Below are 66,729 nucleotides of genomic sequence, written 5' to 3'. Positions count from 1 at the left end.
AGGGCCGCGTCTCTGGACACAGCTCCCACGCCCGAAGAGCCAGGAGGGAAAGCCGTGCCTCGTTGGAAAGCTCTTTGGCAGCCGCTCGCGTGGCCCCACAGCCCGTGGGGCTGCGGGCTTTGCGGCGGCCGTCAGCCTCGGCGACACCGGCACCCACCTGGCGCCGCCGCGCCAGCCCCCGAAGCATTTTCCGGTAGGGCCGCGTCTCTGGCCACAGCTCCCACGCCCGAAGAGCCAGGAGGGAAAGCCGTGCCTCGTTGGAAAGCTCTTTGGCAGCCGCTCGCGTGGCCCCACAGCCCGTGGGGCTGTGGGCTTTCCGGCGGCCGTCAGCCTCGGCGCCACCAGCGCCCACCTGGTGCCGCCGCGTCAGCCTGCGAAGCATTTTCCAGTAGGGCCGCGGCTCTGGCCACAGCTCCCACGCCCGAAGAGCCAGGAGGGAAAGCCGTGCCTCGTTGGAAAGCTCTTTGGCAGCCGCTCGCGTGGCCCCACAGCCCGTGGGGCTGCGGGCTTTGCGGCGGCCGTCAGCCTCGGCGCCACCGGCGCCCACCTGGCGCCGCCACGCCAGCCCCCGAAGCATTTTCCGGTAGGGCCGCGTCTCTGGCCACAGCTCCCACGCCCGAAGAGCCAGGAGGGAAAGCCGTGCCTCGTTGGAAAGCTCTTTGGCAGCCGCTCGCGTGGCCCCACAGCCCGTGGGGCTGCGGGCTTTGCGGCGGCCGTCAGCCTCGGCGCCACCGGCGCCCACCTGGCGCCGCCGCGCCAGCCCCCGAAGCATTTTCCGGTAGGGCCGCGTCTCTGGCCACAGCTCCCACGCCCGAAGAGCCAGGAGGGAAAGCCGTGCCTCGTTGGAAAGCTCTTTGGCAGCCGCTCGCGTGGCCCCACAGCCCGTGGGGCTGCGGGCTTTGCGGCGGCCGTCAGCCTCGGCGCCACCGGCGCCCACCTGGCGCCGCTGCGCCAACCCCCGAAGCATTTTCCGGTAGGGCCACGTCTCTGGCCACAGCTCCCACGCCCGAAGAGCCAGGAGGGAAAGCCGTGCCTCGTTGCAAAGCTCTTTGGCAGCCGCTCGCGTGGCCCCACAGCCCGTGGGGCTGCGGGCTTTGCGGCGGCCGTCAGCCTCGGCGCCACCGGCGCCCACCTGGCGCCGCCGCGCCAGCCCCCGAAGCATTTTCCGGTAGGGCCGTGTCTCTGGCCACAGCTCCCACGCCCGAAGAGCCAGGAGGGAAAGCCGTGCCTCGTTGGAAAGCTCTTTGGCAGCCGCTCGCGTGGCCCCACACCCCGTGGGGCTGCGGGCTTTGCGGCGGCCGTCAGCCTCGGCGCCACCGGCGCCCACGTGGCGCCGCCGCGCCAGCCCCCGAAGCATTTTCTGGTAGGGCCGCGGCTCTGGCCACAGCTCCCACGCCCGAAGAGCCAGGAGGGAAAGCCGTGCCTCATTGGAAAGCTCTTTGGCAGCCGCTCGCGTGGCCCCACAGCCCGTGGGGCTGCGGGCTTTGCGGCGGCCGTCAGCCTCGGCGCCACCGGCGCCCACCTGGCGCCGCCACGCCAGCCCCCGAAGCATTTTCCGGTAGGGCCTCGTCTCTGGCCACGGCTCCCACGCCCGAAGAGCCAGGAGGGAAAGCCGTGCCTCGTTGGAAAGCTCTTTGGCAGCCGCTCGCGTGGCCCCACAGCCCGTGGGGCTGCGGGCTTTGCGGCGGCCGTCAGCCTCGGCGCCACCGGCACCTACGTAGCACTGCCGCGCCAGCCTGTGAAGCATTTTCCGGTAGGGCCGCGGCTCTGGAAACAGCTCCCACGCCCGAAGAGCCAGGAGGGAAAGCCGTGCCTCGTTGGAAAGCTCTTTGGCAGCCGCTCGCGTGGCCCCACAGCCCGTGGGGCTGCGGGCTTTCCGGCGGCCGTCAGCCTCGGCACCACCGGCGCCCACGTCAGGCCGCCGCGCCAGCCTGCGAAGCATGTTCCGGTAGGGCCGCGTCTCTGGCCACAGCTCCCACGCCCGAAGAGCCAGGAGGGAAAGCCGTGCCTCGTTGGAAAGCTCTTTGGCAGCCGCTCGCGTGGCCCCACACACCGTGGGGCTGCGGGCTTTGCGGCGGCCTTCAGCCTCGGCGACACCGGCACCCACCTGGCGCCGCCGCGCCAGCCCCCGAAGCATTTTCCGGTAGGGCCGCGTCTCTGGCCACAGCTCCCACGCCCGAAGAGCCAGGAGGGAAAGCCGTGCCTCGTTGGAAAGCTCTTTGGCAGCCGCTCGCGTGGCCCCACAACCCGTGGGGCTGCGGGCTTTGCGGCGGCCGTCAGCCTCGGCGCCACCGGCGCCCACTTGGCGCCGCTGCGCAAGCCCCGGAAGCATTTTCCGGAAGGGCCGCGTCTCTGGCCACAGCTCCCACGCCCGAAGAGCCAGGAGGGAAAGCCGTGCCTCGTTGGAAAGCTCTTTGGCAGCCGCTCGCGTGGCCCCACAACCCGTGGGGCTGCGGGCTTTGCGGCGGCCGTCAGCCTTGGCGCCACCGGCGCCCACTTGGCGCCGCTGCGCAAGCCCCGGAAGCATTTTCCGGAAGGGCCGCGTCTCTGGCCACAGCTCCCACGCCCGAAGAGCCAGGAGGGAAAGCCGTGCCTCGTTGGAAAGCTCTTTGGCAGCCGCTCGCGTGGCCCCACAGCCCGTGGGGCTGCGGGCTTTGCGGCGGCCGTCAGCCTCGGTGCCACCGGCGCCCACGTGGCGCCGCTGCGCCAGCCTGCGAAGCATTTTCCGGTAGGGGCGCGGCTCTGGCCACAGCTCCCACGCCCGAAGAGCCAGGAGGAAAAGCCGTGCCTCGTTGGAAAGCTCTTTGGCAGCCGCTCGCGTGGCCCCACAGCCCGTGGGGCTGCGGGCTTTGCGGCGGCCGTCAGCCTTGGCGCCACCGGTGCCTACGTAGCACTGCCGCGCCAGCCTGTGAAGCATTTTCCGGTAGGGCCGCGGCTCTGGAAACAGCTCCCACGCCCGAAGAGCCAGTAGGGAAAGCCGTGCCTCGTTGGAAAGCTCTTTGGCAGCCGCTCGCGTGGCCCCACAGCCCGTGGGGCTGCGGGCTTTCCGGCGGCCGTCAGCCTCGGCGCCACCGGCGCCCACCTGGTGCCGCCGCGTCAGCCTGTGAAGCATTTTCCAGTAGGTCCGCGGCTCTGGCCACAGCTCCCATGCCCGAAGAGCCAGGAGGGAAAGCCGTGCCTCGTTGGAAAGCTCTTTGGCAGCCGCTCACGTGGCCCCACAGCCCGTGGGGCTGCGGGCTTTGCGGCGGCCGTCAGCCTCGGCGCCACCGGCGCCCACCTGGCGCCGCCGCGCCAGCCTCTGAATCATTTTCCGGTAGGGCCGCGGCTCTGGCCACAGCTCCCACGCCCGAAGAGCCAGGAGGGAAAGCCGTGCCTCGTTGGAAAGCTCTTTGGCAGCCGCTCGCGTGACCCCACAGCCCGTGGGGCTGCGGGCCTTGCGGCGGCCGTCAGCCTTGGCGCCACCGGCGCCTACGTAGCACTGCTGCGCCAGCCTGTGAAGCATTTTCCGGTAGGGCCGCGGCTCTGGAAACAGCTCCCACGCCCGAAGAGCCAGGAGGGAAAGCCGTGCCTCGTTGGAAAGCTCTTTGGCAGCCGCTCGTGTGGCCCCACAGCCCGTGGGGCTGTGGGCTTTGCGGCGGCCGTCAGCCTCGGCGCCACCAGCGCCCACCTGGTGCCGCCGCGTCAGCCTGCGAAGCATTTTCCAGTAGGGCCGTGTCTCTGGCCACAGCTCCCACGCCCGAAGAGCCAGGAGGGAAAGCCGTGCCTCGTTGGAAAGCTCTTTGGCAGCCGCTCGCGTGGCCCCACAGCCCGTGGGGCTGCGGGCTTTGCGGCGGCCGTCAGCCTCGGCGCCACCGGCGCCCACCTGGCGCCGCCGCGCCAGCCCCCGAAGCATTTTCCGGTAGGGCCGCGTCTCTGGCCACAGCTCCCACGCCCGAAGAGCCAGGAGGGAAAGCCGTGCCTCGTTGGAAAGCTCTTTGGCAGCCGCTCGCGTGGCCCCACAGCCCGTGGGGCTGCGGGCTTTGCGGCGGCCGTCAGCCTCGGCGCCACCGGCGCCCACCTGGCGCCGCCGCGCCAGCCCCCGAAGCATTTTCCGGTAGGGCCGCGTCTCTGGCCACAGCTCCCACGCCCGAAGAGCCAGGAGGGAAAGCCGTGCCTCGTTGGAAAGCTCTTTGGCAGCCGCTCGCGTGGCCCCACAGCCCGTGGGGCTGCGGGCTTTGCGGCGGCCGTCAGCCTCGGCGCCACCGGCGCCCACCTGGCGCCGCTGCGCCAACCCCCGAAGCATTTTCCGGTAGGGCCACGTCTCTGGCCACAGCTCCCACGCCCGAAGAGCCAGGAGGGAAAGCCGTGCCTCGTTGGAAAGCTCTTTGGCAGCCGCTCGCGTGGCCCCACAGCCCGTGGGGCTGCGGGCTTTGCGGCGGCCGTCAGCCTCGGCGCCACCGGCGCCCACGTGGCGCCGCCGCGCCAGCCCCCGAAGCATTTTCCGGTAGGGCCGCGGCTCTGGCCACAGCTCCCACGCCCGAAGAGCCAGGAGGGAAAGCCGTGCCTCATTGGAAAGCTCTTTGGCAGCCGCTCGCGTGGCCCCACAGCCCGTGGGGCTGCGGGCTTTGCGGCGGCCGTCAGCCTCGGCGCCACCGGCGCCCACCTGGCGCCGCCACGCCAGCCCCCGAAGCATTTTCCGGTAGGGCCTCGTCTCTGGCCACGGCTCCCACGCCCGAAGAGCCAGGAGGGAAAGCCGTGCCTCGTTGGAAAGCTCTTTGGCAGCCGCTCGCGTGGCCCCACAGCCCGTGGGGCTGCGGGCTTTGCGGCGGCCGTCAGCCTCGGCGCCACCGGCGCCCACGTGGCGCCGCCGCGTCAGCCCCCGAAGCATTTTCCGGTAGGGCCGCGTCTCTGGCCACAGCTGCCACGCCAGAAGAGCCAGGAGGGAAAGCCGTGCCTCGTTGGAAAGCTCTTTGGCAGCCGCTCGCGTGGCCCCACAGCCCGTGGGGCTGCGGGCTTTACGGCGGCCGTCAGCCTCGGCGCCACCGGCGCCCACCTGGTGCCGCCGCGCCAGCCTGCGAAGCATTTTCCGGTAGGGCCGTGTCTCTGGCCACAGCTCCCACGCCCGAAGAGCCAGGAGGGAAAGCCGTGCCTCGTTGGAAAGCTCTTTGGCAGCCGCTCGCGTGGCCCCACAGCCCGTGGGGCTGCGGGCTTTCCGGCGGCCATCAGCCTCGGTGCCACCGACGCCCATGTGGCGCCGCCGCGCCAGCCTGCGAAGTATTTTCCGGTAGGGCCGTGGCTCTGGAAACAGCTCCCACGCCCGAAGAGCCAGGAGGGAAAGCCGTGCCTCGTTGGAAAGCTCTTTGGCAGCCGCTCGCGTGGCCCCACAGCCCGTGGGGCTGCGGGCTTTGCGGCGGCCGTCAGCCTCGGCGCCACCGGCGCTTACGTAGCACAGCCGCGCCAGCCTGTGAAGCATTTTCCGGTAGGGCCGCGGCTCTGGAAACAGCTCCCACGCCCGAAGAGCCAGTAGGGAAAGCCGTGCCTCGTTGGAAAGCTCTTTGGCAGACGCTCGCGTGGCCCCACAGCCCGTGGGGCTGCGGGCTTTGCGGCGGCCGTCAGCCTCGGCGACACCGGCGCCCACCTGGCGCCGCCGCGCCAGCCCCCGAAGCATTTTCCGGTAGGGCCGCGGCTCTGGCCACAGCTCCCACGCCCGAAGAGCCAGGAGGGAAAGCCGTGCCTCATTGGAAAGCTCTTTGGCAGCCGCTCGCGTGGCCCCACAGCCCGTGGGGCTGCGGGCTTTGCGGCGGCCGTCAGCCTCGGCGCCACCGGCGCCCACCTGGCGCCGCCACGCCAGCCCCCGAAGCATTTTCCGGTAGGGCCTCGTCTCTGGCCACGGCTCCCACGCCCGAAGAGCCAGGAGGGAAAGCCGTGCCTCGTTGGAAAGCTCTTTGGCAGCCGCTCGCGTGGCCCCACAGCCCGTGGGGCTGCGGGCTTTGCGGCGGCCGTCAGCCTCGGCGCCACCGGCGCCTACGTAGCACTGCCGCGCCAGCCTGTGAAGCATTTTCCGGTAGGGCCGCGGCTCTGGAAACAGCTCCCACGCCCGAAGAGCCAGGAGGGAAAGCCGTGCCTCGTTGGAAAGCTCTTTGGCAGCCGCTCGCGTGGCCCCACAGCCCGTGGGGCTGCGGGCTTTGCGGCGGCCGTCAGCCTCGGCGCCACCGGCGCCCACTTGGCGCCGCTGCGCAAGCCCCGGAAGCATTTTCCGGAAGGGCCGCGTCTCTGGCCACAGCTCCCACGCCCGAAGAGCCAGGAGGGAAAGCCGTGCCTCGTTGGAAAGCTCTTTGGCAGCCGCTCGCGTGGCCCCACAGCCCGTGGGGCTGCGGGCTTTGCGGCGGCCGTCAGCCTCGGCGCCACCGGCGCCCACCTGGCGCCGCTGCGCCAACCCCCGAAGCATTTTCCGGTAGGGCCGCGGCTCTGGCCACAGCTCCCACGCCCGAAGAGCCAGGAGGGAAAGCCGTGCCTCGTTGGAAAGCTCTTTGGCAGACGCTCGCGTGGCCCCACAGCCCGTGGGGCTGCGGGCTTTCCGGCGGCCATCAGCCTCGGTGCCACCGACGCCCATGTGGCGCCGCCGCGCCAGCCTGCGAAGTATTTTCCGGTAGGGCCGTGGCTCTGGAAACAGCTCCCACGCCCGAAGAGCCAGGAGGGAAAGCCGTGCCTCATTGGAAAGCTCTTTGGCAGCCGCTCGCGTGGCCCCACAGCCCGTGGGGCTGCGGGCTTTGCGGCGGCCGTCAGCCTCGGCGCCACCGGCGCTTACGTAGCACTGCCGTGCCAGCCTGTGAAGCATTTTCCGGTAGGGCCGCGGCTCTGGAAACAGCTCCCACGCCCGAAGAGCCAGGAGGGAAAGCCGTGCCTCGTTGGAAAGCTCTTTGGCAGCCGCTCGCGTGGCCCCACAGCCCGTGGGGCTGCGGGCTTTGTGGCGGCCGTCAGCCTCGGCGCCACCGGCGCCTACGTAGCACTGCCGCGCCAGCCTGTGAAGCATTTTCCGGTAGGGCCGCGGCTCTGGAAACAGCTCCCACGCCCGAAGAGCCAGGAGGGAAAGCCGTGCCTCGTTGGAAAGCTCTTTGGCAGCCGCTCGCGTGGCCCCACAGCCCGTGGGGCTGCGGGATTTGCGGCGGCCGTCAGCCTCGGCGCCACCGGCACCTACGTAGTACTGCCGCGCCAGGCTGTGAAGCATTTTCCGGTAGGGCCGCGGCTCTGGAAACAGCTCCCACGCCCGAAGAGCCAGTAGGGAAAGCCGTGCCTCGTTGGAAAGCTCTTTGGCAGCCGCTCGCGTGGCCCCACAGCCCGTGGGGCTGCGGGCTTTCCGGCGGCCGTCAGCCTCGGCACCACCGGCGCCCACGTCGCGCCGCCGCGCCAGCCTGTGAAGCATGTTCCGGTAGGGCCGCGTCTCTGGCCACAGCTCCCACGCCCGAAGAGCCAGGAGGGAAAGCCGTGCCTCGTTGGAAAGCTCTTTGGCAGCCGCTCGCGTGGCCCCACAGCCCGTGGGGCTGCGGGCTTTGCGGCGGCCGTCAGCCTCGGCGCCACCGGCGCCCACCTGGCGCCGCCACGCCAGCCCCCGAAGCATTTTCCGGTAGGGCCTCGTCTCTGGCCACGGCTCCCACGCCCGAAGAGCCAGGAGGGAAAGCCGTGCCTCGTTGGAAAGCTCTTTGGCAGCCGCTCGCGTGGCCCCACAGCCCGTGGGGCTGCGGGCTTTGCGGCGGCCGTCAGCCTCGGCGCCACCGGCGCCTACGTAGCACTGCCGCGCCAGCCTGTGAAGCATTTTCCGGTAGGGCCGCGGCTCTGGAAACAGCTCCCACGCCCGAAGAGCCAGGAGGGAAAGCCGTGCCTCGTTGGAAAGCTCTTTGGCAGCCGCTCGCGTGGCCCCACAGCCCGTGGGGCTGCGGGCTTTGCGGCGGCCGTCAGCCTCGGCGCCACCGGCGCCCACTTGGCGCCGCTGCGCAAGCCCCGGAAGCATTTTCCGGAAGGGCCGCGTCTCTGGCCACAGCTCCCACGCCCGAAGAGCCAGGAGGGAAAGCCGTGCCTCGTTGGAAAGCTCTTTGGCAGCCGCTCGCGTGGCCCCACAGCCCGTGGGGCTGCGGGCTTTGCGGCGGCCGTCAGCCTCGGCGCCACCGGCGCCCACCTGGCGCCGCTGCGCCAACCCCCGAAGCATTTTCCGGTAGGGCCGCGGCTCTGGCCACAGCTCCCACGCCCGAAGAGCCAGGAGGGAAAGCCGTGCCTCGTTGGAAAGCTCTTTGGCAGACGCTCGCGTGGCCCCACAGCCCGTGGGGCTGCGGGCTTTCCGGCGGCCATCAGCCTCGGTGCCACCGACGCCCATGTGGCGCCGCCGCGCCAGCCTGCGAAGTATTTTCCGGTAGGGCCGTGGCTCTGGAAACAGCTCCCACGCCCGAAGAGCCAGGAGGGAAAGCCGTGCCTCATTGGAAAGCTCTTTGGCAGCCGCTCGCGTGGCCCCACAGCCCGTGGGGCTGCGGGCTTTGCGGCGGCCGTCAGCCTCGGCGCCACCGGCGCTTACGTAGCACTGCCGTGCCAGCCTGTGAAGCATTTTCCGGTAGGGCCGCGGCTCTGGAAACAGCTCCCACGCCCGAAGAGCCAGTAGGGAAAGCCGTGCCTCGTTGGAAAGCTCTTTGGCAGACGCTCGCGTGGCCCCACAGCCCGTGGGGCTGCGGGCTTTGCGGCGGCCGTCAGCCTCGGCACCACCGGCGCCCACGTCGCGCCGCCGCGCCAGCCCGCGAAGCATGTTCCGGTAGGGCCGTGTCTCTGGCCACAGCTCCCACGCCCGAAGAGCCAGGAGGGAAAGCCGTGCCTCGTTGGAAAGCTCTTTGGCAGCCGCTCGCGTGGCCCCACAGCCCGTGGGGCTGCGGGCTTTGCGGCGGCCGTCAGCCTCGGCGACACCGGCGCCCACCTGGCGCCGCCGCGCCAGCCCCCGAAGCATTTTCCGGTAGGGCCGCGTCTCTGGCCACAGCTCCCACGCCCGAAGAGCCAGGAGGGAAAGCCGTGCCTCGTTGGAAAGCTCTTTGGCAGCCGCTCGCGTGGCCCCACAGCCCGTGGGGCTGCGGGCTTTGCGGCGGCCGTCAGCCTCGGCGCCACCGGCGCCCACGTGGCGCCGCCGCGCCAGCCCCCGAAGCATGTTCCGGTAGGGCCGCGTCTCTGGCCACAGCTGCCACGCCCGAAGAGCCAGGAGGGAAAGCCGTGCCTCATTGGAAAGCTCTTTGGCAGCCGCTCGCGTGGCCCCACAGCCCGTGGGGCTGCGGGCTTTGCGGCGGCCGTCAGCCTCGGCGCCACCGGCGCCCACCTGGCGCCGCCACGCCAGCCCCCGAAGCATTTTCCGGTAGGGCCTCGTCTCTGGCCACGGCTCCCACGCCCGAAGAGCCAGGAGGGAAAGCCGTGCCTCGTTGGAAAGCTCTTTGGCAGCCGCTCGCGTGGCCCCACAGCCCGTGGGGCTGCGGGCTTTGTGGCGGCCGTCAGCCTCGGCGCCACCGGCGCCTACGTAGCACTGCCGCGCCAGCCTGTGAAGCATTTTCCGGTAGGGCCGCGGCTCTGGAAACAGCTCCCACGCCCGAAGAGCCAGGAGGGAAAGCCGTGCCTCGTTGGAAAGCTCTTTGGCAGCCGCTCGCGTGGCCCCACAGCCCGTGGGGCTGCGGGATTTGCGGCGGCCGTCAGCCTCGGCGCCACCGGCACCTACGTAGTACTGCCGCGCCAGGCTGTGAAGCATTTTCCGGTAGGGCCGCGGCTCTGGAAACAGCTCCCACGCCCGAAGAGCCAGTAGGGAAAGCCGTGCCTCGTTGGAAAGCTCTTTGGCAGCCGCTCGCGTGGCCCCACAGCCCGTGGGGCTGCGGGCTTTCCGGCGGCCGTCAGCCTCGGCACCACCGGCGCCCACGTCGCGCCGCCGCGCCAGCCTGTGAAGCATGTTCCGGTAGGGCCGCGTCTCTGGCCACAGCTCCCACGCCCGAAGAGCCAGGAGGGAAAGCCGTGCCTCGTTGGAAAGCTCTTTGGCAGCCGCTCGCGTGGCCCCACAGCCCGTGGGGCTGCGGGCTTTGCGGCGGCCGTCAGCCTCGGCGCCACCGGCGCCCACCTGGCGCCGCCACGCCAGCCCCCGAAGCATTTTCCGGTAGGGCCTCGTCTCTGGCCACGGCTCCCACGCCCGAAGAGCCAGGAGGGAAAGCCGTGCCTCGTTGGAAAGCTCTTTGGCAGCCGCTCGCGTGGCCCCACAGCCCGTGGGGCTGCGGGCTTTGCGGCGGCCGTCAGCCTCGGCGCCACCGGCGCCTACGTAGCACTGCCGCGCCAGCCTGTGAAGCATTTTCCGGTAGGGCCGCGGCTCTGGAAACAGCTCCCACGCCCGAAGAGCCAGGAGGGAAAGCCGTGCCTCGTTGGAAAGCTCTTTGGCAGCCGCTCGCGTGGCCCCACAGCCCGTGGGGCTGCGGGCTTTGCGGCGGCCGTCAGCCTCGGCGCCACCGGCGCCCACTTGGCGCCGCTGCGCAAGCCCCGGAAGCATTTTCCGGAAGGGCCGCGTCTCTGGCCACAGCTCCCACGCCCGAAGAGCCAGGAGGGAAAGCCGTGCCTCGTTGGAAAGCTCTTTGGCAGCCGCTCGCGTGGCCCCACAGCCCGTGGGGCTGCGGGCTTTGCGGCGGCCGTCAGCCTCGGCGCCACCGGCGCCCACCTGGCGCCGCTGCGCCAACCCCCGAAGCATTTTCCGGTAGGGCCGCGGCTCTGGCCACAGCTCCCACGCCCGAAGAGCCAGGAGGGAAAGCCGTGCCTCGTTGGAAAGCTCTTTGGCAGACGCTCGCGTGGCCCCACAGCCCGTGGGGCTGCGGGCTTTCCGGCGGCCATCAGCCTCGGTGCCACCGACGCCCATGTGGCGCCGCCGCGCCAGCCTGCGAAGTATTTTCCGGTAGGGCCGTGGCTCTGGAAACAGCTCCCACGCCCGAAGAGCCAGGAGGGAAAGCCGTGCCTCATTGGAAAGCTCTTTGGCAGCCGCTCGCGTGGCCCCACAGCCCGTGGGGCTGCGGGCTTTGCGGCGGCCGTCAGCCTCGGCGCCACCGGCGCTTACGTAGCACTGCCGTGCCAGCCTGTGAAGCATTTTCCGGTAGGGCCGCGGCTCTGGAAACAGCTCCCACGCCCGAAGAGCCAGTAGGGAAAGCCGTGCCTCGTTGGAAAGCTCTTTGGCAGACGCTCGCGTGGCCCCACAGCCCGTGGGGCTGCGGGCTTTGCGGCGGCCGTCAGCCTCGGCACCACCGGCGCCCACGTCGCGCCGCCGCGCCAGCCTGCGAAGCATGTTCCGGTAGGGCCGTGTCTCTGGCCACAGCTCCCACGCCCGAAGAGCCAGGAGGGAAAGCCGTGCCTCGTTGGAAAGCTCTTTGGCAGCCGCTCGCGTGGCCCCACAGCCCGTGGGGCTGCGGGCTTTGCGGCGGCCGTCAGCCTCGGCGACACCGGCGCCCACCTGGCGCCGCCGCGCCAGCCCCCGAAGCATTTTCCGGTAGGGCCGCGTCTCTGGCCACAGCTCCCACGCCCGAAGAGCCAGGAGGGAAAGCCGTGCCTCGTTGGAAAGCTCTTTGGCAGCCGCTCGCGTGGCCCCACAGCCCGTGGGGCTGCGGGCTTTGCGGCGGCCGTCAGCCTCGGCGCCACCGGCGCCCACGTGGCGCCGCCGCGCCAGCCCCCGAAGCATTTTCCGGTAGGGCCGCGGCTCTGGCCACAGCTCCCACGCCCGAAGAGCCAGGAGGGAAAGCCGTGCCTCATTGGAAAGCTCTTTGGCAGCCGCTCGCGTGGCCCCACAGCCCGTGGGGCTGCGGGCTTTGCGGCGGCCGTCAGCCTCGGCGCCACCGGCGCCCACCTGGCGCCGCCATGCCAGCCCCCGAAGCATTTTCCGGTAGGGCCTCGTCTCTGGCCACGGCTCCCACGCCCGAAGAGCCAGGAGGGAAAGCCGTGCCTCGTTGGAAAGCTCTTTGGCAGCCGCTCGCGTGGCCCCACAGCCCGTGGGGCTGCGGGCTTTGTGGCGGCCGTCAGCCTCGGCGCCACCGGCGCCTACGTAGCACTGCCGCGCCAGCCTGTGAAGCATTTTCCGGTAGGGCCGCGGCTCTGGAAACAGCTCCCACGCCCGAAGAGCCAGGAGGGAAAGCCGTGCCTCGTTGGAAAGCTCTTTGGCAGCCGCTCGCGTGGCCCCACAGCCCGTGGGGCTGCGGGCTTTGCGGCGGCCGTCAGCCTCGGCGCCACCGGCACCTACGTAGTACTGCCGCGCCAGGCTGTGAAGCATTTTCCGGTAGGGCCGCGGCTCTGGAAACAGCTCCCACGCCCGAAGAGCCAGTAGGGAAAGCCGTGCCTCGTTGGAAAGCTCTTTGGCAGCCGCTCGCGTGGCCCCACAGCCCGTGGGGCTGCGGGCTTTCCGGCGGCCGTCAGCCTCGGCACCACCGGCGCCCACGTCGCGCCGCCGCGCCAGCCTGTGAAGCATGTTCCGGTAGGGCCGCGTCTCTGGCCACAGCTCCCACGCCCGAAGAGCCAGGAGGGAAAGCCGTGCCTCGTTGGAAAGCTCTTTGGCAGCCGCTCGCGTGGCCCCACAGCCCGTGGGGCTGCGGGCTTTGCGGCGGCCGTCAGCCTCGGCGACACCGGCACCCACCTGGCGCCGCCGCGCCAGCCCCCGAAGCATTTTCCGGTAGGGCCGCGGCTCTGGCCACAGCTCCCACGCCCGAAGAGCCAGGAGGGAAAGCCGTGCCTCGTTGGAAAGCTCTTTGGCAGCCGCTCGCGTGGCCCCACAGCCCGTGGGGCTGCGGGCTTTGCGGCGGCCGTCAGCCTCGGCGCCACCGGCGCCCACGTGGCGCCGCCGCGCCAGCCCCCGAAGCATTTTCCGGTAGGGCCGCGTCTCTGGCCACAGCTCCCACGCCAGAAGAGCCAGGAGGGAAAGCCGTGCCTCGTTGGAAAGCTCTTTGGCAGCCGCTCGCGTGGCCCCACAGCCCGTGGGGCTGCGGGCTTTCCGGCGGCCGTCAGCCTCGGCGCCACCGGCGCCCACCTGGCGCCGCCGCGCCAGCCCCCGAAGCATTTTCCGGTAGGGCCGTGTCTCTGGCCACAGCTCCCACGCCCGAAGAGCCAGGAGGGAAAGCCGTGCCTCGTTGGAAAGCTCTTTGGCAGCCGCTCGCGTGGCCCCACAGCCCGTGGGGCTGCGGGCTTTGCGGCGGCCGTCAGCCTCGGCGCCACCGGTGCCCACTTGGCGCCGCTGCGCAAGCCCCGGAAGCATTTTCCGGAAGGGCCGCGTCTCTGGCCACAGCTCCCACGCCCGAAGAGCCAGGAGGGAAAGCCGTGCCTCGTTGGAAAGCTCTTTGGCAGCCGCTCGCGTGGCCCCACAGCCCGTGGGGCTGCGGGCTTTGCGGCGGCCGTCAGCCTCGGCGCCACCGGCGCTTACGTAGCACTGCCGCGCCAGCCTGTGAAGCATTTTCCGGTAGGGCCGCGGCTCTGGAAACAGCTCCCACGCCCGAAGAGCCAGTAGGGAAAGCCGTGCCTCGTTGGAAAGCTCTTTGGCAGACGCTCGCGTGGCCCCACAGCCCGTGGGGCTGCGGGCTTTGCGGCGGCCGTCAGCCTCGGCACCACCGGCGCCCACGTCGCGCCGCCGCGCCAGCCTGCGAAGCATGTTCCGGTAGGGCCGTGTCTCTGGCCACAGCTCCCACGCCCGAAGAGCCAGGAGGGAAAGCCGTGCCTCGTTGGAAAGCTCTTTGGCAGCCGCTCGCGTGGCCCCACAGCCCGTGGGGCTGCGGGCTTTGCGGCGGCCGTCAGCCTCGGCGACACCGGCGCCCACCTGGCGCCGCCGCGCCAGCCCCCGAAGCATTTTCCGGTAGGGCCGCGGCTCTGGCCACAGCTCCCACGCCCGAAGAGCCAGGAGGGAAAGCCGTGCCTCGTTGGAAAGCTCTTTGGCAGACGCTCGCGTGGCCCCACACCCCGTGGGGCTGCGGGCTTTGCGGCGGCCGTCAGCCTCGGCGCCACCGGCGCCCACGTGGCGCCGCCGCGCCAGCCCCCGAAGCATTTTCCGGTAGGGCCGCGGCTCTGGCCACAGCTCCCACGCCCGAAGAGCCAGGAGGGAAAGCCGTGCCTCATTGGAAAGCTCTTTGGCAGCCGCTCGCGTGGCCCCACAGCCCGTGGGGCTGTGGGCTTTGCGGCGGCCGTCAGCCTCGGCGCCACCGGCGCCCACCTGGCGCCGCCACGCCAGCCCCCGAAGCATTTTCCGGTAGGGCCTCGTCTCTGGCCACGGCTCCCACGCCCGAAGAGCCAGGAGGGAAAGCCGTGCCTCGTTGGAAAGCTCTTTGGCAGCCGCTCGCGTGGCCCCACAGCCCGTGGGGCTGCGGGCTTTGCGGCGACCGTCAGCCTCGGCGCCACCGGCGCCTACGTAGCACTGCCGCGCCAGCCTGTGAAGCATTTTCCGGTAGGGCCGCGGCTCTGGAAACAGCTCCCACGCCCGAAGAGCCAGGAGGGAAAGCCGTGCCTCGTTGGAAAGCTCTTTGGCAGCCGCTCGCGTGGCCCCACAGCCCGTGGGGCTGCGGGCTTTGCGGCGGCCGTCAGCCTCGGCGCCACCGGCGCCCACTTGGCGCCACTGCGCAAGCCCCGGAAGCATTTTCCGGTAGGGCCGCGGCTCTGGCCACAGCTCCCACGCCCGAAGAGCCAGGAGGGAAAGCCGTGCCTCGTTGGAAAGCTCTTTGGCAGCCGCTCGCGTGGCCCCACAGCCCGTGGGGCTGCGGGCTTTGCGGCGGCCGTCAGCCTCGGCGCCACCGGCGCCCACCTGGCGCCGCTGCGCCAACCCCCGAAGCATTTTCCGGTAGGGCCGCGGCTCTGGCCACAGCTCCCACGCCCGAAGAGCCAGGAGGGAAAGCCGTGCCTCGTTGGAAAGCTCTTTGGCAGACGCTCGTGTGGCCCCACAGCCCGTGGGGCTGCGGGCTTTCCGGCGGCCATCAGCCTCGGTGCCACCGACGCCCATGTGGCGCCGCCGCGCCAGCCTGCGAAGTATTTTCCGGTAGGGCCGTGGCTCTGGAAACAGCTCCCACGCCCGAAGAGCCAGGAGGGAAAGCCGTGCCTCGTTGGAAAGCTCTTTGGCAGCCGCTCGCGTGGCCCCACAGCCCGTGGGGCTGCGGGCTTTGCGGCGGCCGTCAGCCTCGGCGCCACCGGCGCTTACGTAGCACTGCCGCGCCAGCCTGTGAAGCATTTTCCGGTAGGGCCGCGGCTCTGGAAACAGCTCCCACGCCCGAAGAGCCAGTAGGGAAAGCCGTGCCTCGTTGGAAAGCTCTTTGGCAGACGCTCGCGTGGCCCCACAGCCCGTGGGGCTGCGGGCTTTGCGGCGGCCGTCAGCCTCGGCACCACCGGCGCCCACGTCGCGCTGCCGCGCCAGCCTGCGAAGCATGTTCCGTTAGGGCCGTGTCTCTGGCCACAGCTCCCACGCCCGAAGAGCCAGGAGGGAAAGCCGTGCCTCGTTGGAAAGCTCTTTGGCAGCCGCTCGCGTGGCCCCACAGCCCGTGGGGCTGCGGGCTTTGCGGCGGCCGTCAGCCTCGGCGACACCGACGCCCACCTGGCGCCGCCGCGCCAGCCCCCGAAGCATTTTCCGGTAGGGCCGCGTCTCTGGCCACAGCTCCCACGCCCGAAGAGCCAGGAGGGAAAGCCGTGCCTCGTTGGAAAGCTCTTTGGCAGCCGCTCGCGTGGCCCCACACCCCGTGGGGCTGCGGGCTTTGCGGCGGCCGTCAGCCTCGGCGCCACCGGCACCTACGTAGCACTGCCGCGCCAGGCTGTGAAGCATTTTCCGGTAGGGCCGCGGCTCTGGAAACAGCTCCCACGCCCGAAGAGCCAGTAGGGAAAGCCGTGCCTCGTTGGAAAGCTCTTTGGCAGCCGCTCGCGTGGCCCCACAGCCCGTGGGGCTGCGGGCTTTCCGGCGGCCGTCAGCCTCGGCACCACCGGCGCCCACGTCGCGCCGCCGCGCCAGGCTGTGAAGCATTTTCCGGTAGGGCCGCGGCTCTGGAAACAGCTCCCACGCCCGAAGAGCCAGTAGGGAAAGCCGTGCCTCGTTGGAAAGCTCTTTGGCAGCCGCTCGCGTGGCCCCACAGCCCGTGGGGCTGCGGGCTTTCCGGCGGCCGTCAGCCTCGGCACCACCGGCGCCCACGTCGCGCCACCGCGCCAGCCTGCGAAGCATGTTCCGGTAGGGCCGCGTCTCTGGCCACAGCTCCCACGCCCGAAGAGCCAGGAGGGAAAGCCGTGCCTCGTTGGAAAGCTCTTTGGCAGCCGCTCGCGTGGCCCCACAGCCCGTGGGGCTGCGGGCTTTGCGGCGGCCGTCAGCCTCGGCGACACCGGCACCCACCTGGTGCCGCCGCGCCAGCCCCCGAAGCATTTTCCGGTAGGGCCGCGGCTCTGGCCACAGCTCCCACGCCCGAAGAGCCAGGAGGGAAAGCCGTGCCTCGTTGGAAAGCTCTTTGGCAGCCGCTCGCGTGGCCCCACACACCGTGGGGCTGCGGGCTTTACGGCGGCCGTCAGCCTCGGCGCCACCGGCGCCCACCTGGCGCCGCCGCGCCAGCCCCCGAAGTATTTTCCGGTAGGGCCGTGTCTCTGGCCACAGCTCCCACGCCCGAAGAGCCAGGAGGGAAAGCCGTGCCTCGTTGGAAAGCTCTTTGGCAGCCGCTCGCGTGGCCCCACAGCCCGTGGGGCTGCGGGCTTTGCGGCGGCCGTCAGCCTCGGCGCCACCGGCGCCCACTTGGCGCCGCTGCGCAAGCCCCGGAAGCATTTTCCGGAAGGGCCGCGTCTCTGGCCACAGCTCCCACGCCCGAAGAGCCAGGAGGGAAAGCCGTGCCTCGTTGGAAAGCTCTTTGGCAGCCGCTCGCGTGGCCCCACAGCCCGTGGGGCTGCGGGCTTTGCGGCGGCCGTCAGCCTCGGCGCCACCGGCGCCCACCTGGCGCCGCTGCGCCAACCCCCGAAGCATTTTCCGGTAGGGCCGCGGCTCTGGCCACAGCTCCCACGCCCGAAGAGCCAGGAGGGAAAGCCGTGCCTCGTTGGAAAGCTCTTTGGCAGCCGCTCGCGTGGCCCCACAGCCCGTGGGGCTGCGGGCTTTCCGGCGGCCATCAGCCTCGGTGCCACCGACGCCAATGTGGCGCCGTCGCGCCAGCCTGCGAAGTATTTTCCGGTAGGGCCGTGGCTCTGGAAACAGCTCCCACGCCCGAAGAGCCAGGAGGGAAAGCCGTGCCTCGTTGGAAAGTTCTTTGGCAGCCGCTCGCGTGGCCCCACAGCCCGTGGGGCTGCGGGCTTTGCGGCGGCCGTCAGCCTCGGCGCCACCGGCGCTTACGTAGCACTGCCGCGCCAGCCTGTGAAGCATTTTCCGGTAGGGCCGCGGCTCTGGAAACAGCTCCCACGCCCGAAGAGCCAGGAGGGAAAGCCATGCCTCGTTGGAAAGCTCTTTGGCAGCCGCTCGCGTGGCCAACACACCGTGGGGCTGCGGGCTTTCCGGCGGCCATCAGCCTCGGTGCCACCGACGCCCATGTGGCGCCGCCGCGCCAGCCTGCGAAGCATTTTCCGGTAGGGCCGTGGCTATGGCCACAGCTCCCACGCCCGAAGAGCCAGGAGGGAAAGCCATGCCTCGTTGGAAAGCTCTTTGGCAGCCGCTCGCGTGGCCCCACAGCCCGTGGGGCTGCGGGCTTTGGGGCGGCCGTCAGCCTCGGCGCCACCGGCGCCCACGTGGCGCCGCCGCGCCAGCCCCCGAAGCATTTTCCGGTAGGGCCGCGTCTCTGGCCACAGCTCCCACGCCCGAAGAGCCAGGAGGGAAAGCCATGCCTCGTTGGAAAGCTCTTTGGCAGCCGCTCGCGTGGCCCCACAGCCCGTGGGGCTGCGGGCTTTGCGGCGGCCGTCAGCCTCGGCGCCACCGGCGCCCACGTGGCGCCGCCGCGCCAGCCTGCGAAGCATTTTCCGGTAGGGCCGCGTCTCTGGCCACAGCTCCCACGCCCGAAGAGCCAGGAGGGAAAGCCGTGCCTCGTTGGAAAGCTCTTTGGCAGCCGCTTTAGTGGCCCCACAGCCCGTGGGGCTGCGGGCTTTGCGGCGGCCGTCAGCCTCGGCGCCACCGGCGCCCACCTGGCGCCGCCGCGCCAGCCCCCGAAGCATTTTCCGGTAGGGCCGCGTCTCTGGCCACAGCTCCCACGCCCGAAGAGCCAGGAGGGAAAGCCGTGCCTCGTTGGAAAGCTCTTTGGCAGCTGCTCGCATGGCCCCACACCCCGTGGGGCTGCGGGCTTTGCGGCGGCCGTCAGCCTCGGCGCCACCGTCACCCACCTGGCGCCGCCGCGCCAGCCTGTGAAGCATTTTCCGGTAGGGCCGCGTCTCTGGCCACAGCTCCCACGCCCGAAGAGCCAGGAGGGAAAGCCGTGCCTCGTTGGAAAGCTCTTTGGCAGCCGCTCGCGTGGCCCCACAGCCCGTGGGGCTGCGGGCTTTGCGGTGGCCGTCAGCCTTGGCGCCACCGGCACCCACGTGGCGCCGCCGCGCCAGCCTACGAAGCATTTTCCGGTAGGGCCGCGACTCTCGCCACAGCTCCCACGCCCGAAGAGCCAGGAGGGAAAGCTGTGCCTCGTTGGAAAGCTCTTTGGCATCCGCTCGCGTGGCCCCACAGCCCGTGGGGCTGCGGGCTTTGCGGCGGCCGTCAGCCTCGGCGCCACCGGCGCCCACCTGGCGCCGCCGCGCCAGCCCCCGAAGCATTTTCCGGTAGGGCCGCGGCTCTGGCCACAGCTCCCACGCCCGAAGAGCCAGGAGGGAAAGCCGTGCCTCGTTGGAAAGCTCTTTGGCAGCCGCTCACGTGGCCCCACAGCCCGTGGGGCTGCGGGCTTTGCGGCGGCCGTCAGCCTCGGCGCCACCGGCGCCCACCTGGCGCCGCCGCGCCAGCCTGCGAAGCATTTTCCGGTAGGGCCGCGTCTCTGGCCACAGCTCCCACGCCCGAAGAGCCAGGAGGGAAAGCCGTGCCTCGTTGGAAAGCTCTTTGGCAGCCGCTTTAGTGGCCCCACAGCCCCTGGGGCTGCGGGCTTTGCGGCGGCCGTCAGCCTCGGCGCCACCGGCGCCCACCTGGCGCCGCCGCGCCAGCCCCCGAAGCATTTTCCGGTAGGGCCGCGTCTCTGGCCACAGCTCCCACGCCCGAAGAGCCAGGAGGGAAAGCCGTGCCTCGTTGGAAAGCTCTTTGGCAGCTGCTCGCATGGCCCCACAGCCCGTGGGGCTGCGGGCTTTGCGGCGGCCGTCAGCCTCGGCGCCACCGTCACCCACCTGGCGCCGCCGCGCCAGCCTGTGAAGCATTTTCCGGTAGGGCCGCGTCTCTGGCCACAGCTCCCACGCCCGAAGAGCCAGGAGGGAAAGCCGTGCCTCGTTGGAAAGCTCTTTGGCAGCCGCTCGCGTGGCCCCACAGCCCGTGGGGCTGCGGGCTTTGCGGTGGCCGTCAGCCTTGGCGCCACCGGCACCCACGTGGCGCCGCCGCGCCAGCCTACGAAGCATTTTCCGGTAGGGCCGCGACTCTCGCCACAGCTCCCACGCCCGAAGAGCCAAGAGGGAAAGCTGTGCCTCGTTGGAAAGCTCTTTGGCAGCCGCTCGCGTGGCCCCACAGCCCGTGGGGCTGCGGGCTTTGCGGCGGCCGTCAGCCTCGGCGCCACCGGCGCCCACCTGGCGCCGCCGCGCCAGCCCCCGAAGCATTTTCCGGTAGGGCCGCGTCTCTGGCCACAGCTCCCACGCCCGAAGAGCCAGGAGGGAAAGCCGTGCCTCGTTGGAAAGCTCTTTGGCAGCCGCTCGCGTGGCCCCACAGCCCGTGGGGCTGCGGGCTTTCCGGCGGCCGTCAGCCTCGGCACCACCGGCGCCCACGTCGCGCCGCCGCGCCAGCCTGCGAAGCATGTTCCGGTAGGGCCGTGTCTCTGGCCACAGCTCCCACGCCCGAAGAGCCAGGAGGGAAAGCCGTGCCTCGTTGGAAAGCTCTTTGGCAGCCGCTCGCGTGGCCCCACAGCCCGTGGGGCTGCGGGCTTTGCGGCGGCCGTCAGCCTCGGCGCCACCGGCGCCCACCTGGCGCCGCCGCGCCAGCCCCCGAAGCATTTTCCGGTAGGGCCGTGTCTCTGGCCACAGCTCCCACGCCCGAAGAGCCAGGAGGGAAAGCCGTGCCTCGTTGGAAAGCTCTTTGGCAGCCGCTCGCGTGGCCCCACAGCCCGTGGGGCTGCGGGCTTTGCGGCGGCCGTCAGCCTCGGCGCCACCGGCGCCCATGTGGCGCCGCCGCGCCAGCCCCCGAAGCATTTTCCGGTAGGGCCGCGTCTCTGGCCACAGCTCCCACGCCAGAAGAGCCAGGAGGGAAAGCCGTGCCTCGTTGGAAAGCTCTTTGGCAGCCGCTCGCGTGGCCCCACAGCCCGTGGGGCTGCGGGCTTTGCGGCGGCCGTCAGCCTCGGCGCCACCGGCGCCCACCTGGCAACGCCGCGCCAGCCCCGGAAGCATTTTCCGGTAGGGCCGCGGCTCTGGCCACAGCTCCCACGCCCGAAGAGCCAGGAGGGAAAGCCGTGCCTCGTTGGAAAGCTCTTTGGCAGCCGCTCGCGTGGCCCCACAGCCCGTGGGGCTGCGGGCTTTGCGGCGGCCGTCAGCCTTGGCGCCACCGGCACCCACGTGGCGCCGCCGCGCCAGCCTACGAAGCATTTTCCGGTAGGGCCGCGGCTCTGGCGACAGCTCCCATGCCTGAAGAGCCAGGAGGGAAAGCCGTGCCTCGTTGGAAAGCTCTTTGGCAGCCGCTCGCGTGGCCCCACAGCCCATGGGGCTGCGGGCTTTGCGGCGGCCGTCAGCCTCGGCGCCACCGGCGCCCACCTGGCACCGCCACGCCAGCCTGCGAAGCATTTTCCGGTAGGGCCGCGGCTCTGGCCACAGCTCCCACGCCCGAAGAGCCAGGAGGGAAAGCCGTGCCTCCTTGGAAAGCTCTTTGGCAGCCGCTCGCATGGCCCCACAGCCCGTGGGGCTGCGGGCTTTCCAGCGGCCGTCAGCCTCGGTGCTACCCGCGCCTACATGGCGCCTCCGCGCCAGCCTGCGAAGCATTTTCCGGTAGGGCCGCGGCTCTGGCCACTGCTCCCACGCCCGAAGACCCAGGAGGGAAAGCTGTGCCTCGTTGGAAAGCTCTTTGGCAGCCGCTCGCGTGGCCCCACAGCCCGTGGGGCTGCAGGCTTTCCGGCGGCCGTCAGCCTCGGCGCCACCAGCGCCCACGTGGCGCCGCCGCGCCAGCCTGCGAAGCATTTTCTGGTAGGGCCGCGGCTCTGGCGACAGCTCCCACGCCCGAAGAGCCAGGAGGGAAAGCCGTGCCTCGTTGGAAAGCTCTTTGGCAGCTGCTCGCATGGCCCCACACCCCGTGGGGCTGCGGGCTTTGCGGCGGCCGTCAGCCTCGGCGCCACCGTCACCCACCTGGCGCCGCCGCGCCAGCCTGTGAAGCATTTTCCGGTAGGGCCGCGTCTCTGGCCACAGCTCCCACGCCCGAAGAGCCAGGAGGGAAAGCCGTGCCTCGTTGGAAAGCTCTTTGGCAGCCGCTCGCGTGGCCCCACAGCCCGTGGGGCTGCGGGCTTTGCGGTGGCCGTCAGCCTTGGCGCCACCGGCACCCACGTGGCGCCGCCGCGCCAGCCTACGAAGCATTTTCCGGTAGGGCCGCGACTCTCGCCACAGCTCCCACGCCCGAAGAGCCAGGAGGGAAAGCCGTGCCTCGTTGGAAAGCTCTTTGGCATCCGCTCGCGTGGCCCCACAGCCCGTGGGGCTGCGGGCTTTGCGGCGGCCGTCAGCCTCGGCGCCACCGGCGCCCACCTGGCGCCGCCGCGCCAGCCCCCGAAGCATTTTCCGGTAGGGCCGCGGCTCTGGCCACAGCTCCCACGCCCGAAGAGCCAGGAGGGAAAGCCGTGCCTCGTTGGAAAGCTCTTTGGCAGCCGCTAGCGTGGCCCCACAGCCCGTGGGGCTGCGGGCTTTGCGGCGGCCGTCAGCCTCGGCGCCACCGGCGCCCACGTGGCGCCGCCGCACCAGCCTGCGAAGCATGTTCCGGTAGGGCCGCGTCTCTGGCCACAGCTCCCACGCCCGAAGAGCCAGGAGGGAAAGCCGTGCCTCGTTGGAAAGCTCTTTGGCATCCGCTCGCGTGGCCCCACAGCCCGTGGGGCTGCGGGCTTTGCGGCGGCCGTCAGCCTCGGCGCCACCGGCGCCCACCTGGCGCCGCCGCGCCAGCCCCCGAAGCATTTTCCGGTAGGGCCGCGGCTCTGGCCACAGCTCCCACGCCCGAAGAGCCAGGAGGGAAAGCCGTGCCTCGTTGGAAAGCTCTTTGGCAGCCGCTAGCGTGGCCCCACAGCCCGTGGGGCTGCGGGCTTTGCGGCGGCCGTCAGCCTCGGCGCCACCGGCGCCCACCTGGCGCCGCCGCGCCAGCCTGCGAAGCATGTTCCGGTAGGGCCGCGTCTCTGGCCACAGCTCCCACGCCCGAAGAGCCAGGAGGGAAAGCCGTGCCTCGTTGGAAAGCTCTTTGGCAGCCGCTTTAGTGGCCCCACAGCCCCTGGGGCTGCGGGCTTTGCGGCGGCCGTCAGCCTCGGCGCCACCGGCGCCCACCTGGCGCCGCCGCGCCAGCCCCCGAAGCATTTTCCGGTAGGGCCGCGTCTCTGGCCACAGCTCCCACGCCCGAAGAGCCAGGAGGGAAAGCCGTGCCTCGTTGGAAAGCTCTTTGGCAGCTGCTCGCATGGCCCCACACCCCGTGGGGCTGCGGGCTTTGCGGCGGCCGTCAGCCTCGGCGCCACCGTCACCCACCTGGCGCCGCCGCGCCAGCCTGTGAAGCATTTTCCGGTAGGGCCGCGTCTCTGGCCACAGCTCCCACGCCCGAAGAGCCAGGAGGGAAAGCCGTGCCTCGTTGGAAAGCTCTTTGGCAGCCGCTCGCGTGGCCCCACAGCCCGTGGGGCTGCGGGCTTTGCGGTGGCCGTCAGCCTTGGCGCCACCGGCACCCACGTGGCGCCGCCGCGCCAGCCTACGAAGCATTTTCCGGTAGGGCCGCGACTCTCGCCACAGCTCCCACGCCCGAAGAGCCAAGAGGGAAAGCTGTGCCTCGTTGGAAAGCTCTTTGGCAGCCGCTCGCGTGGCCCCACAGCCCGTGGGGCTGCGGGCTTTGCGGCGGCCGTCAGCCTCGGCACCACCGGCGCCCACGTCGCGCCGCCGCGCCAGCCTGCGAAGCATGTTCCGGTAGGGCCGTGTCTCTGGCCACAGCTCCCACGCCCGAAGAGCCAGGAGGGAAAGCCGTGCCTCGTTGGAAAGCTCTTTGGCAGCCGCTCGCGTGGCCCCACAGCCCGTGGGGCTGCGGGCTTTGCGGCGGCCGTCAGCCTCGGCGCCACCGGCGCCCACCTGGCGCCGCCGCGCCAGCCCCCGAAGCATTTTCCGGTAGGGCCGCGGCTCTGGCCACAGCTCCCACGCCCGAAGAGCCAGGAGGGAAAGCCGTGCCTCGTTGGAAAGCTCTTTGGCAGCCGCTCGCGTGGCCCCACAGCCCGTGGGGCTGCGGGCTTTGCGGCGGCCGTCAGCCTCGGCGCCACCGGCGCCCATGTGGCGCCGCCGCGCCAGCCCCCGAAGCATTTTCCGGTAGGGCCGCGTCTCTGGCCACAGCTCCCACGCCAGAAGAGCCAGGAGGGAAAGCCGTGCCTCGTTGGAAAGCTCTTTGGCAGACGCTCGCGTGGCCCCACAGCCCGTGGGGCTGCGGGCTTTGCGGCGGCCGTCAGCCTCGGCGCCACCGGCGCCCACCTGGCAACGCCGCGCCAGCCCCGGAAGCATTTTCCGGTAGGGCCGCGTCTCTGGCCACAGCTCCCACGCCCGAAGAGCCAGGAGGGAAAGCCGTGCCTCGTTGGAAAGCTCTTTGGCAGCCGCTCGCGTGGCCCCACAGCCCGTGGGGCTGCGGGCTTTGCGGCGGCCGTCAGCCTTGGCGCCACCGGCACCCACGTGGCGCCGCCGCGCCAGCCTACGAAGCATTTTCCGGTAGGGCCGCGACTCTCGCCACAGCTCCCACGCCCGAAGAGCCAGGAGGGAAAGCTGTGCCTCGTTGGAAAGCTCTTTGGCATCCGCTCGCGTGGCCCCACAGCCCGTGGGGCTGCGGGCTTTGCGGCGGCCGTCAGCCTCGGCGCCACCGGCGCCCACCTGGCGCCGCCGCGCCAGCCCCCGAAGCATTTTCCGGTAGGGCCGCGGCTCTGGCCACAGCTCCCACGCCCGAAGAGCCAGGAGGGAAAGCCGTGCCTCGTTGGAAAGCTCTTTGGCAGCCGCTAGCGTGGCCCCACAGCCCGTGGGGCTGCGGGCTTTGCGGCGGCCGTCAGCCTCGGCGCCACCGGCGCCCACGTGGCGCCGCCGCACCAGCCCCCGAAGCATTTTCCCGTAGGGCCGCGTCTCTGGCCACAGCTCCCACGCCCAAAGAGCCAGGAGGGAAAGCCGTGCCTCGTTGGAAAGCTCTTTGGCAGCCGCTCGCGTGGCCCCACAGCCCGTGGGGCTGCGGGCTTTGCGGCGGCCGTCAGCCTCGGCGCCACCGACGCCTACGTAGCGCTGCCGCGTCAGCCTGTGAATCATTTTCCGGTAGGGCCGCGTCTCTGGCCACAGCTCCCACGCCCGAAGAGCCAGGAGCGAAAGCCGTGCCTCGTTGGAAAGCTCTTTGGCAGCCGCTCGCGTGGCCAACACACCGTGGGGCTGCGGGCTTTCCGGCGGCCATCAGCCTCGGTGCCACCGACGCCCATGTGGCGCCGCCGCGCCAGCCTGCGAAGCATTTTCCGGTAGGGCCGTGGCTATGGCCACAGCTCCCACGCCCGAAGAGCCAGGAGGGAAAGCCGTGCCTCGTTGGAAAGCTCTTTGGCAGCCGCTCGCGTGGCCCCACAGCCCGTGGGGCTGCGGGCTTTGGGGCGGCCGTCAGCCTCGGCGCCACCGGCGCCCACGTGGCGCCGCCGCGCCAGCCCCCGAAGCATTTTCCGGTAGGGCCGCGTCTCTGGCCACAGCTCCCACGCCCGAAGAGCCAGGAGGGAAAGCCATGCCTCGTTGGAAAGCTCTTTGGCAGCCGCTCGCGTGGCCCCACAGCCCGTGGGGCTGCGGGCTTTGCGGCGGCCGTCAGCCTCGGCGCCACCGGCGCCCACCTGGCGCCGCCGCGCCAGCCTGCGAAGCATTTTCCGGTAGGGCCGCGTCTCTGGCCACAGCTCCCACGCCCGAAGAGCCAGGAGGGAAAGCCGTGCCTCGTTGGAAAGCTCTTTGGCAGCCGCTTTAGTGGCCCCACAGCCCGTGGGGCTGCGGGCTTTGCGGCGGCCGTCAGCCTCGGCGCCACCGGCGCCCACCTGGCGCCGCCGCGCCAGCCCCCGAAGCATTTTCCGGTAGGGCCGCGTCTCTGGCCACAGCTCCCACGCCCGAAGAGCCAGGAGGGAAAGCCGTGCCTCGTTGGAAAGCTCTTTGGCAGCTGCTCGCATGGCCCCACACCCCGTGGGGCTGCGGGCTTTGCGGCGGCCGTCAGCCTCGGCGCCACCGTCACCCACCTGGCGCCGCCGCGCCAGCCTGTGAAGCATTTTCCGGTAGGGCCGCGGCTCTGGCCACAGCTCCCACGCCCGAAGAGCCAGGAGGGAAAGCCGTGCCTCGTTGGAAAGCTCTTTGGCAGCCGCTCGCGTGGCCCCACAGCCCGTGGGGCTGCGGGCTTTGCGGTGGCCGTCAGCCTTGGCGCCACCGGCACCCACGTGGCGCCGCCGCGCCAGCCTACGAAGCATTTTCCGGTAGGGCCGCGACTCTCGCCACAGCTCCCACGCCCGAAGAGCCAGGAGGGAAAGCTGTGCCTCGTTGGAAAGCTCTTTGGCATCCGCTCGCGTGGCCCCACAGCCCGTGGGGCTGCGGGCTTTGCGGCGGCCGTCAGCCTCGGTGCCACCGGCGCCCACCTGGCGCCGCCGCGCCAGCCTGCGAAGCATTTTCCGGTAGGGCCGCGGCTCTGGCCACAGCTCCCACGCCCGAAGAGCCAGGAGGGAAAGCCGTGCCTCGTTGGAAAGCTCTTTGGCAGCCGCTCGCGTGGCCCCACAGCCCGTGGGGCTGCGGGCTTTGCGGCGGCCGTCAGCCTCGGCGCCACCGGCGCCCACGTGGCGCCGCCGCACCAGCCCCCGAAGCATTTTCCCGTAGGGCCGCGTCTCTGGCCACAGCTCCCACGCCCAAAGAGCCAGGAGGGAAAGCCGTGCCTCGTTGGAAAGCTCTTTGGCAGCCGCTCGCGTGGCCCCACAGCCCGTGGGGCTGCGGGCTTTCCGGCGGCCGTCAGCCTCGGCGCCACCGACGCCTACGTAGCGCTGCCGCGCCAGCCTGTGAATCATTTTCCGGTAGGGCCGCGTCTCTGGCCACAGCTCCCACGCCCGAAGAGCCAGGAGGGAAAGCCGTGCCTCGTTGGAAAGCTCTTTGGCAGCCGCTCGCGTGGCCAACACACCGTGGGGCTGCGGGCTTTCCGGCGGCCATCAGCCTCGGTGCCACCGACGCCCATGTGGCGCCGCCGCGCCAGCCTGCGAAGCATTTTCCGGTAGGGCCGTGGCTATGGCCACAGCTCCCACGCCCGAAGAGCCAGGAGGGAAAGCCGTGCCTCGTTGGAAAGCTCTTTGGCAGCCGCTCGCGTGGCCCCACAGCCCGTGGGGCTGCGGGCTTTGGGGCGGCCGTCAGCCTCGGCGCCACCGGCGCCCACCTGGCGCCGCCGCGCCAGCCCCCGAAGCATTTTCCGGTAGGGCCGCGTCTCTGGCCACAGCTCCCACACCCGAAGAGCCAGGAGGGAAAGCCGTGCCTCGTTGGAAAGCTCTTTGGCAGCCGCTCACGTGGCCCCACAGCCCGTGGGGCTGCGGGCTTTGCGGCGGCCGTCAGCCTCGGCGCCACCGGCGCCCACCTGGCGCCGCCGCGCCAGCCTGCGAAGCATTTTCCGGTAGGGCCGCGTCTCTGGCCACAGCTCCCACGCCCGAAGAGCCAGGAGGGAAAGCCGTGCCTCGTTGGAAAGCTCTTTGGCAGCCGCTTTAGTGGCCCCACAGCCCCTGGGGCTGCGGGCTTTGCGGCGGCCGTCAGCCTCGGCGCCACCGGCGCCCACCTGGCGCCGCCGCGCCAGCCCCCGAAGCATTTTCCGGTAGGGCCGCGTCTCTGGCCACAGCTCCCACGCCCGAAGAGCCAGGAGGGAAAGCCGTGCCTCGTTGGAAAGCTCTTTGGCAGCTGCTCGCATGGCCCCACACCCCGTGGGGCTGCGGGCTTTGCGGCGGCCGTCAGCCTCGGCGCCACCGTCACCCACCTGGCGCCGCCGCGTCAGCCTGTGAAGCATTTTCCGGTAGGGCCGCGTCTCTGGCCACAGCTCCCACGCCCGAAGAGCCAGGAGGGAAAGCCGTGCCTCGTTGGAAAGCTCTTTGGCAGCCGCTCGCGTGGCCCCACAGCCCGTGGGGCTGCGGGCTTTGCGGTGGCCGTCAGCCTTGGCGCCACCGGCACCCACGTGGCGCCGCCGCGCCAGCCTACGAAGCATTTTCCGGTAGGGCCGCGACTCTCGCCACAGCTCCCACGCCCGAAGAGCCAAGAGGGAAAGCTGTGCCTCGTTGGAAAGCTCTTTGGCAGCCGCTCGCGTGGCCCCACAGCCCGTGGGGCTGCGGGCTTTGCGGCGGCCGTCAGCCTCGGCGCCACCGGCGCCCACCTGGCGCCGCCGCGCCAGCCCCCGAAGCATTTTCCGGTAGGGCCGCGTCTCTGGCCACAGCTCCCACGCCCGAAGAGCCAGGAGGGAAAGCCGTGCCTCGTTGGAAAGCTCTTTGGCAGCCGCTCGCGTGGCCCCACAGCCCGTGGGGCTGCGGGCTTTGCGGCGGCCGTCAGCCTCGGAGCCACCAGCGCCCACGTTTCGCCGCCGCGCCAGCCTGCGAAGCATTTCCCGGTAGGGTTGCGGTTCTGGCAACAGTTCCCACGCCCGAAGAGCCAGGAGGGAAAGCCGTGCCTCGTTGGAAAGCTCTTTGGCAGCCGCTTGCGTGGCCCCACAGCCCGTGGGGCTGCGGGCTTTGCGGCGGCCGTCAGCCTCGGCGCCACCGGCGCCCACCTGGCGCCGCCGCGCCAGGTCCCGAAGCATTTTCCGGTAGGGCCGCGTCTCTGGCCACAGCTCCCACGCCCGAAGAGCCAGGAGGGAAAGCCGTGCCTCGTTGGAAAGCTCTTTGGCAGCCGCTCGCGTGGCCCCACAGCCCGTGGGGCTGCGGGCTTTGCGGCGGCCGTCAGCCTCGGCGCCACCGACGCCTACGTAGCGCTGCCGCGCCAGCCTGTGAATCATTTTCTGGTAGGGCCGCGTCTCTGGCCACAGCTCCCACGCCCGAAGAGCCAGGAGGGAAAGCCGTGCCTCGTTGGAAAGCTCTTTGGCAGCCGCTCGCGTGGCCCCACAGCCTGTGGGGCTGCGGGCTTTGCGGCGGCCGTCAGCCTCGGTGCCACCGGCGCCCACGTGGCGCCGCTGCGCCAGCCTGCGAAGCATTTTCCGGTAGGGGCGCGGCTCTGGCCACAGCTCCCACGCCCAAAGAGCCAGGAGGAAAAGCCGTGCCTCGTTGGAAAGCTCTTTGGCAGCCGCTCGCGTGGCCCCACAGCCCGTGGGGCTGCGGGCTTTGCGGCGGCCGTCAGCCTTGGCGCCACCGGTGCCTACGTAGCACTGCCGCGCCAGCCTGTGAAGCATTTTCCGGTAGGGCCGCGGCTCTGGAAACAGCTCCCACGCCCGAAGAGCCAGTAGGGAAAGCCGTGCCTCGTTGGAAAGCTCTTTGGCAGCCGCTCGCGTGGCCCCACAGCCCGTGGGGCTGCGGGCTTTCCGGCGGCCGTCAGCCTCGGCGCCACCGGCGCCCACCTGGCGCCGCCGCGCCAGCCTCTGAATCATTTTCCGGTAGGGCCGCGGCTCTGGCCACAGCTCCCACACCCGAAGAGCCAGGAGGGAAAGCCGTGCCTCGTTGGAAAGCTCTTTGGCAGCCGCTCGCGTGGCCCCACAGCCCGTGGGGCTGCGGGCTTTGCGGCGGCCGTCAGCCTCGGCGCCACCGGCGCCCACCTGGCGCCGCTGCGCCAGCCCCCGAAGCATTTTCCGGTAGGGCCGCGGCTCTGGCCACAGCTCCCACGCCCGAAGAGCCAGGAGGAAAAGCCGTGCCTCGTTGGAAAGCTCTTTGGCAGCCGCTCGCGTGGCCCCACAGCCCGTGGGGCTGCGGGCTTTGCGGTGGCCGTCAGCCTTGGCGCCACCGGTGCCTACGTAGCACTGCCGCGCCAGCCTGTGAAGCATTTTCCGGTAGGGCCGCGGCTCTGGAAACAGCTCCCACGCCCGAAGAGCCAGTAGGGAAAGCCGTGCCTCGTTGGAAAGCTCTTTGGCAGCCGCTCGCGTGGCCCCACAGCCCGTGGGGCTGCGGGCTTTGCGGCGGCCGTCAGCCTCGGCGCCACCGGCGCCCACCTGGTGCCGCCGCGTCAGCCTGTGAAGCATTTTCCAGTAGGTCCGCGGCTCTGGCCACAGCTCCCATGCCCGAAGAGCCAGGAGGGAAAGCCGTGCCTCGTTGGAAAGCTCTTTGGCAGCCGCTCACGTGGCCCCACAGCCCGTGGGGCTGCGGGCTTTGCGACGGCCGTCAGCCTCGGCGCCACCGGCGCCCACCCGGCGCCGCCGCGCCAGCCTCTGAATCATTTTCCGGTAGGGCCGCGGCTCTGGCCACAGCTCCCACACCCGAAGAGCCAGGAGGGAAAGCCGTGCCTCGTTGGAAAGCTCTTTGGCAGCCGCTCGCGTGGCCCCACAGCCCGTGGGGCTGCGGGCTTTGCGGCGGCCGTCAGCCTCGGCGCCACCGGCGCCCACGTGGCGCCGCCGCGCCAGCCCGCGAAGCATTTTCCGGTAGGGCCGCGTCTCTGGCCACAGCTCCCACGCCCGAAGAGCCAGGAGGGAAAGCTTAGCCTCGTTGGAAAGCTCTTTGGCAGCCGCTCGCGTGGCCTCACAGCCCGTGGGGCTGCGGGCTTTGCGGCGGCCGTCAGCCTTGGCGCCACCGGCGCCCACCTGGCGCCGCCGCGCCAGCCCCCGAAGCATTTTCCGGTAGGGACGCGTCTCTGGCCACAGCTCTCATGCCCGAAGAGCCAGGAGGGAAAGCTGTGCCTCGTTGGAAAGCTCTTTGGCAGCCGCTCGCGTGGCCCCACAGCCCGTGGGGCTGCGGGCTTTGCGGCGGCCGTCAGCCTCTGCGCCACCGGCGCCCACGTGGCGCCGCCACGCCAGCCTGCGAAGTATTTTCCGGTAGGGCCGCGGCTCTGGCCACAGCTCCCACGCCCGAAGAGCCAGGAGGGAAAGCCGTGCCTCGTTGGAAAGCACTTTGGCAGCCGCTCGCGTGGCCCCACAGCCCGTGGGGCTGCGGGCCTTGCGGCGGCCGTCAGCCTTGGCGCCACCGGCGCCTACGTAGCACTGCCGCGCCAGCCTGTGAAGCATTTTCCGGTAGGGCCGCGGCTCTGGAAACAGCTCCCACGCCCGAAGAGCCAGGAGGGAAAGCCGTGCCTCGTTGCAAAGCTCTTTGGCAGCCGCTCGTGTGGCCCCACAGCCCGTGGGGCTGTGGGCTTTCCGGCGGCCGTCAGCCTCGGCGCCACCAGCGCCCACCTGGTGCCGCCGCGTCAGCCTGCGAAGCATTTTCCAGTAGGGCCGCGGCTCTGGCCACAGCTCCCACGCCCGAAGAGCCAGGAGGGAAAGCCGTGCCTCGTTGGAAAGCTCTTTGGCAGACGCTCGCGTGGCCCCACAGCCCGTGGGGCTGCGGGCTTTGCGGCGGCCGTCAGCCTCGGCGCCACCGGCGCCCACCTGGCGCCGCCGCGCCAGCCCCCGAAGCATTTTCCGGTAGGGCCGCGTCTCTGGAAACAGCTCCCACGCCCGAAGAGCCAGGAGGGAAAGCCGTGCCTCGTTGGAAAGCTCTTTGGCAGCCGCTCGCGTGGCCCCACAGCCCGTGGGGCTGCGGGCTTTGCGGCGGCCGTCAGCCTCGGCGCCACCGGCGCCCACTTGGCGCCGCCGCGCCAGCCCCCGAAGCATTTTCCGGAAGGGCCGCGTCTCTGGCCACAGCTCCCACGCCCGAAGAGCCAGGAGGGAAAGCCGTGCCTCGTTGGAAAGCTCTTTGGCAGCCGCTCGCGTGGCCCCACAGCCCGTGGGGCTGCGGGCTTTGCGGCGGCCGTCAGCCTCGGCGCCACCGGCGCCCACCTGGCGCCGCCGCGCCAGCCCCCGAAGCATTTTCCGGTAGGGCCGCGTCTCTGGCCACAGCTCCCACGCCCGAAGAGCCAGGAGGGAAAGCCGTGCCTCGTTGGAAAGCTCTTTGGCAGCCGCTCGCGTGGCCCCACAGCCCGTGGGGCTGCGGGCTTTGCGGCGGCCGTCAGCCTCGGCGCCACCGGCGCCTACGTAGCACTGCCGCGCCAGCCTGTGAAGCATTTTCCGGTAGGGCCGCGGCTCTGGAAACAGCTCCCACGCCCGAAGAGCCAGTAGGGAAAGCCGTGCCTTGTTGGAAAGCTCTTTGGCAGCCGCTCGCGTGGCCCCACAGCCCGTGGGGCTGCGGGCTTTGCGGCGGCCGTCAGCCTCGGCACCACCGGCGCCCACGTCGCGCCGCCGCGCCAGCCTGCGAAGCATGTTCCGGTAGGGCCGTGTCTCTGGCCACAGCTCCCACGCCCGAAGAGCCAGGAGGGAAAGCCGTGCCTCGTTGGAAAGCTCTTTGGCAGCCGCTCGCGTGGCCCCACAGCCCGTGGGGCTGCGGGCTTTGCGGCGGCCGTCAGCCTCGGAGCCACCAGCGCCCACGTTTCGCCGCCGCGCCAGCCTGCGAAGCATTTCCCGGTAGGGTTGCGGTTCTGGCGACAGTTCCCACGCCCGAAGAGCCAGGAGGGAAAGCCGTGCCTCGTTGGAAAGCTCTTTGGCAGCCGCTTGCGTGGCCCCACAGCCCGTGGGGCTGCGGGCTTTGCGGCGGCCGTCAGCCTCGGCGCCACCGGCGCCCACCTGGCGCCGCCGCGCCAGGTCCCGAAGCATTTTCCGGTAGGGCCGCGTCTCTGGCCACAGCTCCCACGCCCGAAGAGCCAGGAGGGAAAGCCGTGCCTCGTTGGAAAGCTCTTTGGCAGCCGCTCGCGTGGCCCCACAGCCCGTGGGGCTGCGGGCTTTGCGGCGGCCGTCAGCCTCGGCGCCACCGACGCCTACGTAGCGCTGCCGCGCCAGCCTGTGAATCATTTTCTGGTAGGGCCGCGTCTCTGGCCACAGCTCCCACGCCCGAAGAGCCAGGAGCGAAAGCCGTGCCTCGTTGGAAAGCTCTTTGGCAGCCGCTCGCGTGGCCAACACACCGTGGGGCTGCGGGATTTCCGGCGGCCATCAGCCTCGGTGCCACCGACGCCCATGTGGCGCCGCCGCGCCAGCCTGCGAAGCATTTTCCGGTAGGGCCGTGGCTCTGGCCACAGCTAACACGCCCGAAGAGCCAGGAGGGAAAGCCGTGCCTCGTTGGAAAGCTCTTTGGCAGCCGCTCGCGTGGCCTCACAGCCCGTGGGGCTGCGGGCTTTGCGGCGGCCGTCAGCCTCGGCGCCACCGGCGCCCACCTGGCGCCGCTGCGCCAACCCCCGAAGCATTTTCCGGTAGGGCCGCGGCTCTGGCCACAGCTCCCACGCCCGAAGAGCCAGGAGGGAAAGCCGTGCCTCGTTGGAAAGCTCTTTGGCAGACGCTCGCGTGGCCCCACAGCCCGTGGGGCTGCGGGCTTTGCGGCGGCCGTCAGCCTCGGCGCCACCGGCGCCCACCTGGCGCCGCCGCGCCAGCCCCCGAAGCATTTTCCGGTAGGGCCGCGGCTCTGGCCACAGCTCCCACGCCCGAAGAGCCAGGAGGGAAAGCCGTGCCTCATTGGAAAGCTCTTTGGCAGCCGCTCGCGTGGCCCCACACTCCGTGGGGCTGCGGGCTTTGCGGCGGCCGTCAGCCTCGGCGCCACCGGCGCCCACTTGGCGCCGCCGCGCCAGCCCCGGAAGCATTTTCCGGAAGGGCCGCGTCTCTGGCCACAGCTCCCACGCTCGAAGAGCCAGGAGGGAAAGCCGTGCCTCGTTGGAAAGCTCTTTGGCAGCCGCTCGCGTGGCCCCACAGCCCGTGGGGCTGCGGGCTTTGCGGCGGCCGTCGGCCTCGGCACCACCGGCGCCCACCTGGCGCCGCCGCGCCAGCCCCCGAAGCATTTTCCTGTAGGGCCGCGTCTCTGGCCACAGCTCCCACGCCCGAAGAGCCAGGAGGGAAAGCCGTGCCTCGTTGGAAAGCTCTTTGGCAGCCGCTCGCGTGGCCCCACAGCCCGTGGGGCTGCGGGCTTTGCGGCGGCCGTCAGCCTCGGCGCCACCGGCGCCCACCTGGCGCCGCTGCGCCAACCCCCGAAGCATTTTCCGGTAGGGCCACGTCTCTGGCCACAGCTCCCACGCCCGAAGAGCCAGGAGGGAAAGCCGTGCCTCGTTGGAAAGCTCTTTGGCAGACGCTCGCGTGGCCCCACAGCCCGTGGGGCTGCGGGCTTTGCGGCGGCCGTCAGCCTCGGCGCCACCGGCGCCCACCTGGCGCCGCCGCGCCAGCCCCCGAAGCATTTTCCGGTAGGGCCGCGTCTCTGGCCACAGCTCCCACGCCCGAAGAGCCAGGAGGGAAAGCCGTGCCTCGTCGGAAAGCTCTTTGGCAGCCGCTCGCGTGGCCCCACAGCCCGTGGGGCTGCGGGCTTTGCGGCGGCCGTCAGCCTCGGCGCCACCGGCGCCCACGTGGCGCCACCGCGCCAGCCCCCGAAGCATTTTCCGGTAGGGCCGCGTCTCTGGCCACAGCTCCCACGCCCGAAGAGCCAGGAGGGAAAGCCGTGCCTCGTTGGAAAGCTCTTTGGCAGCCGCTCGCGTGGCCCCACAGCCCGTGGGGCTGCAGGCTTTGCGGCGGCCGTCAGCCTCGGCGCCACCGGCGCCCACCTGGCGCCGCCGCGCCAGCCCCCGAAGCATTTTCCGGTAGGGCCGCGGCTCTGGCCACAGCTCCCACGCCCGAAGAGCCAGGAGGGAAAGCCGTGCCTCATTGGACAGCTCTTTGGCAGCCGCTCGCGTGGCCCCACACTCCGTGGGGCTGCGGGCTTTGCGGCGGCCGTCAGCCTCGGCGCCACCGGCGCCCACGTGGCGCCGCCACGCCAGCCCCCGAAGCATTTTCCGGTAGGGCCGCGTCTCTGGCCACGGCTCCCACGCCCGAAGAGCCAGGAGGGAAAGCCGTGCCTCGTTGGAAAGCTCTTTGGCAGCCGCTCGCGTGGCCCCACAGCCTGTGGGGCTGCGGGCTTTGCGGCGGCCGTCAGCCTCGGTGCCACCGGCGCCCACGTGGCGCCGCTGCGCCAGCCTGCGAAGCATTTTCCGGTAGGGGCGCGGCTCTGGCCACAGCTCCCACGCCCAAAGAGCCAGGAGGAAAAGCCGTGCCTCGTTGGAAAGCTCTTTGGCAGCCGCTCGCGTGGCCCCACAGCCCGTGGGGCTGCGGGCTTTGCGGCGGCCGTCAGCCTTGGCGCCACCGGTGCCTACGTAGCACTGCCGCGCCAGCCTGTGAAGCATTTTCCAGTAGGGCCGCGGCTCTGGAAACAGCTCCCACGCCCGAAGAGCCAGTAGGGAAAGCCGTGCCTCGTTGGAAAGCTCTTTGGCAGCCGCTCGCGTGGCCCCACAGCCCGTGGGGCTGCGGGCTTTCCGGCGGCCGTCAGCCTCGGCGCCACCGGCGCCCACCTGGCGCCGCCGCGCCAGCCTCTGAATCATTTTCCGGTAGGGCCGCGGCTCTGGCCACAGCTCCCACACCCGAAGAGCCAGGAGGGAAAGCCGTGCCTCGTTGGAAAGCTCTTTGGCAGCCGCTCGCGTGGCCCCACAGCCCGTGGGGCTGCGGGCTTTGCGGCGGCCGTCAGCCTCGGCGCCACCGGCGCCCACCTGGCGCCGCTGCGCCAGCCCCCGAAGCATTTTCCGGTAGGGCCGCGGCTCTGGCCACAGCTCCCACGCCCGAAGACCCAGGAGGAAAAGCCGTGCCTCGTTGGAAAGCTCTTTGGCAGCCGCTCGCGTGGCCCCACAGCCCGTGGGGCTGCGGGCTTTGCGGTGGCCGTCAGCCTTGGCGCCACCGGTGCCTACGTAGCACTGCCGCGCCAGCCTGTGAAGCATTTTCCGGTAGGGCCGCGGCTCTGGAAACAGCTCCCACGCCCGAAGAGCCAGGAGGGAAAGCCGTGCCTCGTTGGAAAGCTCTTTGGCAGCCGCTCGCGTGGCCCCACAGCCCGTGGGGCTGCGGGCTTTGCGGCGGCCGTCAGCCTCGGCGTCACCGGCGCCCACCTGGTGCCGCCGCGTCAGCCTGTGAAGCATTTTCCAGTAGGTCCGCGGCTCTGGCCACAGCTCCCATGCCCGAAGAGCCAGGAGGGAAAGCCGTGCCTCGTTGGAAAGCTCTTTGGCAGCCGCTCACGTGGCCCCACAGCCCGTGGGGCTGCGGGCTTTGCGACGGCCGTCAGCCTCGGCGCCACCGGCGCCCACCCGGCGCCGCCGCGCCAGCCTCTGAATCATTTTCCGGTAGGGCCGCGGCTCTGGCCACAGCTCCCACACCCGAAGAGCCAGGAGGGAAAGCCGTGCCTCGTTGGAAAGCTCTTTGGCAGCCGCTCGCGTGGCCCCACAGCCCGTGGGGCTGCGGGCTTTGCGGCGGCCGTCAGCCTTGGCGCCACCGGCGCCCACGTGGCGCCGCCGCGCCAGCCCGCGAAGCATTTTCCGGTAGGGCCGCGTCTCTGGCCACAGCTCCCACGCCCGAAGAGCCAGGAGGGAAAGCTTAGCCTCGTTGGAAAGCTCTTTGGCAGCCGCTCGCGTGGCCTCACAGCCCGTGGGGCTGCGGGCTTTGCGGCGGCCGTCAGCCTTGGCGCCACCGGCGCCCACCTGGCGCCGCCGCGCCAGCCCCCGAAGCATTTTCCGGTAGGGACGCGTCTCTGGCCACAGCTCTCATGCCCGAAGAGCCAGGAGGGAAAGCTGTGCCTCGTTGGAAAGCTCTTTGGCAGCCGCTCGCGTGGCCCCACAGCCCGTGGGGCTGCGGGCTTTGCGGCGGCCGTCAGCCTCTGCGCCACCGGCGCCCACGTGGCGCCGCCACGCCAGCCTGCGAAGTATTTTCCGGTAGGGCCGCGGCTCTGGCCACAGCTCCCACGCCCGAAGAGCCAGGAGGGAAAGCCGTGCCTCGTTGGAAAGCACTTTGGCAGCCGCTCGCGTGGCCCCACAGCCCGTGGGGCTGCGGGCCTTGCGGCGGCCGTCAGCCTTGGCGCCACCGGCGCCCACCTGGTGCCGCCGCGTCAGCCTGCGAAGCATTTTCCAGTAGGGCCGCGGCTCTGGCCACAGCTCCCACGCCCGAAGAGCCAGGAGGGAAAGCCGTGCCTCGTTGGAAAGCTCTTTGGCAGACGCTCGCGTGGCCCCACAGCCCGTGGGGCTGCGGGCTTTGCGGCGGCCGTCAGCCTCGGCGCCACCGGCGCCCACCTGGCGCCGCCGCGCCAGCCCCCGAACCATTTTCCGGTAGGGCCGCGTCTCTGGCCACAGCTCCCACGCCCGAAGAGCCAGGAGGGAAAGCCGTGCCTCGTTGGAAAGCTCTTTGGCAGCCGCTCGCGTGGCCCCACAGCCCGTGGGGCTGCGGGCTTTGCGGCGGCCGTCAGCCTCGGCGCCACCGGCGCCCACTTGGCGCCGCCGCGCCAGCCCCCGAAGCATTTTCCGGAAGGGCCGCGTCTCTGGCCACAGCTCCCACGCCCGAAGAGCCAGGAGGGAAAGCCGTGCCTCGTTGGAAAGCTCTTTGGCAGCCGCTCGCGTGGCCCCACAGCCCGTGGGGCTGCGGGCTTTGCGGCGGCCGTCAGCCTCGGCGCCACCGGCGCCCACCTGGCGCCGCCGCGCCAGCCCCCGAAGCATTTTCCGGTAGGGCCGCGTCTCTGGCCACAGCTCCCACGCCCGAAGAGCCAGGAGGGAAAGCCGTGCCTCGTTGGAAAGCTCTTTGGCAGCCGCTCGCGTGGCCCCACAGCCCGTGGGGCTGCGGGCTTTGCGGCGGCCGTCAGCCTCGGCGCCACCGGCGCCTACGTAGCACTGCCGCGCCAGCCTGTGAAGCATTTTCCGGTAGGGCCGCGGCTCTGGAAACAGCTCCCACGCCCGAAGAGCCAGTAGGGAAAGCCGTGCCTTGTTGGAAAGCTCTTTGGCAGCCGCTCGCGTGGCCCCACAGCCCGTGGGGCTGCGGGCTTTGCGGCGGCCGTCAGCCTCGGCACCACCGGCGCCCACGTCGCGCCGCCGCGCCAGCCTGCGAAGCATGTTCCGGTAGGGCCGCGTCTCTGGCCACAGCTCCCACGCCCAAAGAGCCAGGAGGAAAAGCCGTGCCTCGTTGGAAAGCTCTTTGGCAGCCGCTCGCGTGGCCCCACAGCCCGTGGGGCTGCGGGCTTTGCGGCGGCCGTCAGCCTTGGCGCCACCGGTGCCTACGTAGCACTGCCGCGCCAGCCTGTGAAGCATTTTCCAGTAGGGCCGCGGCTCTGGAAACAGCTCCCACGCCCGAAGAGCCAGTAGGGAAAGCCGTGCCTCGTTGGAAAGCTCTTTGGCAGCCGCTCGCGTGGCCCCACAGCCCGTGGGGCTGCGGGCTTTCCGGCGGCCGTCAGCCTCGGCGCCACCGGCGCCCACCTGGCGCCGCCGCGCCAGCCTCTGAATCATTTTCCGGTAGGGCCGCGGCTCTGGCCACAGCTCCCACACCCGAAGAGCCAGGAGGGAAAGCCGTGCCTCGTTGGAAAGCTCTTTGGCAGCCGCTCGCGTGGCCCCACAGCCCGTGGGGCTGCGGGCTTTGCGGCGGCCGTCAGCCTCGGCGCCACCGGCGCCCACCTGGCGCCGCTGCGCCAGCCCCCGAAGCATTTTCCGGTAGGGCCGCGGCTCTGGCCACAGCTCCCACGCCCGAAGAGCCAGGAGGAAAAGCCGTGCCTCGTCGGAAAGCTCTTTGGCAGCCGCTCGCGTGGCCCCACAGCCCGTGGGGCTGCGGGCTTTGCGGTGGCCGTCAGCCTTGGCGCCACCGGTGCCTACGTAGCACTGCCGCGCCAGCCTGTGAAGCATTTTCCGGTAGGGCCGCGGCTCTGGAAACAGCTCCCACGCCCGAAGAGCCAGTAGGGAAAGCCGTGCCTCGTTGGAAAGCTCTTTGGCAGCCGCTCGCGTGGCCCCACAGCCCGTGGGGCTGCGGGCTTTGCGGCGGCCGTCAGCCTCGGCGTCACCGGCGCCCACCTGGTGCCGCCGCGTCAGCCTGTGAAGCATTTTCCAGTAGGTCCGCGGCTCTGGCCACAGCTCCCATGCCCGAAGAGCCAGGAGGGAAAGCCGTGCCTCGTTGGAAAGCTCTTTGGCAGCCGCTCACGTGGCCCCACAGCCCGTGGGGCTGCGGGCTTTGCGACGGCCGTCAGCCTCGGCGCCACCGGCGCCCACCCGGCGCCGCCGCGCCAGCCTCTGAATCATTTTCCGGTAGGGCCGCGGCTCTGGCCACAGCTCCCACACCCGAAGAGCCAGGAGGGAAAGCCGTGCCTCGTTGGAAAGCTCTTTGGCAGCCGCTCGCGTGGCCCCACAGCCCGTGGGGCTGCGGGCTTTGCGGCGGCCGTCAGCCTTGGCGCCACCGGCGCCCACGTGGCGCCGCCGCGCCAGCCCGCGAAGCATTTTCCGGTAGGGCCGCGTCTCTGGCCACAGCTCCCACGCCCGAAGAGCCAGGAGGGAAAGCTTAGCCTCGTTGGAAAGCTCTTTGGCAGCCGCTCGCGTGGCCTCACAGCCCGTGGGGCTGCGGGCTTTGCGGCGGCCGTCAGCCTTGGCGCCACCGGCGCCCACCTGGCGCCGCCGCGCCAGCCCCCGAAGCATTTTCCGGTAGGGACGCGTCTCTGGCCACAGCTCTCATGCCCGAAGAGCCAGGAGGGAAAGCTGTGCCTCGTTGGAAAGCTCTTTGGCAGCCGCTCGCGTGGCCCCACAGCCCGTGGGGCTGCGGGCTTTGCGGCGGCCGTCAGCCTCTGCGCCACCGGCGCCCACGTGGCGCCGCCACGCCAGCCTGCGAAGTATTTTCCGGTAGGGCCGCGGCTCTGGCCACAGCTCCCACGCCCGAAGAGCCAGGAGGGAAAGCCGTGCCTCGTTGGAAAGCACTTTGGCAGCCGCTCGCGTGGCCCCACAGCCCGTGGGGCTGCGGGCCTTGCGGCGGCCGTCAGCCTTGGCGCCACCGGCGCCCACCTGGTGCCGCCGCGTCAGCCTGCGAAGCATTTTCCAGTAGGGCCGCGGCTCTGGCCACAGCTCCCACGCCCGAAGAGCCAGGAGGGAAAGCCGTGCCTCGTTGGAAAGCTCTTTGGCAGACGCTCGCGTGGCCCCACAGCCCGTGGGGCTGCGGGCTTTGCGGCGGCCGTCAGCCTCGGCGCCACCGGCGCCCACCTGGCGCCGCCGCGCCAGCCCCCGAACCATTTTCCGGTAGGGCCGCGTCTCTGGCCACAGCTCCCACGCCCGAAGAGCCAGGAGGGAAAGCCGTGCCTCGTTGGAAAGCTCTTTGGCAGCCGCTCGCGTGGCCCCACAGCCCGTGGGGCTGCGGGCTTTGCGGCGGCCGTCAGCCTCGGCGCCACCGGCGCCCACTTGGCGCCGCCGCGCCAGCCCCCGAAGCATTTTCCGGAAGGGCCGCGTCTCTGGCCACAGCTCCCACGCCCGAAGAGCCAGGAGGGAAAGCCGTGCCTCGTTGGAAAGCTCTTTGGCAGCCGCTCGCGTGGCCCCACAGCCCGTGGGGCTGCGGGCTTTGCGGCGGCCGTCAGCCTCGGCGCCACCGGCGCCCACCTGGCGCCGCCGCGCCAGCCCCCGAAGCATTTTCCGGTAGGGCCGCGGCTCTGGCCACAGCTCCCACGCCCGAAGAGCCAGGAGGGAAAGCCGTGCCTCGTTGGAAAGCTCTTTGGCAGCCGCTCGCGTGGCCCCACAGCCCGTGGGGCTGCGGGCTTTGCGGCGGCCGTCAGCCTCGGCGCCACCGGCGCCTACGTAGCACTGCCGCGCCAGCCTGTGAAGCATTTTCCGGTAGGGCCGCGGCTCTGGAAACAGCTCCCACGCCCGAAGAGCCAGTAGGGAAAGCCGTGCCTTGTTGGAAAGCTCTTTGGCAGCCGCTCGCGTGGCCCCACAGCCCGTGGGGCTGCGGGCTTTGCGGCGGCCGTCAGCCTCGGCACCACCGGCGCCCACGTCGCGCCGCCGCGCCAGCCTGCGAAGCATGTTCCGGTAGGGCCGCGTCTCTGGCCACAGCTCCCACGCCCGAAGAGCCAGGAGGGAAAGCCGTGCCTCGTTGGAAAGCTCTTTGGCAGCCGCTCGCGTGGCCCCACAGCCCGTGGGGCTGCGGGCTTTGCGGCGGCCGTCAGCCTCGGCGACACCGGCACCCACCTGGCGCCGCCGCGCCAGCCCGCGAAGCATTTTCCGGTAGGGCCGCGTCTCTGGCCACAGCTCCCACGCCCGAAGAGCCAGGAGGGAAAGCCGTGCCTCGTTGGAAAGCTCTTTGGCAGCCGCTCGCGTGGCCCCACAGCCCGTGGGGCTGCGGGCTTTGCGGCGGCCGTCAGCCTCGGAGCCACCAGCGCCCACGTTTCGCCGCCGCGCCAGCCTGCGAAGCATTTCCCGGTAGGGTTGCGGTTCTGGCGACAGTTCCCACGCCCGAAGAGCCAGGAGGGAAAGCCGTGCCTCGTTGGAAAGCTCTTTGGCAGCCGCTTGCGTGGCCCCACAGCCCGTGGGGCTGCGGGCTTTGCGGCGGCCGTCAGCCTCGGCGCCACCGGCGCCCACCTGGCGCCGCCGCGCCAGGTCCCGAAGCATTTTCCGGTAGGGCCGCGTCTCTGGCCACAGCTCCCACGCCCGAAGAGCCAGGAGGGAAAGCCGTGCCTCGTTGGAAAGCTCTTTGGCAGCCGCTCGCGTGGCCCCACAGCCCGTGGGGCTGCGGGCTTTGCGGCGGCCGTCAGCCTCGGCGCCACCGACGCCTACGTAGCGCTGCCGCGCCAGCCTGTGAATCATTTTCTGGTAGGGCCGCGTCTCTGGCCACAGCTCCCACGCCCGAAGAGCCAGGAGCGAAAGCCGTGCCTCGTTGGAAAGCTCTTTGGCAGCCGCTCGCGTGGCCAACACACCGTGGGGCTGCGGGATTTCCGGCGGCCATCAGCCTCGGTGCCACCGACGCCCATGTGGCGCCGCCGCGCCAGCCTGCGAAGCATTTTCCGGTAGGGCCGTGGCTCTGGCCACAGCTAACACGCCCGAAGAGCCAGGAGGGAAAGCCGTGCCTCGTTGGAAAGCTCTTTGGCAGCCGCTCGCGTGGCCTCACAGCCCGTGGGGCTGCGGGCTTTCCGGCGGCCGTCAGCCTCGGCGCCACCGGCGCCCACCTGGCGCCGCTGCGCCAACCCCCGAAGCATTTTCCGGTAGGGCCGCGGCTCTGGCCACAGCTCCCACGCCCGAAGAGCCAGGAGGGAAAGCCGTGCCTCGTTGGAAAGCTCTTTGGCAGACGCTCGCGTGGCCCCACAGCCCGTGGGGCTGCGGGCTTTGCGGCGGCCGTCAGCCTCGGCGCCACCGGCGCCCACCTGGCGCCGCCGCGCCAGCCCCCGAAGCATTTTCCGGTAGGGCCGCGGCTCTGGCCACAGCTCCCACGCCCGAAGAGCCAGGAGGGAAAGCCGTGCCTCATTGGAAAGCTCTTTGGCAGCCGCTCGCGTGGCCCCACACTCCGTGGGGCTGCGGGCTTTGCGGCGGCCGTCAGCCTCGGCGCCACCGGCGCCCACTTGGCGCCGCCGCGCCAGCCCCGGAAGCATTTTCCGGTAGGGCCGCGTCTCTGGCCACAGCTCCCACGCTCGAAGAGCCAGGAGGGAAAGCCGTGCCTCGTTGGAAAGCTCTTTGGCAGCCGCTCGCGTGGCCCCACAGCCCGTGGGGCTGCGGGCTTTGCGGCGGCCGTCGGCCTCGGCACCACCGGCGCCCACCTGGCGCCGCCGCGCCAGCCCCCGAAGCATTTTCCTGTAGGGCCGCGTCTCTGGCCACAGCTCCCACGCCCGAAGAGCCAGGAGGGAAAGCCGTGCCTCGTTGGAAAGCTCTTTGGCAGCCGCTCGCGTGGCCCCACAGCCCGTGGGGCTGCGGGCTTTGCGGCGGCCGTCAGCCTCGGCGCCACCGGCGCCCACCTGGCGCCGCTGCGCCAACCCCCGAAGCATTTTCCGGTAGGGCCACGTCTCTGGCCACAGCTCCCACGCCCGAAGAGCCAGGAGGGAAAGCCGTGCCTCGTTGGAAAGCTCTTTGGCAGACGCTCGCGTGGCCCCACAGCCCGTGGGGCTGCGGGCTTTGCGGCGGCCGTCAGCCTCGGCGCCACCGGCGCCCACGTGGCGCCGCCGCGCCAGCCCCCGAAGCATTTTCCGGTAGGGCCGCGTCTCTGGCCACAGCTCCCACGCCCGAAGAGCCAGGAGGGAAAGCCGTGCCTCGTTGGAAAGCTCTTTGGCAGCCGCTCGCGTGGCCCCACAGCCCGTGGGGCTGCGGGCTTTGCGGCGGCCGTCAGCCTCGGCGCCACCGGCGCCCACGTGGCGCCACCGCGCCAGCCCCCGAAGCATTTTCCGGTAGGGCCGCGTCTCTGGCCACAGCTCCCACGCCCGAAGAGCCAGGAGGGAAAGCCGTGCCTCGTTGGAAAGCTCTTTGGCAGCCGCTCGCGTGGCCCCACAGCCCGTGGGGCTGCAGGCTTTGCGGCGGCCGTCAGCCTCGGCGCCACCGGCGCCCACCTGGCGCCGCCGCGCCAGCCCCCGAAGCATTTTCCGGTAGGGCCGCGGCTCTGGCCACAGCTCCCACGCCCGAAGAGCCAGGAGGGAAAGCCGTGCCTCATTGGACAGCTCTTTGGCAGCCGCTCGCGTGGCCCCACACTCCGTGGGGCTGCGGGCTTTGCGGCGGCCGTCAGCCTCGGCGCCACCGGCGCCCACGTGGCGCCGCCACGCCAGCCCCCGAAGCATTTTCCGGTAGGGCCGCGTCTCTGGCCACGGCTCCCACGCCCGAAGAGCCAGGAGGGAAAGCCGTGCCTCGTTGGAAAGCTCTTTGGCAGCCGCTCGCGTGGCCCCACAGCCTGTGGGGCTGCGGGCTTTGCGGCGGCCGTCAGCCTCGGTGCCACCGGCGCCCACGTGGCGCCGCTGCGCCAGCCTGCGAAGCATTTTCCGGTAGGGGCGCGGCTCTGGCCACAGCTCCCACGCCCAAAGAGCCAGGAGGAAAAGCCGTGCCTCGTTGGAAAGCTCTTTGGCAGCCGCTCGCGTGGCCCCACAGCCCGTGGGGCTGCGGGCTTTGCGGCGGCCGTCAGCCTTGGCGCCACCGGTGCCTACGTAGCACTGCCGCGCCAGCCTGTGAAGCATTTTCCGGTAGGGCCGCGGCTCTGGAAACAGCTCCCACGCCCGAAGAGCCAGTAGGGAAAGCCGTGCCTCGTTGGAAAGCTCTTTGGCAGCCGCTCGCGTGGCCCCACAGCCCGTGGGGCTGCGGGCTTTCCGGCGGCCGTCAGCCTCGGCGCCACCGGCGCCCACCTGGCGCCGCCGCGCCAGCCTCTGAATCATTTTCCGGTAGGGCCGCGGCTCTGGCCACAGCTCCCACACCCGAAGAGCCAGGAGGGAAAGCCGTGCCTCGTTGGAAAGCTCTTTGGCAGCCGCTCGCGTGGCCCCACAGCCCGTGGGGCTGCGGGCTTTGCGGCGGCCGTCAGCCTCGGCGCCACCGGCGCCCACCTGGCGCCGCTGCGCCAGCCCCCGAAGCATTTTCCGGTAGGGCCGCGGCTCTGGCCACAGCTCCCACGCCCGAAGAGCCAGGAGGAAAAGCCGTGCCTCGTTGGAAAGCTCTTTGGCAGCCGCTCGCGTGGCCCCACAGCCCGTGGGGCTGCGGGCTTTGCGGTGGCCGTCAGCCTTGGCGCCACCGGTGCCTACGTAGCACTGCCGCGCCAGCCTGTGAAGCATTTTCCGGTAGGGCCGCGGCTCTGGAAACAGCTCCCACGCCCGAAGAGCCAGTAGGGAAAGCCGTGCCTCGTTGGAAAGCTCTTTGGCAGCCGCTCGCGTGGCCCCACAGCCCGTGGGGCTGCGGGCTTTGCGGCGGCCGTCAGCCTCGGCGCCACCGGCGCCCACCTGGTGCCGCCGCGTCAGCCTGTGAAGCATTTTCCAGTAGGTCCGCGGCTCTGGCCACAGCTCCCATGCCCGAAGAGCCAGGAGGGAAAGCCGTGCCTCGTTGGAAAGCTCTTTGGCAGCCGCTCATGTGGCCCCACAGCCCGTGGGGCTGCGGGCTTTGCGACGGCCGTCAGCCTCGGCGCCACCGGCGCCCACCCGGCGCCGCCGCGCCAGCCTGTGAATCATTTTCCGGTAGGGCCGCGGCTCTGGCCACAGCTCCCACACCCGAAGAGCCAGGAGGGAAAGCCGTGCCTCGTTGGAAAGCTCTTTGGCAGCCGCTCCCGTGGCCCCACAGCCCGTGGGGCTGCGGGCTTTGCGGCGGCCGTCAGCCTTGGCGCCACCGGCGCCCACCTGGCGCCGCCGCGCCAGCCCCCGAAGCATTTTCCGGTAGGGACGCGTCTCTGGCCACAGCTCTCATGCCCGAAGAGCCAGGAGGGAAAGCTGTGCCTCGTTGGAAAGCTCTTTGGCAGCCGCTCGCGTGGCCCCACAGCCCGTGGGGCTGCGGGCTTTGCGGCGGCCGTCAGCCTCTGCGCCACCGGCGCCCACGTGGCGCCGCCGCGCCAGCCTGCGAAGTATTTTCCGGTAGGGCCGCGGCTCTGGCCACAGCTCCCACGCCCGAAGAGCCAGGAGGGAAAGCCGTGCCTCGTTGGAAAGCACTTTGGCAGCCGCTCGCGTGGCCCCACAGCCCGTGGGGCTGCGGGCCTTGCGGCGGCCGTCAGCCTTGGCGCCACCGGCGCCTACGTAGCACTGCCGCGCCAGCCTGTGAAGCATTTTCCGGTAGGGCCGCGGCTCTGGCCACAGCTCCCACGCCCGAAGAGCCAGGAGGGAAAGCCGTGCCTCGTTGGAAAGCTCTTTGGCAGACGCTCGCGTGGCCCCACAGCCCGTGGGGCTGCGGGCTTTGCGGCGGCCGTCAGCCTCGGCGCCACCGGCGCCCACCTGGCGCCGCCGCGCCAGCCCCCGAAGCATTTTCCGGTAGGGCCGCGTCTCTGGAAACAGCTCCCACGCCCGAAGAGCCAGGAGGGAAAGCCGTGCCTCGTTGGAAAGCTCTTTGGCAGCCGCTCGCGTGGCCCCACAGCCCGTGGGGCTGCGGGCTTTGCGGCGGCCGTCAGCCTCGGCGCCACCGGCGCCCACTTGGCGCCGCCGCGCCAGCCCCCGAAGCATTTTCCGGAAGGGCCGCGTCTCTGGCCACAGCTCCCACGCCCGAAGAGCCAGGAGGGAAAGCCGTGCCTCGTTGGAAAGCTCTTTGGCAGCCGCTCGCGTGGCCCCACAGCCCGTGGGGCTGCGGGCTTTGCGGCGGCCGTCAGCCTCGGCGCCACCGGCGCCTACGTAGCACTGCCGCGCCAGCCTGTGAAGCATTTTCCGGTAGGGCCGCGGCTCTGGAAACAGCTCCCACGCCCGAAGAGCCAGTAGGGAAAGCCGTGCCTTGTTGGAAAGCTCTTTGGCAGCCGCTCGCGTGGCCCCACAGCCCGTGGGGCTGCGGGCTTTGCGGCGGCCGTCAGCCTCGGCACCACCGGCGCCCACGTCGCGCCGCCGCGCCAGCCTGCGAAGCATGTTCCGGTAGGGCCGCGTCTCTGGCCACAGCTCCCACGCCCGAAGAGCCAGGAGGGAAAGCCGTGCCTCGTTGGAAAGCTCTTTGGCAGCCGCTCGCGTGGCCCCACAGCCCGTGGGGCTGCGGGCTTTGCGGCGGCCGTCAGCCTCGGCGACACCGGCACCCACCTGGCGCCGCCGCGCCAGCCCCCGAAGCATTTTCCGGTAGGGCCGCGTCTCTGGCCACAGCTCCCACGCCCGAAGAGCCAGGAGGGAAAGCCGTGCCTCGTTGGAAAGCTCTTTGGCAGCCGCTCGCGTGGCCCCACAGCCCGTGGGGCTGCGGGCTTTCCGGCGGCCGTCAGCCTCGGCGCCACCGGCGCCCACGTGGCGCCGCCGCGCCAGCCCCCGAAGCATTTTCCGGTAGGGCCGCGTCTCTGGCCACAGCTCCCACGCCAGAAGAGCCAGGAGGGAAAGCCGTGCCTCGTTGGAAAGCTCTTTGGCAGCCGCTCGCGTGGCCCCACACACCGTGGGGCTGCGGGCTTTACGGCGGCCGTCAGCCTCGGCGCCACCGGCGCCCACCTGGCGCCGCCGCGCCAGCCCCCGAAGCATTTTCCGGTAGGGCCGTGTCTCTGGCCACAGCTCCCACGCCCGAAGAGCCAGGAGGGAAAGCCGTGCCTCGTTGCAAAGCTCTTTGGCAGCCGCTCGCGTGGCCCCACATCCCGTGGGGCTGCGGGCTTTGCGGCGGCCGTCAGCCTCGGCGCCACCGGCGCCCACCTGGCGCCGCCGCGCCAGCCCCCGAAGCATTTTCCGGTAGGTCCGCGTCTCTGGCCACAGCTCCCACGCCCGAAGAGCCAGGAGGGAAAGCCGTGCCTCGTTGGAAAGCTCTTTGGCAGCCACTCGCGTGGCCCCACACCCCGTGGGGCTGCGGGCTTTGCGGCGGCCGTCAGCCTCGGCGCCACCGGCGCCCACCTGGCGCCGCCGCGCCAGCCCCTGAAGCATTTTCCGGTAGGGCCACGGCTCTGGCCACAGCTCCCACGCCCGAAGAGCCAGGAGGGAAAGCCGTGCCTCATTGGAAAGCTCTTTGGCAGCCGCTCGCGTGGCCCCACACACCGTGGGGCTGCGGGCTTTGCGGCGGCCGTCAGCCTCGGCGCCACCGGCGCCCACGTGGCGCCGCCACGCCAGCCCCCGAAGCATTTTCCGGTAGGGCCTCGTCTCTGGCCACGGCTCCCACACCCGAAGAGCCAGGAGGGAAAGCCGTGCCTCGTTGGAAAGCTCTTTGGCAGCCGCTCGCGTGGCTCCACAGCCCGTGGGGCTGCGGGCTTTGCGGCGGCCGTCAGCCTCGGCGCCACCGGCGCCTACGTAGCACTGCCGCGCCAGCCTGTGAAGCATTTTCCGGTAGGGCCGCGGCTCTGGAAACAGCTCCCACGCCCGAAGAGCCAGGAGGGAAAGCCGTGCCTCGTTGCAAAGCTCTTTGGCAGCCGCTCGCGTGGCCCCACAGCCCGTGGGGCTGCGGGCTTTGCGGCGGCCGTCAGCCTCGGCGCCACCGGCGCCTACGTAGCACTGCCGCGCCAGCCTGTGAAGCATTTTCCGGTAGGGCCGCGGCTCTGGAAACAGCTCCCACGCCCGAAGAGCCAGTAGGGAAAGCCGTGCCTCGTTGGAAAGCTCTTTGGCAGCCGCTCGCGTGGCCCCACAGCCCGTGGGGCTGCGGGCTTTGCGGCGGCCGTCAGCCTCGGCACCACCGGCGCCCACGTCGCGCCGCCGCGCCAGCCTGCGAAGCATGTTCCGGTAGGGCCGCGGCTCTGGCCACAGCTCCCACGCCCGAAGAGCCAGGAGGGAAAACCGTGCCTCGTTGGAAAGCTCTTTGGCAGCCGCTCGCGTGGCCCCACAGCCCATGGGGCTGCGGGCTTTGCGGCGGCCGTCAGCCTCGGCGCCACCGGCGCCCACGTGGCGCCGCCACGCCAGCCTCTGAATCATTTTCCGGTAGGGCCGCGGCTCTGGCCACAGCTCCCACACCCGAAGAGCCAGGAGGGAAAGCCGTGCCTCGTTGGAAAGCTCTTTGGCAGCCGCTCGCGTGGCCCCACAGCCCATGGGGCTGCGGGCTTTGCGGCGGCCGTCAGCCTCGGCGCCACCGGCGCCCACCTGGCGCCGCTGCGCCAGCCCCCGAAGCATTTTCCGGTAGGGCCGTGGCTCTGGCCACAGCTCCCACGCCCGAAGAGCCAGGAGGGAAAGCTTAGCCTCGTTGGAAAGCTCTTTGGCAGCCGCTCGCGTGGCCCCACAGCCCGTGGGGCTGCGGGCTTTGCGGCGGCCGTCAGCCTTGGCGCCACCGGCGCCCACCTGGCGCTGCCGCGCCAGCCCCCGAAGCATTTTCCGGTAGGGCCGCGTCTCTGGCCACAGCTCTCATGCCCGAAGAGCCAGGAGGGAAAGCTGTGCCTCGTTGGAAAGCTCTTTGGCAGCCGCTCGCGTGGCCCCACAGCCCGTGGGGCTGCGGGCTTTGCGGCGGCCGTCAGCCTCTGCGCCACCGGCGCCCACGTGGCGCCGCCGCGCCAGCCTGCGAAGTATTTTCCGGTAGGGCCGCGGCTCTGGCCACAGCTCCCACGCCCGAAGAGCCAGGAGGGAACGCCGTGCCTCGTTGGAAAGCTCTTTGGCAGCCGCTCGCGTGGCCCCACAGCCCGTGGGGCTGCGGGCCTTGCGGCGGCCGTCAGCCTTGGCGCCACCGGCGCCTACGTAGCACTGCCGCGCCAGCCTGTGAAGCATTTTCCGGTAGGGCCGCGGCTCTGGAAACAGCTCCCACGCCCGAAGAGCCAGGAGGGAAAGCCGTGCCTCGTTGCAAAGCTCTTTGGCAGCCGCTCGTGTGGCCCCACAGCCCGTGGGGCTGCGGGCTTTGCGGCGGCCGTCAGCCTCGGCGCCACCGGCGCCCACCTGGCGCCGCCGCGCCAGCCCCCGAAGCATTTTCCGGTAGGGCCGCGGCTCTGGCCACAGCTCCCACGCCCGAAGAGCCAGGAGGGAAAGCCGTGCCTCGTTGGAAAGCTCTTTGGCAGCCGCTCGCGTGGCCCCACAGCCCGTGGGGCTGCAGACTTTGCGGCGGCCGTCAGCCTCGGCGCCACCGGCGCCCACGTGGCGCCGCCGCGCCAGCCCCCGAAGCATTTTCCGGTAGGGCCGCGGCTCTGGCCACAGCTCCCACGCCCGAAGAGCCAGGAGGGAAAGCCGTGCCTCATTGGACAGCTCTTTGGCAGCCGCTCGCGTGGCCCCACACTCCGTGGGGCTGCGGGCTTTGCGGCGGCCGTCAGCCTCGGCGCCACCGGCGCCCACGTGGCGCCGCCACGCCAGCCTCTGAATCATTTTCCGGTAGGGCCGCGGCTCTGGCCACAGCTCCCACACCCGAAGAGCCAGGAGGGAAAGCCGTGCCTCGTTGGAAAGCTCTTTGGCAGCCGCTCGCGTGGCCCCACAGCCCATGGGGCTGCGGGCTTTGCGGCGGCCGTCAGCCTCGGCGCCACCGGCGCCCACCTGGCGCCGCTGCGCCAGCCCCCGAAGCATTTTCCGGTAGGGCCGTGGCTCTGGCCACAGCTCCCACGCCCGAAGAGCCAGGAGGGAAAGCTTAGCCTCGTTGGAAAGCTCTTTGGCAGACGCTCGCGTGGCCCCACAGCCCGTGGGGCTGCGGGCTTTGCGGCGGCCGTCAGCCTTGGCGCCACCGGCGCCCACCTGGCGCTGCCGCGCCAGCCCCCGAAGCATTTTCCGGTAGGGCCGCGTCTCTGGCCACAGCTCTCATGCCCGAAGAGCCAGGAGGGAAAGCTGTGCCTCGTTGGAAAGCTCTTTGGCAGCCGCTCGCGTGGCCCCACAGCCCGTGGGGCTGCGGGCTTTGCGGCGGCCGTCAGCCTCGGCGCCACCGGCGCCCACTTGGCGCCGCTGCGCCAGCCCCGGAAGCATTTTCCGGAAGGGCTGCGTCTGTGGCCAGAGCTCCCACGCCCGAAGAGCCAGGAGGGAAAGCCGTGCCTCGTTGGAAAGCTCTTTGGCAGCCGCTCGCGTGGCCCCACAGCCCGTGGGGCTGCGGGCTTTGCGGCGGCCGTCAGCCTCGGCGCCACCGGCGCCCACCTGGCGCCGCCGCGCCAGCCTGTGAAGCATTTTCCGGTAGGGCCGCGTCTCTGGCCACAGCTCCCACGCCCGAAGAGCCAGGAGGGAAAGCTGTGCCTCGTTGGAAAGCTCTTTGGCAGCCGCTCGCGTGGCCCCACAGCCCGTGGGGCTGCGGGCTTTGCGGCGGCTGTCAGCCTCGGCGCCACCGGCGCCCACCTGGCGCCGCCGCGCCAGCCCCCGAAGCATTTTCCGGTAGGGCCGCGTCTCTGGCCACAGCTCCCACGCCCGAAGAGCCAGGAGGGAAAGCCGTGCCTCGTTGGAAAGCTCTTTGGCAGCCGCTCGCGTGGCCCCACAGCCCGTGGGGCTGCGGGCTTTGCGGCGGCCGTCAGCCTTGGCGCCACCGGCGCCCACGTGGCGCCGCCGCGCCAGCCCCCGAAGCATTTTCCGGTAGGGCCGCGTCTCTGGCCACAGCTCTCATGCCCGAAGAGCCAGGAGGGAAAGCTGTGCCTCGTTGGAAAGCTCTTTGGCAGCCGCTCGCGTGGCACCACAGCCCGTGGGGCTGCGGGCTTTGCGGCGGCCGTCAGCCTCTGCGCCACCGGTGCCCACGTGGCGCGGCCGCGCCAGCCTGTGAAGTATTTTCCGGTAGGGCCGCGGCTCTGGCCACAGCTCCCACGCCCGAAGAGCCAGGAGGGAAAGCCGTGCCTCGTTGGAAAGCTCTTTGGCAGCCGCTCGCGTGGCCCCACAGCCCGTGGGGCTGCGGGCTTTGCGGCGGCCGTCAGCCTCGGCGCCACCGGCGCCCACGTGGCGCCGCCGCGCCAGCCCCCGAAGCATTTTCCGGTAGGGCCGCGTCTCTGGCCACAGCTCCCACGCCCGAAGAGCCAGGAGGGAAAGCCGTGCCTCGTTGGAAAGCTCTTTGGCAGCCGCTCGCGTGGGCCCACAGCCCGTGGGGCTGCGGGCTTTGCGGCGGCCGTCAACCTCGGCGCCACCGGCGCCCACCTGGCGCCGCCGCGCCAGCCTGCGAAGCATTTTCCGGTAGGGCCGCGTCTCTGGCCACAGCTCCCACGCCCGAAGAGCCAGGAGGGAAAGCTGTGCCTCGTTGGAAAGCTCTTTGGCAGCCGCTCGCGTGGCCCCACAGCCCGTGGGGCTGCGGGCTTTGCGGCGGCCGTCAGCTTCGGCGCCACCGGCGCCCACGTGGCGCCGCCGCGCCAGCCCCTGAAGCATTTTCCGGTAGGGCCGCGACTCTGGCCACAGCTCCCACGCCCGAAGAGCCAGGAGGGAAAGCTGTGCCTCGTTGCAAAGCTCTTTGGCAGCCGCTCGCGTGGCCCCACAGCCCGTGGGGCTGCGGGCTTTGCGGCGGCCGTCAGCCTCGGCGCCACCGGCGCCCACGTGGCGCCGCCGCGCCAGCCCCCGAAGCATTTTCCGGTAGGGCCGCGGCTCTGGCCACAGCTCCCACGCCCGAAGAGCCAGGAGGGAAAGCCGTGCCTCGTTGGAAAGCTCTTTGGCAGCCGCTCGCGTGGCCCCACAGCCCGTGGGGCTGCGGGCTTTGCGGCGGCCGTCAGCCTTGGCGCCACCGGCGCCTACGTAGCACTGCCGCGCCAGCCTGTGAAGCATTTTCCGGTAGGGCCGCGGCACTGGAAAGAGCTCCCACGCCCGAAGAGCCAGTAGGGAAAGCCGTGCCTCGTTGCAAAGCTCTTTGGCAGCCGCTCGCGTGGCCCCACAGCCCGTGGGCTGCGGGCTTTGCGGCGGCCGTCAGCCTCGGCGCCACCGGCGCCCACCTGGCGCCGCCGCACCAGCCCCCGAAGCATTTTCCGGTAGGGCCGCGTCTCTGGCCACAGCTCCCACGCCCGAAGAGCCAGGAGGGAAAGCCGTGCCTCCTTGGAAAGCTCTTTGGCAGCCGCTCGCGTGGCCCCACACACCGTGGGGCTGCGGGCTTTGCGGCGGCCGTCAGCCTCGGCGCCACCGGCGCCCACCTGGCGCCGCCGCGCCAGCCCCCGAAGCATTTTCCGGTAGGGCCGCGGCTTTGGCCACAGCTCCCACGCCCGAAGAGCCAGGAGGGAAAGCCGTGCCTCATTGGAAAGCTCTTTGGCAGCTGCTCGCGTGGCCCCACACTCCGTGGGGCTGCGGGCTTTCCGGCGGCCGTCAGCCTCGGCACCACCGGCGCCCACCTGGCGCCGCCGTGTCAGCCTGCGAAGCATTTTCCGGTAGGGCCGCGGCTCTGGCCACAGCTCCCACGCCCGAAGAGCCAGGAGGGAAAGCCGTGCCTCATTGGAAAGCTCTTTGGCAGCCGCTCGCGTGGCCCCACAGCCCGTGGGGCTGCGGGCTTTGCGGCGGCCGTCAGCCTCGGCGCCACCGGCGCCCACCTGGCGCCGCCGCGCCAGGTCCCGAAGCATTTTCCGGTAGGGCCGCGGCTGTGGCCACAGCTCCCACGCCCGAAGAGCCAGGAGGGAAAGCCGTGCCTCGTTGGAAAGCTCTTTGGCAGCCGCTCGCGTGGCCCCACAGCCTGTGGGGCTGCGGGCTTTCCGGTGGCCGTCAGCCTCTGCGCCACCGGCGCCCACCTGGCGCCGCCGCGCCAGCCCCCGAAGCATTTTCCGGTAGGGCCGCGTCTCTGGCCACAGCTCCCACGCCCGAAGAGCCAGGAGGGAAAGCCGTGCCTCGTTGGAAAGCTCTTTGGCAGCCACTCGCGTGGCCCCACAGCCCGTGGGGCTGCGGGCTTTGCGGCGGCCGTCAGCCTCAGCGCCACCGGCGCCTAAGTGGCGCCGTCGCGCCAGCCTGCGAAGGATTTTCCACTAGGGCCGCGGCTCTGGCCACAGCTCCCACGCCCGAAGAGCCAGGAGGGAAAGCCGTGCCTCGTTGGAAAGCTCTTTGGCAGCCGCTCGCGTGGCCCCACAGTCCGTGGGGCTGCGGGCTTTGCGGCGGCCGTCAGCTTCGGCGACACCGGCGCCCACGTGGCGCCGCCGCGCCAGCCCCTGAAGCATTTTCCGGTAGGGCCGCGACTCTGGCCACAGCTCCCACGCCCGAAGAGCCAGGAGGGAAAGCTGTGCCTCGTTGCAAAGCTCTTTGGCAGCCGCTCGCGTGGCCCCACAGCCCGTGGGGCTGCGGGCTTTGCGGCGGCCGTCAGCCTCGGCGCCACCGGCGCCCACGTGGCGCCGCCGCGCCAGCCCCCGAAGCATTTTCCGGTAGGGCCGCGTCTCTATCAACAGCTCCCACGCCCGAAGAGCCAGGAGGGAAAGCCGTGCCTCATTGGAAAGCTCTTTGGCAGCCGCTCGCGTGGCCCCACAGCCCGTGGGGCTGCGGGCTTTGCGGCGGCCGTCAGCCTCGGCGCCACCGGCGCCCACCTGGCGCCGCCGCGCCAGCCCCCGAAGCATTTTCCGGTAGGGCCGCGGCTCTGGCCACAGCTCCCACGCCCGAAGAGCCAGGAGGGAAAGCCGTGCCTCATTGGAAAGCTCTTTGGCAGCTGCTCGCGTGGCCCCACACTCCGTGGGGCTGCGGGCTTTCCGGCGGCCGTCAGCCTCAGCGCCACCGGCGCCCACCTGGCGCCGCGGCGCCAGCCTGCGAAGCATTTTCCGGTAGGGCCGCGGCTCTGGACACAGCTCCCACGCCCGAAGAGCCAGGAGGAAAAGCTGTGCTTTGTTGGAAAGCTCTTTGGCAGCCGCTCGCGTGGCCCCACAGCCCGTGGGGCTGCGGGCTTTCCGGCGGCCGTCAGCCTCGGCGCCACCGGCGCCCACCTGGCGCCGCCGCGCCAGCCCCCGAAGAATTTTCCGGTAGGTCCGCGGCTCTGGCCACAGCTCCCACACCCGAAGAGCCAGGAGGGAAAGCCGTGCCTCGTTGGAAAGCTCTTTGGCAGCTCCTCGCGTGGCCCCACACACCGTGGGGCTGCGGGCTTTCCGGTGGCCGTCTGCCTCGGCGCCACCGGCGCCCACCTGGCGCCGCCGCGCTAGCCCCCGAAGCATTTTCCGGTAGGGCTGCGGCTCTGGCCACAGCTCCCACGCCCAAAGAGCCAGGAGGAAAAGCCGTGCCTCCTTGGAAAGCTCTTTGGCAGCCGCTCGCGTGGCCCCACAGCCCGTGGGGCTGCGGGCTTTACGGCGGCCGTCAGCCTCAGCACCACCGGCGCCCACCTGGCGCCGCCGTGCCAGCCTGCGAAGCATTTTCCGGTAGGGCCGCGTCTCTGGAAACAGCTCCCACGCCCGAAGAGCCAGGAGGAAAAGCCGTGCCTTGTTGGAAAGCTCTTTGGCAGCCGCTCGCGTGGCCCCACAGCCCGTGGGGCTGCGGGCTTTAAAGCGGCCGTCAGCCTCGGCTCCACCGGCGCCCACGTGGCGCCGCCGCGCCAGCCTGCGAAGCATTTTCCGGTAGGGCCGCGTCTCTGGCCACAGCTCCCACGCCCGAAGAGCCAGGAGGGAAAGCCGTGCCTCGTTGCAAAGCTCTTTGGCAGCCGCTCGCGTGGCCCCACAGCCCGTGGGGCTGCGGGTTTTGAGGAGGCCGTCAGCCTCGGCGCCACCGGCGCCTACGTAGCGCCGCCGCGCCAGCCCCCGAAGCATTTTCCGGTAGGGTCGCGTCTCTGGCCACAGCTCCCACGCCCGAAGAGCCAGGAGGAAAAGCCGTGCCTCGTTGCAAAGCTCTTTGGCAGCCGCTCGCGTGGCCCCACACTCCGTGGGGCTGCGGGCTTTGCGGCGGCCGTCAGCCTCGGCGCCACCGGCGCCCACCTGGCGCCGCCGCGCCAGCCCCCGAAGCATTTTCCGGTAGGGCCGCGGCTCTGGAAACAGCTCCCACGCCCGAAGAGCCAGTAGGGAAAGCCGTGCCTCGTTGGAAAGCTCTTTGGTAGCCGATCGCGTGGCCCCACAGCCCGTGGGGCTGCGGGCTTTGCGGCGGCCGTCAGCCTTGGCGCCACCGGCGCCTACGTAGCACTGCCGCGCCAGCCTGTGAAGCATTTTCCGGTAGGGCCGCGGCTCTGGAAACAGCTCCCACGCCCGAAGAGCCAGGAGGGAAAGCCGTGCCTCGTTGCAAAGCTCTTTGGCAGCCGCTCGCGTGGCCCCACAGCCCGTGGGGCTGCGGGCTTTCCGGCGGCCGTCAGCCTCGGCGCCACCGACGCCCACCTGGTGCCGCCGCGTCAGCCTGCGAAGCATTTTCCAGTAGGGCCGCGGCTCTGGCCACAGCTCCCATGCCCGAAGAGCCAGGAGGGAAAGCCGTGCCTCATTGGAAAGCTCTTAGGCAGCCGCTCGCGTGGCCCCACAGCCCGTGGGGCTGCGGGCTTTGCGGCGGCCGTCAGCCTCGGCGCCACCGGCGCCCACCTGGCGCCGCCGCGCCAGCCTGCGAAGCATTTTCCGGTAGGGCCGCGTCTCTGGCCACAGCTCCCACGCCCGAAGAGCCAGGAGGGAAAGCCGTGCCTCGTTGGAAAGCTCTTTGGCAGCCGCTCGCGTGGCCCCACAGCCCATGGGGCTGCGGGCTTTGCGGCGGCCGTCAGCCTCGGCGCCACCGGCGCCCACCTGGCGCCGCCGCGCCAGCCCCCGAAGCATTTTCCGGTAGGGCCGCGGCTCTGGCCACAGCTCCCACGCCCGAAGAGCCAGGAGGGAAAGCCGTGCCTCATTGGAAAGCTCTTTGGCAGCTGCTCGCGTGGCCCCACACTCCGTGGGGCTGCGGGCTTTCCGGCGGCCGTCAGCCTCGGCGCCACCGGCGCCCACCTGGCGCCGCCGTGTCAGCCTGCGAAGCATTTTCCGGTAGGGCCGCGGCTCTGGCCACAGCTCCCACGCCCGAAGAGCCAGGAGGGAAAGCCGTGCCTCATTGGAAAGCTCTTTGGCAGCCGCTCGCGTGGCCCCACAGCCCGTGGGGCTGCGGGCTTTGCGGCGGCCGTCAGCCTCGGCGCCACCGGCGCCCACCTGGCGCCGCCGCGCCAGCCCCCGAACCATTTTCCGGTAGGGCCGCGGCTGTGGCCACAGCTCCCACGCCCGAAGAGCCAGGAGGGAAAGCCGTGCCTCGTTGGAAAGCTCTTTGGCAGCCGCTCGCGTGGCCCCACAGCCTGTGGGGCTGCGGGCTTTCCGGTGGCCGTCAGCCTCTGCGCCACCGGCGCCCACCTGGCGCCGCCGCGCCAGCCCCCGAAGCATTTTCCGGTAGGGCCGCGTCTCTGGCCACAGCTCCCACGCCCGAAGAGCCAGGAGGGAAAGCCGTGCCTCGTTGGAAAGCTCTTTGGCAGCCGCTCGCGTGGCCCCACAGTCCGTGGGGCTGCGGGCTTTGCGGCGGCCGTCAGCCTCGGCGCCACCGTCACCCACGTGGCGCCGCCGCGCCAGCCCCTGAAGCATTTTCCGGTAGGGCCGCGACTCTGGCCACAGCTCCCACGCCCGAAGAGCCAGGAGGGAAAGCCGTGCCTCGTTGGAAAGCTCTTTGGCAGCCGCTCGCGTGGCCCCACAGCCCGTGGGGCTTCGGGCCTTCCGGCGGCCGTGAGCCTCGGCACCACCGGCGCCCACCTGGCGCCGCGGCGCCAGCCTGCGAAGCATTTTCCAGTAGGGCCGCGGCTCTGGCCACAGCTCCCACGCCCGAAGAGCCAGGAGGGAAAGCCGTGCCTCGTTGGAAAGCTCTTTGGCAGCCGCTCGCGTGGCCCCACACACCGTGGGGCTGCGGGCTTTCCGGCGGCCGTCAGCCTCAGCGCCACCGGCGCCCACCTGGCGCCGCGGCGCCAGCCTGCGAAGCATTTTCCGGTAGGGCCGCGGCTCTGGACACAGCTCCCACGCCCGAAGAGCCAGGAGGAAAAGCTGTGCTTTGTTGGAAAGCTCTTTGGCAGCCGCTCGCGAGGCCCCACAGCCCGTGGGGCTGCGGGCTTTCCGGCGGCCGTCAGCCTCGGCGCCACCGGCGCCCACCTGGCGCCGCCGCGCCAGCCCCCGAAGAATTTTCCGGTAGGTCCGCGGCTCTGGCCACAGCTCCCACGCCCGAAGAGCCAGGAGGGAAAGCCGTGCCTCGTTGGAAAGCTCTTTGGCAGCTCCTCGCGTGGCCCCACACACCGTGGGGCTGCGGGCTTTCCGGCGGCCGTCAGCCTCGGCTCCACCGGCGCCCACGTGGCGCCGCCGCGCCAGACTGCGAAGCATTTTCCGGTAGGGCCGCGGCTCTGGCCACAGCTCCCACGCCCGAAGAGCCAGGAGGGAAAGCCGTGCCTCCTTGGAAAGCTCTTAGGCAGCCGCTCGCGTGGCCCCACAGCCCGTGGGGCTGCGGGTTTTGAGGAGGCCGTCAGCCTCGGCGCCACCGGCGCCTACGTAGCGCCGCCGCGCCAGCCCCCGAAGCATTTTCCGGTAGGGTCGCGTCTCTGGCCACAGCTCCCACGCCCGAAGAGCCAGGAGGAAAAGCCGTGCCTCGTTGCAAAGCTCTTTGGCAGCCGCTCGCGTGGCCCCACACTCCGTGGGGCTGCGGGCTTTGCGGCGGCCGTCAGCCTCGGCGCCACCGGCGCCCACGTGGCGCCGCCGCGCCAGCCCCCGAAGCATTTTCCGGTAGGGCCGCGGCTCTGGCCACAGCTCCCACGCCCGAAGAGCCAGGAGGGAAAGCCGTGCCTCGTTGGAAAGCTCTTTGGCAGCCGCTCGCGTGGCCCCACAGCCCGTGGGGCTGCGGGCTTTGCGGCGGCCGTCAGCCTTGGCGCCACCGGCGCCTACGTAGCACTGCCGCGCCAGCCCCCGAAGCATTTTCCGGTAGGGCCGCGGCTCTGGAAACAGCTCCCACGCCCGAAGAGCCAGTAGGGAAAGCCGTGCCTCGTTGCAAAGATCTTTGGCAGCCGCTCGCGTGGCCCCACAGCCCGTGGGGCTGCGGGCTTTCCGGCGGCCGTCAGCCTTGGCGCCACCGTCGCCTACGTAGCACTGCCGCGCCAGCCTGTGAAGCATTTTCCGGTAGGGCCGCGGCTCTGGAAACAGCTCCCACGCCCGAAGAGCCAGGAGGGAAAGCCGTGCCTCGTTGCAAAGCTCTTTGGCAGCCGCTCGCGTGGCCCCACAGCCCGTGGGGCTGCGGGCTTTGCGGCGGCCGTCAGCCTCGGCGCCACCGGCGCCCACCTGGCGCCGCCGCGCCAGCCCCCGAAGCATTTTCCGGTAGGGCCGCGGCTCTGGCCACAGCTCTCACGCCCGAAGAGCCAGGAGGGAAAGCCGTGCCTCATTGGAAAGCTCTTTGGAAGCCGCTCGCGTGGCCCCACAGCCCGTGGGGCTGCGGGCTTTCCGGCGGCCGTCAGCCTTGGCGCCACCGGCGCCCACCTGGCGCCGCCGCGCCAGGTCCCGAAGCATTTTCCGGTAGGGCCGCGTCTCTGGCCACAGCTCTCATGCCCGAAGAGCCAGGAGGGAAAGCTGTGCCTCGTTGGAAAGCTCTTTGGCAGCCGCTCGCGTGGCCCCACAGCCCGTGGGGCTGCGGGCTTTGCGGCGGCCGTCAGCCTTGGCGCCACCGGCGCCTACGTAGCACTGCCGAGCCAGCCTGTGAAGCATTTTCCGGTAGGGCCGCGGCTCTGGAAACAGCTCCCACGCCCGAAGAGCCAGTAGGGAAAGCTGTGCCTCGTTGCAAAGCTCTTTGGCAGCCGCTCGCGTGGCCCCACAGCCCGTGGGGCTGCGGGCTTTGCGGCGGCCGTCAGCCTCGGCGCCACTGGCGCCCACCTGGCGCCGCCGCGCCAGCCCCCGAAGCATTTTCCGGTAGGGCCGCGTCTCTAGCAACAGCTCCCACGCCCGAAGAGCCAGGAGGGAAAGCCGTGCCTCGTTGGAAAGCTCTTTGGCAGCCGCTCGCGTGGCCCCACAGCCCGTGGGGCTGCGGGCTTTGCGGCGGCCGTCAGCCTTGGCGCCACCGGCGCCCACGTGGCGCCGCCGCGCCAGCCCCCGAAGCATTTTCCGGTAGGGCCGCGGCTCTGGCCACAGCTCCCACGCCCGAAGAGCCAGGAGGGAAAGCCGTGCCTCCTTGGAAAGCTCTTTGGCAGCCGCTCGCGTGGCCCCACAGCCCGTGGGGCTGCGGGCTTTACGGCGGCCGTCAGCCTCAGCACCACCGGCGCCCACCTGGCGCCGCCGTGCCAGCCTGCGAAGCATTTTCCGGTAGGGCCGCGGCTCTGGAAACAGCTCCCACGCCCGAAGAGCCAGGAGGAAAAGCCGTGCCTTGTTGGAAAGCTCTTTGGCAGCCGCTCGCGTGGCCCCACAGCCCGTGGGGCTGCGGGCTTTAAAGCGGCCGTCAGCCTCGGCTCCACCGGCGCCCACGTGGCGCCGCCGCGCCAGCCTGCGAAGCATTTTCCGGTAGGGCCGCGGCTCTGGCCACAGCTCCCACGCCCGAAGAGCCAGGAGGGAAAGCCGTGCCTCGTTGGAAAGCTCTTTGGCAGCCGCTCGCGTGGCCCCACAGCCCGTGGGGCTGCGGGCTTTGCGGCGGCCGTCAGCCTCGGCGCCACCGGCGCCCACCTGGCGCCACCGCGCCAGCCCCCGAAGCATTTTCCGGTAGGGCCGCGGCTCTGGCCACAGCTCCCACGCCCGAAGAGCCAGGAGGGAAAGCCGTGCCTCGTTGGAAAGCTCTTTGGCAGCCGCTCGCGTGGCCCCACAGCCCGTGGGGCTGCGGGCTTTGCGGCGGCCGTCAGCCTCGGCGCCACCGGCGCACACGTGGCGCCGCAGCGCCAGCCCCCGAAGCATTTTCCAGTAGGTCCGCGGCTCTGGACACAGCTCCCACGCCCGAAGAGCCAGGAGGGAAAGCCGTGCCTCGTTGGAAAACTCTTTGGCAGCCGCTCATGTGGCCCCACAGCCCGTGGGGCTGCGGGCTTTACGGCGGCCGTCAGCCTCGGCGCCACCGGCGCCCACCTGGCGCCGCCGCGCCAGCCCCCGAAGCATTTTCCGGTAGGGCCGCGGCTCTGGCCACAGCTCCCACGCCCGAAGAGCCAGGAGGGAAAGCCGTGCCTCGTTGGAAAGCTCTTTGGCAGCCGCTCGCGTGGCCCCACAGCCCGTGGGGCTGCGGGCTTTCCGGCGGCCGTCAGCCTCGGCACCACCGGCGCCCACCTGGCGCCGCCGTGCCAGCCTGCGAAGCATTTTCCGGTAGGGCCGCGGCTCTGGCCACAGCTCCCACGCCCGAAGAGCCAGGACGAAAAGCCGTGCCTTGTTGGAAAGCTCTTTGGCAGCCGATCGCGTGGCCCCACAGCCCGTGGGGCTGCGGGCTTTGCGGCGGCCGTCAGCCTCGGCGCCACCGGCGCCTACGTAGCACTGCCGCACCAGCCTGCGAAGCATTTTCCGGTAGGGCCGCGGCTCTGGCCACAGCTCCCACGCCCGAAGAGCCAGGAGGGAAAGCCGTGCCTTGTTGGAAAACTCTTTGGCAGCCGCTCATGTGGCCCCACAGCCCGTGGGGCTGCGGGCTTTACGGCGGCCGTCATCCTCGGGGCCACCGGCGCCCACCTGGCGCCGCCGCACCAGCCGCCGAAGCATTTTCCGGTAGGGCCGCGGCTCTGGCCACAGCTCCCACGCCCGAAGAGCCAGGAGGGAAAGCCGTGCCTCGTTGGAAAGCTCTTTGGCAGCCACTCGCGTGGCCCCACAGCCCGTGGGGCTGCGGGCTTTGCGGCGGCCGTCAGCCTCGGCGCCACCGGCGCCCACCTGGCGCCGCCGCGCCAGCCCCCAAAGCATTTTCCGGTAGGGCCGCGGCTCTGGCCACAGCTGCCACACCCGAAGAGCCAGGAGGGAAATCCTTGCCCGGTTGGAAAGCTCTTTAGCAGACGCTCGCGTGGCCCCACAGCCCGTGGGGCTGCGGGCTTTGTGGTGGCCATCAGCCTCAGCGCCACCGGCGCCCACGTGGCGCCGCCGCGCCAGCCTGCGAAGCATTTTCCGGTAGGGCCGCGGCTCTGGAAACAGCTCCCACGCCCGAAGAGCCAGTAGGGAAAGCTGTGCCTCGTTGCAAAGCTCTTTGGCAGCCGCTCGCGTGGCCCCACAGCCCGTGGGGCTGCGGGCTTTGCGGCGGCCGTCAGCCTCGGCGCCACCGGCGCCCACCTGGCGCCGCCGCGCCAGCCCCCGAAGCATTTTCCGGTAGGGCCGCGTCTCTAGCAACAGCTCCCACGCCCGAAGAGCCAGGAGGGAAAGCCGTGCCTCGTTGGAAAGCTCTTTGGCAGCCGCTCGCGTGGCCCCACAGCCCGTGGGGCTGCGGGCTTTGCGGCGGCCGTCAGCCTTGGCGCCACCGGCGCCTACGTAGCACTGCCGCGCCAGCCTGTGAAGCATTTTCCGGTAGGGCCGCGGCTCTGGAAACAGCTCCCACGCCCGAAGAGCCAGTAGGGAAAGCCGTGCCTCGTTGGAAAGCTCTTTGGCAGCCGCTCGCGTGGCCCCACAGCCCGTGGGGCTGCGGGCTTTGCGGCGGCCGTCAGCCTCGGCACCACCGGCGCCCACCTGGCGCCGCCGCGCCAGCCCCCGAAGCATTTTCCGGTAGGGCCGCGTCTCTGGCCACAGCTCCCACGCCCGAAGAGCCAGGAGGGAAAGCAGTGCCTCATTGGAAAGCTCTTTGGCAGCCGCTCGCGTGGCCCCACAGCCCGTGGGGCTGCGGGCTTTGCGGCGGCCGTCAGCCTCGGCGCCACCGGCGCCCACGTGGCGCCGCCGCGCCAGCCCCCGAAGCATTTTCTGGTAGGGCCGCGGCTCTGGCCACAGCTCCCACGCCCGAAGAGCCAGGAGGGAAAGCCGTGCCTCGTTGGAAAGCTCTTTGGCAGCCGCTTGCATGGCCCCACAGCCTGTGGGGCTGCGGGCTTTCCGGTGGCCGTCAGCCTCTGCGCCACCGGCGCCCACCTGGCGCCGCCGCGCCAGCCCCCAAAGCATTTTCCGGTAGGGCCGCGTCTCTGGCCACAGCTCCCACGCCCGAAGAGCCAGGAGGGAAAGCCGTGCCTCGTTGGAAAGCTCTTTGGCAGCCGCTCGCGTGGCCCCACAGCCCGTGGGGCTTCGGGCCTTCCGGCGGCCGTCAGCCTCGGCACCACCGGCGCCCACCTGGCGCCGCGGCGCCAGCCTGCGAAGCATTTTCCAGTAGGGCCGCGGCTCTGGCCACAGCTCCCACGCCCGAAGAGCCAGGAGGGAAAGCCGTGCCTCGTTGGAAAGCTCTTTGGCAGCCGCTCGCGTGGCCCCACACACCGTGGGGCTGCGGGCTTTCCGGCGGCCGTCAGCCTCGGCGCCACCGGCGCCCACCTGGCGCCGCCGCGCCAGCCCCCGAAGAATTTTCCGGTAGGTCCGCGGCTCTGGCCACAGCTCCCACACCCGAAGAGCCAGGAGGGAAAGCCGTGCCTCGTTGGAAAGCTCTTTGGCAGCTCCTCGCGTGGCCCCACACACCGTGGGGCTGCGGGCTTTCCGGTGGCCGTCTGCCTCGGCGCCACCGGCGCCCACCTGGCGCCGCCGCGCTAGCCCCCGAAGCATTTTCCGGTAGGGCTGCGGCTCTGGCCACAGCTCCCACGCCCAAAGAGCCAGGAGGAAAAGCCGTGCCTCCTTGGAAAGCTCTTTGGCAGCCGCTCGCGTGGCCCCACAGCCCGTGGGGCTGCGGGCTTTACGGCGGCCGTCAGCCTCAGCACCACCGGCGCCCACCTGGCGCCGCCGTGCCAGCCTGCGAAGCATTTTCCGGTAGGGCCGCGGCTCTGGAAACAGCTCCCACGCCCGAAGAGCCAGGAGGGAAAGCCGTGCCTTGTTGGAAAGCTCTTTGGCAGCCGCTCGCGTGGCCCCACAGCCCGTGGGGCTGCGGGCTTTAAAGCGGCCGTCAGCCTCGGCTCCACCGGCGCCCACGTGGCGCCGCCGCGCCAGCCTGCGAAGCATTTTCCGGTAGGTCCGCGGCTCTGGCCACAGCTCCCACGCCCGAAGAGCCAGGAGGGAAAGCCGTGCCTCGTTGGAAAACTCTTTGGCAGCCGCTCATGTGGCCCCACAGCCCGTGGGGCTGCGGGCTTTACGGCGGCCGTCAGCCTCGGCGCCACCGGCGCCCACCTGGCGCCGCCGCGCCAGCCCCCGAAGCATTTTCCGGTAGGGCCGCGGCTCTGGCCACAGCTCCCACGCCCGAAGAGCCAGGAGGGAAAGCCGTGCCTCGTTGGAAAGCTCTTTGGCAGCCGCTCGCGTGGCCCCACAGCCCGTGGGGCTGCGGACTTTCCGGCGGCCGTCAGCCTCGGCACCACCGGCGCCCACCTGGCGCCGCCGTGCCAGCCTGCGAAGCATTTTCCGGTAGGGCCGCGGCTCTGGCCACAGCTCCCACGCCCGAAGAGCCAGGAGGAAAAGCCGTGCCTTGTTGGAAAGCTCTTTGGCAGCCTCTCGCGTGGCCCCACAGCCCGTGTGGCTGCGGGCTTTGCGGCGGCCGTCAGCCTCGGCGCCACCGGCGCCTACGTAGCACTGCCGCACCAGCCTGCGAAGCATTTTCCGGTAGGGCCGCGGCTCTGGCCACAGCTCCCACGCCCCAAGAGCCAGGAGGGAAAGCCGTGCCTTGTTGGAAAACTCTTTGGCAGCCGCTCATGTGGCCCCACAGCCCGTGGGGCTGCGGGCTTTACGGCGGCCGTCATCCTCGGGGCCACCGGCGCCCACCTGGCGCCGCCGCACCAGCCGCCGAAGCATTTTCCGGTAGGGCCGCGGCTCTGGCCACAGCTCCCACGCCCGAAGAGCCAGGAGGGAAAGCCGTGCCTCGTTGGAAAGCTCTTTGGCAGCCACTCGCGTGGCCCCACAGCCCGTGGGGCTGCGGGCTTTGCGGCGGCCGTCAGCCTCGGCGCCACCGGCGCCCACCTGGCGCCACCGCGCCAGCCCCCGAAGCATTTTCCGGTAGGGCCGCGGCTCTGGCCACAGCTCCCACGCCCGAAGAGCCAGGAGGGAAAGCCGTGCCTCGTTGGAAAGCTCTTTGGCAGCCGCTCGCGTGGCCCCACAGCCCGTGGGGCTGCGGGCTTTGCGGCGGCCGTCAGCCTCGGCGCCACCGGCGCACACGTGGCGCCGCAGCGCCAGCCCCCGAAGCATTTTCCAGTAGGTCCGCGGCTCTGGACACAGCTCCCACGCCCGAAGAGCCAGGAGGGAAAGCCGTGCCTCGTTGGAAAACTCTTTGGCAGCCGCTCATGTGGCCCCACAGCCCGTGGGGCTGCGGGCTTTACGGCGGCCGTCAGCCTCGGCGCCACCGGCGCCCACCTGGCGCCGCCGCGCCAGCCCCCGAAGCATTTTCCGGTAGGGCCGCGGCTCTGGCCACAGCTCCCACGCCCGAAGAGCCAGGAGGGAAAGCCGTGCCTCGTTGGAAAGCTCTTTGGCAGCCGCTCGCGTGGCCCCACAGCCCGTGGGGCTGCGGGCTTTCCGGCGGCCGTCAGCCTCGGCACCACCGGCGCCCACCTGGCGCCGCCGTGCCAGCCTGCGAAGCATTTTCCGGTAGGGCCGCGGCTCTGGCCACAGCTCCCACGCCCGAAGAGACAGGAGGAAAAGCCGTGCCTTGTTGGAAAGCTCTTTGGCAGCCGATCGCGTGGCCCCACAGCCCGTGGGGCTGCGGGCTTTGCGGCGGCCGTCAGCCTCGGCGCCACCGGCGCCTACGTAGCACTGCCGCACCAGCCTGCGAAGCATTTTCCGGTAGGGCCGCGGCTCTGGCCACAGCTCCCACGCCCGAAGAGCCAGGAGGGAAAGCCGTGCCTTGTTGGAAAACTCTTTGGCAGCCGCTCATGTGGCCCCACAGCCCGTGGGGCTGCGGGCTTTACGGCGGCCGTCATCCTCGGGGCCACCGGCGCCCACCTGGCGCCGCCGCACCAGCCGCCGAAGCATTTTCCGGTAGGGCCGCGGCTCTGGCCACAGCTCCCACGCCCGAAGAGCCAGGAGGGAAAGCCGTGCCTCGTTGGAAAGCTCTTTGGCATCCACTCGCGTGGCCCCACAGCCCGTGGGGCTGCGGGCTTTGCGGCGGCCGTCAGCCTCGGCGCCACCGGCGCCCACCTGGCGCCGCCGCGCCAGCCCCCAAAGCATTTTCCGGTAGGGCCGCGGCTCTGGCCACAGCTGCCACACCCGAAGAGCCAGGAGGGAAATCCTTGCCCGGTTGGAAAGCTCTTTAGCAGACGCTCGCGTGGCCCCACAGCCCGTGGGGCTGCGGGCTTTGTGGTGGCCATCAGCCTCAGCGCCACCGGCGCCCACGTGGCGCCGCCGCGCCAGCCTGCGAAGCATTTTCCGGTAGGGCCGCGGCTCTGGAAACAGCTCCCACGCCCGAAGAGCCAGTAGGGAAAGCTGTGCCTCGTTGCAAAGATCTTTGGCAGCCGCTCGCGTGGCCCCACAGCCCGTGGGGCTGCGGGCTTTGCGGCGGCCGTCAGCCTCGGCGCCACCGGCGCCCACCTGGCGCCGCCGCGCCAGCCCCCGAAGCATTTTCCGGTAGGGCCGCGTCTCTAGCAACAGCTCCCACGCCCGAAGAGCCAGGAGGGAAAGCCGTGCCTCGTTGGAAAGCTCTTTGGCAGCCGCTCGCGTGGCCCCACAGCCCGTGGGGCTGCGGGCTTTGCGGCGGCCGTCAGCCTTGGCGCCACCGGCGCCTACGTAGCACTGCCGCGCCAGCCTGTGAAGCATTTTCCGGTAGGGCCGCGGCTCTGGAAACAGCTCCCACGCCCGAAGAGCCAGTAGGGAAAGCCGTGCCTCGTTGGAAAGCTCTTTGGCAGCCGCTCGCGTGGCCCCACAGCCCGTGGGGCTGCGGGCTTTGCGGCGGCCGTCAGCCTCGGCACCACCGGCGCCCACCTGGCGCCGCCGCGCCAGCCCCCGAAGCATTTTCCGGTAGGGCCGCGTCTCTGGCCACAGCTCCCACACCCGAAGAGCCAGGAGGGAAAGCAGTGCCTCATTGGAAAGCTCTTTGGCAGCCGCTCGCGTGGCCCCACAGCCCGTGGGACTGCGGGCTTTGCGGCGGCCGTCAGCCTCGGCGCCACCGGCGCCCACGTGGCGCCGCCGCGCCAGCCCCCGAAGCATTTTCCGGTAGGGCCGCGGCTCTGGCCACAGCTCCCACGCCCGAAGAGCCAGGAGGGAAAGCCGTGCCTCGTTGGAAAGCTCTTTGGCAGCCGCTCGCGTGGCCCCACAGCCTGTGGGGCTGCGGGCTTTCCGGTGGCCGTCAGCCTCTGCGCCACCGGCGCCCACCTGGCGCCGCCGCGCCAGCCCCCAAAGCATTTTCCGGTAGGGCCGCGTCTCTGGCCACAGCTCCCACGCCCGAAGAGCCAGGAGGGAAAGCCGTGCCTCGTTGGAAAGCTCTTTGGCAGCCGCTCGCGTGGCCCCACAGCCCGTGGGGCTTCGGGCCTTCCGGCGGCCGTCAGCCTCGGCACCACCGGCGCCCACCTGGCGCCGCGGCGCCAGCCTGCGAAGCATTTTCCAGTAGGGCCGCGGCTCTGGCCACAGCTCCCACGCCCGAAGAGCCAGGAGGGAAAGCCGTGCCTCGTTGGAAAGCTCTTTGGCAGCCGCTCGCGTGGCCCCACACACCGTGGGGCTGCGGGCTTTCCGGCGGCCGTCAGCCTCGGCGCCACCGGCGCCCACCTGGCGCCGCCGCGCCAGCCCCCGAAGAATTTTCCGGTAGGTCCGCGGCTCTGGCCACAGCTCCCACACCCGAAGAGCCAGGAGGGAAAGCCGTGCCTCGTTGGAAAGCTCTTTGGCAGCTCCTCGCGTGGCCCCACACACCGTGGGGCTGCGGGCTTTCCGGTGGCCGTCTGCCTCGGCGCCACCGGCGCCCACCTGGCGCCGCCGCGCTAGCCCCCGAAGCATTTTCCGGTAGGGCTGCGGCTCTGGCCACAGCTCCCACGCCCAAAGAGCCAGGAGGAAAAGCCGTGCCTCCTTGGAAAGCTCTTTGGCAGCCGCTCGCGTGGCCCCACAGCCCGTGGGGCTGCGGGCTTTACGGCGGCCGTCAGCCTCAGCACCACCGGCGCCCACCTGGCGCCGCCGTGCCAGCCTGCGAAGCATTTTCCGGTAGGGCCGCGGCTCTGGAAACAGCTCCCACGCCCGAAGAGCCAGGAGGGAAAGCCGTGCCTTGTTGGAAAGCTCTTTGGCAGCCGCTCGCGTGGCCCCACAGCCCGTGGGGCTGCGGGCTTTAAAGCGGCCGTCAGCCTCGGCTCCACCGGCGCCCACGTGGCGCCGCCGCGCCAGCCTGCGAAGCATTTTCCGGTAGGTCCGCGGCTCTGGACACAGCTCCCACGCCCGAAGAGCCAGGA

This window comes from Larus michahellis, unplaced genomic scaffold (genome assembly GCF_964199755.1).
Source record: "Larus michahellis unplaced genomic scaffold, bLarMic1.1 SCAFFOLD_26, whole genome shotgun sequence".
Taxonomy (NCBI): Eukaryota; Metazoa; Chordata; class Aves; order Charadriiformes; family Laridae; genus Larus; species Larus michahellis.
Note: the sequence above shows the minus strand (reverse complement) of the source record.